The sequence below is a fragment of the Tetrao urogallus genome, assembly GCF_951394365.1.
Source record: "Tetrao urogallus genome assembly, chromosome: 3".
NCBI classification, from domain to species: Eukaryota; Metazoa; Chordata; class Aves; order Galliformes; family Phasianidae; genus Tetrao; species Tetrao urogallus.
Genome location: NC_136815.1, coordinates 76,945,083 through 77,017,171, shown reverse-complemented (window position 1 = coordinate 77,017,171; position 72,089 = coordinate 76,945,083).

The following is a 72,089-nucleotide window of genomic DNA, read 5'->3' as shown; positions in this document are numbered from 1 at the left end:
CTCTCTCATTTTGTTTGATTTTGTTGGATTTAGTAAATTGATGTTGCTTCTCAGGTCATTGCCCTTGTTTTTTGTCTGCTATTTCCCTAAACTTCACCCTCTTCCTGTCTCCCAGAATGTATGGCCTGCAAGTACCTTGCCTCATTAGTCACAGGGGCGGGGGGCTGGTCATGCCATGCTAGAAAAGGTGGGCTAGTTTTATTTTCCCCTCTCTTTTGTCTCCTTCCGTGTCTGTCCTTGCCCCTGTCACAGACTCAGATCTAGAGATGACTGTAAAACCCAACATGAACATTTTTAGAAGGGGATTATCTACTGAGTTTTCTGGAATGGATATTCAGCTTTGTTTGCAGATCTCTGTAATGCAGTGGCATCACACTGATGCTTACAGAACCCTGTAAGTATTCTAAATCTGAACTTTCATCTACGTAGCACATGAATTTGTACGTGCTAAAATTTAATCTGGAAAGCGCTGTGTGGAAATCACAAAAAAATGAACTGATACCTGACCAGAAATCAATAACCTGCACCAGTTCAAGTGGGTGCTATAGGTTCTGCAAAACCCTATTACATAATTCCCTGATAAAGGAGTAAATTTGCTGAGTACCAAAGCTTTCTGCTTAAGAGGTCTCTTCTGCAATTCGCCTTATCTGTTACCTAACTGAATTGATGAAAAACAGAAAGCAACATTTTCTGTTAGTTTATTGCTTTGGCTCAGGGATTCTCATATTAGAGTTAACAGCCATTGAAAACAGCAGGTGGTTATTTCCAATGAAAATGAGCAGCTACTAGACTGGAGGATCCTCATTTACTTAAACCCTGTGCAGCACTTCTAGGAATATTATAAACCGTGGGGTCTTTCTCATTTGTCCTTGTTTTAGCTGACATTGTCATTCCTGACTATACCATGAGTGTAAATGATGATCTAATGTCACTTCTATAATTACTTGGCACCCTGAATAAGCCTTAATCCCCCTGGGTCAATAACAGCTCTCAGTTTGACAGTCAATAAACAAGGTTCTGAGGATTGCTGCAGTTTCACTTTTTTTTTTTTTTTCCCTTGCTGGTGTGTTTAGTAAAAGCTGTTATGCTGTTCAGGAATGGCTCCGGACCACTGAGGAAAAAAGCTTTTCAACTCTTACAAAGGCTTCTAACATGTAACATGCCCAATTCATCTCCAGTGGAAGATTTGAGAATGACTTCAAAGGAAACAAGGACCTCAAATTGAGATGCTTCTCTGAACACAGTCATGAATGACCTGTATGTTGAAGCCTCTCTGTATGCCTCAACTTTTTTGGAAGAACTTGCCTTTTGTTGCTGTTGCAATCTAACCAGGTGAATCCAAGTCATTCAGTCATGAAATAAAACTAACTTTGTTATGCTCTCTGCCCTCAGATGACATCCAACAAGGACAAATCAAATGTTGTTGCAACACTAATGCCTGCGCAGTTTTCTGCTGATCTTAAGACCACAAAATAATTGCTGCTCAGTGACTATTCAAGGCTTACCTTCACGATGACTGTCTAAAGGTCACGTTGACCATACGTTTAATTGTAAGTTCTCCTATTTCCTTCACATTTATCATTATGGGAAAAATATCTTCTTTACTTGTGCAGTATTTTATCATAAATAAATTCAGGTACCATTGGTCTAAGAAATAAAAAGCATCTAGCTATTCCATTTATGTCAAGCCCAAGAAAGACTTTATTGGATGGGAGGACTAATTATGCTGCAACCGGACACAGCAGTCACTGCAAAAATGACATAAATTGGGGTTATGTTGAGGAGGTTGAGAAGCAAATGATAAATAAATGGCAATGGTAAAGAAATACGCCAAATCTTCTGCAGTGTAAGAGCAGAGAAATGAAAATTTGCAACTTCTTGAGTGATTTAGCCTTTCAACGGACTTACGTGCCATAGAAACTCTGATTCACCTTGACTTCTAATCCATACAATTGTGTTGAACACAGAAAAACAACAGTATGTATATAAATGCACATATATATACTCATGAAGGAGAAGGGAAAGAGAGAAAGAGAAAGTAACACCAACAAAGTGATCAAAGAGAAGACGGAGAAAAATATTCTAACAGATGTGGGTCAGATCCTTTTTTCAGTCTGAGATCAGTAGTCTTCCATTAGTAGAAGGCAGAAAATAAAGTTACAGAATCTTGAAAGAATTATTTTTGTTTTCAAATCTCTTATATTTATGTTATTTATATTTGTTGTATATCATTACATTCAGTGTTTATATGTATTTCTTATGCACAGATCTAGATAGCTTTGGAGTCAATGGCTGAAAGTTGGTATTATAAAGAGTAATAAGTCAGCTGTATCACTTTCAGAAAAACTATGCCTGCCTACTAGAAATTAAAGTACGGGGACTAATTCTTATTTGCCTAATTGAAAATCTGTTCTTTGAGAGAGCAAGCTTGTGCAGATTCTAAAAAGAAATACCTGAATATATTACATTCAAACACAGTATTCTAATTCCAGATGAAGTGTTCATTAACACACTGAGAAAGTTAAAGGTAAAATTATTGTCACAGAGACTAGGAGAAGGAAAGGGAGTTGTTTTCTTTTGATTGCTTTTCTAAGTATCAGAGACATCCTGAAGTCCCATGTCAGGGAGCTTGCTGATCTACAGATAGTTTCCTGGGTAGTTTAGAAGATAGTCTCGGGACTGTTAGAAAAAAATGCATTGAATTCTTTTGCCCAAGATTCTTCCCAAAGTGAATAAACATTTAAAACTGTGAAAATAATTTCTGTGCGCAGTTAGATAAGGAACGGGACAGAAAAACACTTCTAACACTCTTAGGAATAAAAAACTGCTACTTTAACTCATATGTATCATATGTAATAAAATCCTTAAACTTTTTCCTGCCAAAGTACCCATAGCTTTAGACTCCTCTTATTGGCATCTCTCCCTGTGGCTGAGAGTTAAGATTGCCATACCTGTAGTTTCACGACATTTTCACAATAGAAGAAAACAAACAGCAACACACCTTTATTTTTCTACATATCAGTAAAAGAATCTCTATGGGAAACCAAATACAGCAGGAGAAATAAGTGGGAAAAATAGAAATGTAGATAGCTTTCATTATTATTTTGTCCCTTCAAATAATCACATTACATTTCTTGATCAGTGTTCTGGCAGGAACCTTGCACAGGCATTCAAAGACTGACTCACACAGAAAGTGCAAAAAGAAATCTGTGAGGAACTGGGAGATTCCACCAATGGAGGTAACAGAAGACTGACCTTCTGAAGGAAGATCAGAGCAGTGATAGAAGAAGAGGAGACACTGCTCCAGGACACCACAAACCAGCACCAACAGGCTATAAACAATTGAATAGAATGGCCTCCAACTTTCTTTGTCACTTCTAATGTAGCACTGAGAATATTTACTATTTGTGCTGCCGTCCACATTTTTCAGGACAGGAAACAGTATAATCCACATCTTTAACAACTGCTTGCTAGACAAGTTGAGAATAAAATGAAGTATGGTAAAACTTTGAGCCAGCTTGGATTCTCCTCATGCTGTTCTTGTTTGTTTGTTTTTGCTTCAATTCCAAGAAAATATTATTCATTATTATTCATTATTTATAAAAATGTCTTTCAGAAATTTTTTTGATAATAGGATATTTTCAAAATATTTTTCTAATCAGACTAATAGATTACATGCTTGTATATTTGTTTTTCATATAATGATTAATTCCATTCTTTTTAATTTTGTTGTTGGTGGTGGTTTTGGTATGCAGTAAAAACACATATAATGATATGTGTTGAAACATTATATGGGTTTTCTTTTCAAAGAACCATCAACAGCAGTACTGCATATACGGTTTATACTTATCATTCAGACTGCACAAATAATAAAATATTTTTTTATAACATAAAATTTAGTGATTTTTTTAAAGTATATCTTAGTCTAACAGCTTGACAACTGACTAAAAAATACCCATCTTGAAGACTGCTTTGTCTGTGTCCAACTGTTATCTCCCTGGAAAGGCACCCCTCTACAGACATGGAAGTATACTGAAATGCCAAGAGTATTGGTCTTCATGATATCTAGACTCCCTTGAGGCTTTTCCCAAAGAAAGATCTTGCTGAATTTTCCCAGACAGTAACTGAAATTTTCCTTGCTGTTGTCCAGATCATCATTGTTCAAACAACGAAACCATAAACTACTTTGTTCAGAATTATTGCTGTTATTTTTATACATTTAGTATATGAATCCAAGAAAAGATTTTTCTCTTGAAAAAGTCTTGTAGATGTGAGGACCATTCATCTTTCCGTATCAGCCAGTGATTTAAGTGTAATACTCCAGGTTGCTCACTGGTGCCTGCATAAATTCAGAACAGTTTTGTTGGTTTTTTTTCCCCTGTATTTACATGTACAGACATGACTGGAAAAAGGATGGGGATATGATAAACACCCCATTCAGGCAAGCTGCTGTGCCTAGCTCATCCACAGAACTCAGTCCTCCACATATGGAGATATCTTTCCATAATTAATTGGTGACTGCTTGTGCTCAGAATGTTTCAAACTTCTCCTAGAGAAACTATCTGATTATGTCTTACACAGGTATGTTGTTCACTGGGTGGCTGGGTTCATTGCAGTGAATGGATTTCAATCCAGTTAGCAGCCAGCCACAAGTGACATTCCTCAGGGATTAGTGCTGGGGCCAATTTTGTTTAATATTTTTATCTGTGATCTGTATGAGGGGGTTGAGTGCACTCTCAGTAAATCTGTAGACAGCATCAAGTCAGATGAGACTGTTGAGTTTTTTGAGGGTAAAAAGGTTCTGTAGAGGGATATGGATGAGCTGGATTGATGGGCCACATCCAGTTGTATGACATTCAACAAGGCTATATACTGAAAGATATGCTTGAGTCACTGCAATCCAGTGCAGTGGTATAGGCTTGAGGAAGAGGCTGGTAACCAAGAGTCTGTGTTTCATAGTCCCTAGCACACTTTCAATTGAATGTTGAAAGCAGGAATATGTTTCCAATCACACTGCTCTCTTATCGCTGCATTATCAAATTGTATGACTTGGGTATCAAAGCTGCACTGGAAAATTTGAAAATACAGAAAAATATTCTATTATCTTCCTGTGCTATTAAAGTTTATTTAGGCTTACTGTTTTTATATATAGTTAAATAGGACTAATGCATTTTTCTTTAACAAAGGAAGTCCAGTACCGACATAGTCAAAATAGGAAGCTGAGTGAAATATCTGAGAGTGGAAATTTTAGCAGTTTTGTTATGATTAGATATAGTTTCTTTTTCCCTCTCCTGTTCCCTCCCCTCCTTTCTCCTTCCCTTAACTCACTCCCCTTCACTCCCCTCCTCTCTCCTCCCCTCTCCTATTCCTTCCTTCTCCCTTTCCCACTTTCTCTTTCCTTTTCCCTTTGTCTTTTCCCTTACTTACCTCCTCCTTTCATTGAAAGTCTCATGCCAAAGTTTCTTTATCTTGGTTTTACCAGTAAGACAGTACAACCATGTTTTTGTACCAAATAATTTCAGATTGCTTGTTTGACCCAAATCCTGAAGATATCTTTAGGAAAATAAATCAATCAGAGATACAGACATATACAGAAGAACATCCACAGCTACAGAAAAGTACCATGCCATAGTTGAAAATATATGTATTTATTTATTCAAGAGCTTATGGTTGGTTTGGGTCAGAAAGAGGAACAAGATTTAGAATAGGTATGACTGCCTTCTGCTTGCATCTTGCCTCACCAAAGATAAAAGATAAGAACTTTAAGGTGTAGAGCGTGATGTTTTCAATTTGCATGGAAAGGTATTGCAATTGCATAACTTCTTTTTAGAATATGTTTCCTTAAAATGGAAGATACATAATTGTGAAAATATAAATTAATTCACATTTTGGATTGCATTACCATTGGCTAAGCTCAAATTATTTTATTAAGCCTGAGTAAGCAAAGAGAGAATCAGACTGACTGGGTATAAAGCATGACAGAGAAGAAATTCTTTCTTTAGGACTTTTTCCTGAATTTGATTTAAAAAAGAAAAAGAAAAAGGAAAAAAAAAACAGAAACAAACAAACAAACAAACAAACAAAGAGAAATAACCAGGCTTTTTGCTTCTACAAATTTTACTCTAAATTTCATACAAGGAGTTTTCTCCCAAGAGTTGCAGTATTTCTCAATTTGTGTTAGATAACACCCAGGGAAAGAACAGTCTTCTGTTCTATTATTGAATTTTAGGTTCTTGCAGAAAAGCAAAGCAGTAATGGTAGAATTGAGATGACTGATGTTTTTTGGATAATCATTTATTCATTTAAAAATGTCAGCCAAAATGGAGGGCTTTAAGAATGCCAGAACTGTATGTAAAGTTGGATTATCCAGCAAGGTTTAGCCAAAATTAGCAAAATGTAGCATATATGGTGAAAATTTGTTTCAGTATTTCTGAAACATTTTTCATACACAGTACTAAAAACCAAGGAAATGAAAGAGGAGTTGCGTCAAATTAATTCTCTGATGACAAATGACAGGGAAGAATTTGTAGAAAGTCTCCAAGGAAACCACTGGTGGAAGCAAAATAACAGAGGCCAACTCATAATTTCACAGATCAGTTGCTGCTAGTTAGACTATAGAAAAGATCACTGCATTTCTTCAAGGCTTAAATTTTTCTTTAATATAATCTGTAAGAAAAATATGTTTGATATGTCTTATTAGTAGATGATGAGGCTGGAAAAAAAAGTTCTAGTAAAAAGGACAGATATATACTGCTAAGTATGCCAAACAGGAACCAAATATTGTGGTTTTATCTTCTAATTAAGAATGAATTGGACTCCAAATGCCAAAAACATAGGAAATCCAAACCTATGTATGTTTTACATGTATGAAGATCTTGTAATTTTTGCCAACTACTGATTCATGAGAAACTCCCCTTTATTTGCTATTAGAATATGCAATACACTTCAGCGTTTCACTACATTTCTTTAAAGACCATTAACACTGGAGGAAGATCTTTGTCAGAACAAGTTGAAAATCATTTGTTCTACTAAAAGATGTCATACTAGAAGTGCTGTTTTTTTGCAGAAACATGCAATTTAGATCAAACTTTCAAATTTACTTTCTTTTTAAAAAATAATCAGGCAGAATTTTTAGTCAAAGCCCAAGGAAGACAGGCCTGAGAATCTGCTGAATTGTCATTGCAGTTGCCACTTGTGAGATTCATGTTCAAGTTCACAGAACCACAAAACGGTTTGTGCTGCGATTATTATTACTCAAGTATTTTTCTTTTCCACACAAAAGGATATGTACAGTTAATTTTTTTTCATTCACATCTTATTCTTAATCACAAAATAACTTACAGAGTGGAATGGCTGTAGCAGGGTAAGTTGAAAAGAGAATGAAGATTGATTCTGTGGCCTGAAGGTAAGGTGCTCAAGGGATTCAAGTAAATCTGAAGCACTCTTCTTCATATTTCTTTCCAAGAAAACACAAGAAAAAGCCTTCATCTGAAAGTCAGATCGACACCAGTGCTAGAAACAAAACATTAGCTAGTGTCATTTTTTTTCTTTTTCCTGCACTCTAGATTCTATACAATAGTTATAGTAAAATAGTGCTTCATAAATAGAGGAATGTGCATGTAAACTCATAAGCATCTTTTAATCATTTTTTTTTCAATTTCCCTCAGCAGTCCAAGAGTATTTTTTTCTTTCCTAAATTCTCCACATAGAATGAACCTGAAATCCCTGGTCATAGAATTTCAAAAATCATCTCTAACTTTCCTGAGAGTGAAATGACCACTGTTTTAAACAATCTCAAAAAATAGCTTAGGATTTAAATACCAGGTAGCATTTAAATTGCCAGCCAAATAACCAAGAATGTGTTAAATAGATCAGAAAACATTCATGTAATATTTCAGACCCTACTCAAAAAATTACATATATATCTTACCATCGGTATAAGGAAACACTTCACTTTTTCATTCAGTGCTACTATGTGGTTTATTTTTTATGATATACATTTCATTTTACGTGGACTAGTTACAACACTGCTTGTAAAAGAAATCAATCTCATCAACTAAGAGGGGGCAATTTTTTCATCTCCAGTGTGACAGGAAAGGGTACTGTGAAATGAATTACTGGAGGAAAGATGTGAGGATTACTTCTAAGTACTTGTTGACAGTTCTTCCCAAGTATCCTTTGACACAGCTTCACTGGGAACAGACTTGTGCTTTACAGAAAAGGTGCCTGCTGAAGAGCAATAGTCTGTGTAAAAGATCTTTCAGAGCAACCTGAACCAAAGTTGTAGTAATATTCATCCTACTGCAGGTGAAAGTTTACTTTGCCTCTAGGCGCTCCATGTCTCCAATGAAGTGAGGAAGGCGTAGTGCTTCTAGATATGCAGTTATTTAAATAAGAATTTTCCTTCTTATTTATTTATTTGTTTGTTTGTTTGTTTGTTTGTTTTGCTTGAAGCAAAGACATTTCAGAACTTCAGTGATTGTGATGTTGGGATAGGGATGTGGGGCTAAATGCAAATGCCAACAAGAAATCTTCAGTGTGAGAATAACTCTGAACTGCAGGTGCTATATTCAGATATATCCAAAATTTGTAAAACTTGCACCTTTCATGCAAACTACACTTTACTCCTTATAACATAGTTCACTTCTTTGTCCACTCTGTTGTTGAAAACTAGGATCACTGGTAATTCTGCTAATTCTCTATGGCTTTTTTGTACATAATTGCTTCTCTACCTGTGTCATCAGAGAGAAATGCAGCAGTCTTCTATCAAGTATGCATGTAAATACCTGCATAAATACATACACGTTAGTGTTTCTCATATTATTCAGTATATTCCTTGAGTATCTGAAGTGCACTGGCATAATAGATGAGGGCATTAGGGAAAATCTTGGTATCGTCTAATAGAAATCTTTGTATGTTCCATTTATATTGCTTTATCTAACTTATTTCATTAATTCATGAGGGACAGTTCTGTTGTTAGAGTTGATAACACAAAGAATGAGAGAGAAGTACCCTGGAGTAAAAATCTTATTAACAGATATTCAGTGAATTTAATTCTTTCTGGAATACAGCCACCAATTACTTTTTGGCATGCTGACTCTCACGGTATTTATACAAGTAGTTGCCATGTGTTCACACCATCAGAATAACCCTAATTGGCTGAGCAGTTTGGAAACTGTTCCATTCTGGCCTAACCTGAGCTCACATTGACTAAGGAAATGAGAAAAGACAAAGTAAACTTGATATCAGTGGTACTGATAAGAAGGGACACACAGCATTTCCCCACTCCTTGAAGAAACATTCTTTTCTCTCTGACACATTCTAAGCCTGGAGATCCCTGCTTAATATCAGTAAAATTTAATTTAAAGGAAAAGAAAAGGCTTAATATAAATAATTAATAATAGGAAATTCTCTATGGCATTTTAGTGAGTCATCCAGTAAAAACAACATACATGTAGGAGGATTGAGAGCCATTTGCGTAGACTTCTAGATGCGAAGAGGAAACACAGGAAACAATTCTGGTCAGTTTTTTTCATAACTCCAGTGAAACCAAGGAGATTAGACTCATTTCCATTTAAAACGGATGATTTCTGTAGTAATTCTTAGTCCAGGCTGACATGGAAACTGTAAAGTCCAACCTCCTTTTTATCTGATGATAACCAATTCCATAAAAACAAGGGACCTTCTTCATTTGGTTAAAGGCAAAATGACTTTCTTTCTCAGTAAGTTATCAGTTACTTTTATAAAATATCACTTTTACTTTTAATTTTTTTTTTTTTAAAGCGGGTTCTATCTAATATTCTTAAAAATGTTTATGCAAACTTTGGGTCAAATTGTGTCATGCAGTGCGCAGAAACATTTTTGTGGTGCATTATTCTTGATGTGAATTGACTGCAAAAATAAAACTGAATTTGTGATGCTGGCATTTAGCTATCCTTCCTAAGTGTGAAGGCCATTACAAAACCTGAGACTACAAATAAAATGAAGATTTTTTGAAAACCTTAAATGAATTGCAATTGTTCATATTTGATGCAGGTCTATTTTTTCAGAGAGGAGAATCAACAGTGAACGGTCAAATGAATCTACAGTTCAATATAGCTGTTGGGTTCAACTTGTTGCTGTGTATATGGAATTTATTATAGATTTAACTGTTAAACATGTACAGAGATTTATGTTATGATGTAATTCAGCTGTTGTCATTCATCCTGAACATGCTATTTCCCAAAATAAAACTGATTTTAAAAATGCAATTATTAACAAGGAGAACATGTTGAATCGCTAATGGATCCTTTTTCTAAGCAGTATTCAAGGACAAAATGTCATTATAATGGGCTTGCAATTCTTCATGGCATTAGAGGCTGGTATGTGTGGGTAGTGACTACGAATAACAGTAATTTATTGTTAAATATATATTTGTAAGTGTTTATCTGTATGTGTATATATGCATGGATAATTTATTCAAAAAATCTGTCAACGTTAATTAGATAAATTATTGGATACAATTTACTTGGCAGATTTGAGTGATAGCTCAGTCCTGTAAAGAAGATCAGGTGAAGCAGTAACTGGTGTACTACAGTGAAGATTTAAATTCTGTCTCTCAGAAAAAGCTGAGCCAAATAACTTTTGTTTGACTAGAACATACTGTCTAGGAAGGCATTAAATTTAAATATGAAGATATAAAAAAATGAAGTCTTAAATGTTCCCATGGATTTTTATGTCAATGATCAGCATCTGTAAGTAGGAAAGGTCTGTGATTTTAGGCTAAACATAATGAATTAGAGTAAAGGCTTCTAGATGAATCAGAATGTACCAAGTTCTTACCCAAAGATGTATTTTATTGACAAAACCCTCATATTATAACTATTTGCAATTTTTTTTACCATTAAGAATACTCGATACTGTGGGTCTAAGAATATAACTCTGAGCACAGAATGAATAGTTAAAGACAGTACTTGACCCAAAGTGGAAGGTTCTGAAAGAGCTCACTATCTGAAACTTCAGTTGAGAAACTGAAGTAACAATAATGAAGAACTATAAGGAAAAATCAACTCATTCAATCAGCTGAAAGGGAAATAATTTGGGAGAGCACTCACTGGAAAGAAATCATTACAAAACAATATTGTCTAGAAGAAATTTCAAATTCAGACATGCGTGGACCAGACTTACTGATCTCAGTAAGAATTGTCTGAGTATTGCAAAGGCCAAAGTTCATCTTTAATAACTTACACAGAAGTTCTTATTGATGCTTTGTATGTTGTACAAAGCTTACATTATTCTCAGGTTAACAAAAATAACAGACAAGATTTTTTTACACACATTCCCATTCTCCTTGGCTTTTTGCCATTCTGCCCATTACTGGAACAAATTATCCAATCTTCTTTGTAAGGATGAGGTCATGTCTTGTCATAAGGTTTGGGGGTTAATTTCCAGAGTGAATCAGAAATGTATAGCTCACTTAAGGCATGCTCCAAAATCTACTGAAATCAGAAAGACTATGTAATGAATGTTGGATCAAGCCCTGTATCTTGAACCAGTTATAAAAAGCAGACATGCACCCTTTCAGCCCTATTGTTAAAAGCAGAATCAAATGTCTTACTTACTGAGTTATTACAAATAAAGAATATAAGGTTATTCATAAGGAAAACAGAAATCATAACAGCAGTATTTCCTAATTGTATGATAAGGGCTGAAGTATTAAGTTTTGCCCTGCATAAGACTGTCTATACTTGCTAATATTCAAAATACTTACAAGTCTTCTAATGAAAAAATAATTAAAAACAAAACCTTCAGGATCCAATGTATTGAATATAGGAAAGGTTGAAAGTCACAGAATTGCAGACATCTATTTGACACCCACCCTTTACATATTTATAAGCATTGATAGGCTCCTCCAACACTATCAGACCATGTAAGAAGTCAGTCTCACTCCTGCTTGTAAGTTCTCTTCAAATACTCAAAGGCAGCAGTGAAGTAACCCAGATGGGGGTGTCACAAGGGCAGAGTAGAGGAGGACAGTCACCTTCCTTTCCTTGCTGGCCACCCCTCTTCTGATGCAGCCAAGGATACATTTGATCTTCACGGATGCAAATTCATAATGCTAGCTTATCTCCATCTTTTCACTCACTGGGATGCTTATTAATTTAAAATATATATAAATATATAAATAATTACAATTAAAATATTAATGAATGTATAGTTGCAAATAAATATAGAAATCCACAATGAATCTATAAGTATAAATAGTATTTTTCTCATTTCCATACATTGAGCATTATCTCAAGAGAAACGGCTGTCATGAGATTGAGATCCTATGTTTTCCAGTTGCACAGAGGGGATTGCTATCTTAATGCTACATTTGACATACTAGGCAGACCAAAATGGACAAGAGCACACAGTTAAATTATTCTTCTAGGAAGGAGTACACACACAGATCAGATCTCAGAGAAGAGCTTCAGGTCGAAATCCTTAGCCTGCACGCAGAATGTAAAGCTCTGCTGTTTCTGTGATGCTACTTTGCACTTGCACTCAGGGCAGAATTTATGAGAAAATGACAGTCCTTCAAAGGTTCAGCCTTACTTTTTAGGTTTCTTTCCTTTGGCATTCTGATATTAAAAAAAAAAAAAAAAAAAGAAAAAAAGAAAAAGAAAAAACAACCTGAAAAGGCTCTTCCTTCTGATGAAAAAGATGAAAGACATTTTTCTGTTGGAATGGCTGGATTCCCCCCAAAATAATAAAATGTAAAAGAAATTAATTATATCTAGAAAGAACAAGTAAAAAGATTTGAATTCCAGGAGTGTTAATCTTCATTTCATCATTTTGCTTGCAAATTATTACTTATGAACTTTGACACAGCAGAATTTAGAAGAAAATCAATATTGATTTCTGGTCTATAAAACACTCTATTGGAGATGATAATAGATCTAGAGAACCTGATGTCCACAGTTTTGTGAGATCTTCAACAATTTCATGTTATGAATACAAATCTCACTGGGTATGTTCCAAACATCAGTGAGCCAAACATCTATGTAGCATAGCATTTGCATGAAAAGAACAATTATACAAACACAATTTTATAGGCAATGTAAAACAGATTTTAAAAGTGAAAAATAATAGGGAGACAGCATGAGAGACAATTTTCATGAAATCCATCTGACCTTGTTGCCCTCATTACCTGCAGATATAGCAATATGGAAATTAATTTATCTTACTAAAGATTTTTGCTTTATATTATCAATTTTGCAAAAACTCATTGTCACTGGTGTAAGCTTCATTGCAAAACTATCATTGTGTCTGGAGTATTGAACATTTTTTTTACTTTTTTTTTTTTTTTTTTTAAATTGTAGCATTTTCTAGATATTCATTGCTAGGTCATGGTCCTGCAAAGAACCAGACAACAAACCATGCATTCTTTGTTAGCTCTCTTGTGGTTCATATGTTATTTATGATGTAATTGCGCATAATTTTTATAAGAGTACAGTGCATTGTACTTGTATTGCCTCAAGTGCCATCCTCAAGAAATAATGTTGATGATAATCTCCTGTAAACTGCAGTTGCTATTTGTTATGCTTTTACAGACCACCGCTCCATTTGTCCTCTATCTCACAAAAAAACCTGGGAAGGTGAAAGATGCAGTTTCCTTAACTGAGTAACTTCCTTGGTAGGATGTTTAATGTAGGACATTTTTAATGATTCTTTTCTACACATATCACAGTCATCTATTTGTCATATTTCAATGATATCTGAATTGCTCCATAGCATATGAGTGACTTACTTCAACTTCTGGTGTGAAATGAGGGAATTCCCAGCATCATCTTTAATGTAAGAAATGCATTTCCAAAGACATCCGCCTATGTCCACCTGCATTTAATGGAAAAAATGATGTTATTTTCTCCCTGACTTTTCATGTGAACCTATGAGTAGTCAAGAAATTTCAAGAACTGTTGGTCATAACCATCAATAATTATAATAAAACTGATAAATCTTTTAAAAACAACTTTTCCACATGGGTATATCTGGGAACAGCAATCATCTGTACTCTTTATTTCCAGGAACAAAGTCCAAAGTAGTACTAGCAATTACTCTTCTAGCTTGAATGGTAAATTATCCTACCTCTCTGTGGAGCAACCAAAGAGCAGCTTATGCTTTTAGACATAATTGTGATTAATTCAAATAATAATAGTCTACTGTCTTTCTAGAAAAAAAAAAAAAAAAAAAAAAGGCGAAGAGTAAGTAACATTTTATCTCTGTGCATAAAACAACTCTTTCTAAACGTGTCAGCTAACATAAACTTTTTTTTTTTTTTCACCCCAGTGCTTGGTAATTCAGTCATAAACATTTCTAGGTAAGTTTCACATTTCTACAGTATTGAGCAAATTTTAGGATTAATTATTTTTCCCTCAAAATTTCTTGTTGTAATTCTGACTACCTAGGAGTTAACTGTTTGAGAGATACCAAATTCACTTTCTGATTAAATCTGGAAGTACTAATTTCTGCTCTGAAATTGTTTGTTCATGAACACATTGTATATATATACATACATTCATGCACTGTAACAGCACACTTCCACACTACCAAGAAAGCATAGCAACAGGAAAGGAATATCCAATTTACTTTTATTTCAGAAGGTGATTTTAAGGTTCCTTTTTTTTATCAGTTAGATCTTGGAAGTAGCACTAATGCAATATTTCACAGCAGAAATGAAACTAGAAATAATTTAAAAGTTTTCTGAAATTAAAACCCATATATGCATATGTAATTATTGGCATACCAATATTAGTTGACTTTCCAGTGAAAGGGCAGATAAAACTGCTGAGGGTAGCTTTTAAATATGCTCTGATCATCTGTGAAGGTTCCATCTGAACATGCACTATTAATTGTGCTATTCAATAAAAATGAGAATAATTACTATAGCAGCTGCAGAAACACATATGGTACAGAGTATGTTGCTTGCAAGAGACAGAAGAGTATCTTGCAGAATTATTCTCCATTGGTTTTGAGCTGATTTACAGTACTCTCATATATAAGAAAAAAGCCACATTTAAATTTTTTAATTTAATTTAATTTTAATTATAATTTTCATCAGCAGACCTTGTTTTCTGTTTCTAACTATATCTGTATTAATGGATCTGGCTTCATTACCTGTACTATTAAATTTTATTGATGAGGTTTTTGTTTTTTTTAGAGCTTTAAGAGTTACATCTAAAGAAAGAGAGATCAAGATCAATTCTTCCCCAAATCAACAAAACCCAAACTTCTGCTTTGAGAAGGTTTGAGATGCCTTATCAGAAAAGTATTTTCCTAATCACTGGTTTTTAAAGTCTCACTTAAGCACTGAAGCCAGAAGGTTTTTTTTTCTTTCCAAAATTCTCTTGTTTTAAGCCTGGATTTCATACTGTTGAATTCACAGAAAATCCATTTGATTCATTTAGTGCAGGGTCAAAGACTTAATCCTTACTATTAGACATTTGTATATTCTTATTATCTGTGTAAATGCTAAATCTTGTTTTCAGCCTTGGTAAACTCCTGGCCTCAGTGAAACCTCAAGGAAATGATTTCCCAAAAGTACTCACATGAAGAATGTACTTCCTTTTAGCAATTATAATGTCAGTGTATTTCAGTTTCCCCAGATATCTTGTGTAGGTAAAGGGACCCTGATTTAATTTTATTCTGCACTACACTAATCTGTCTGCCTCTATATTCAGTTCTATTTGTCCTCTTTGTTATATAAACAATTCAACTCTTTCCAATCATATGGAGGCAGAATTTTGAGTGCCTTTTCTTTCTAATGAAAGGAATGCTGAGTGAATTTGTTTTCAGTTTAATTGAACATTAGGTATCAGGACTGATCTAGTTAAACAGCTTTTTTTTGATGTTACAAATAATTTGATTTTAAAATGTGTTAATTTAACTGTTTTGGGAAAAATACTAAATGATTCTGTTGTACAGGAATGTTTTATGCCAAGCTACCTAATATATAATAAAGAAAAAAATTATGTAGACGAAAGAGTTCAGAGTAAGGAAGCAGACAAACAAATTAAAAGGAGTTGTGGACAGATTTATACACTTTATGTATTTTAATTGTACTGACACTTTCATTTTTCTGTAATTGCACTTTAATTGCATATATTTTTCTAAATTTTAAAAAGCAATTAAAACTGCATTGTACTGGATGAAGTAATTGCAGACACTTACTGCAGATGTTTTAAACAGTTCATGTGTGGAAAAATTTCATATTCTTATTACTAAAAGCATTTAAAAATTGCACATGAGTGACTTTGCCTGCAATCAACAAAGATCCTGTAGGATTGTTTGCTGTTCATCAAAGAAAGCAAAGCTAAAACCTATGAACTAAAAGTAGCTATTTGTTTTTCCTTCAGGGAGGACTTCTGAAGTTCATAACTTTTAAGAATCATACAACTTATATGTCTCCATCTTAATTTAGAAGACTAACAGGAGGAATTTTTCTTCCAGATCCCTTTTCATTAGGTACTTTTTCATTTAAGCCCTTTAACGTACAATTTCTACCAGGTTTTTCTATGTGGCTCATGTTTTGGATTTCTTCATAAAAAGCATCTTACAACACATAATTTCTTGAATATATTCAACTTTGAATTTGACCTTATATATAACATGCCATTCTGCTGTAGTTAAATTGTAGAACCTAAGACCGCATATCATTTTAGAAAATTTTATCTCTTGAACAGTTTGTAATTACAATATCTAGCAAGCTGCTAATCCTTACAATTAATATTATTTTAATTGTAAGAAGCCATATCAAAGGTGTATACTAATTTTATACAAGGCATTAACATTCTCCATTTGTCCTTGAAAGATTTGTCATTGAATTTTTAAACAGAAATAAACATGGTCAAAGTAAAATAATGTAAACAAGATGAAAACAGAAAAGATCATCTGTGCATAAAATCTACTGCTGTGTATCTATGTTGTTTACAGTACCATCAATATTTAAGCTAAATACCTTAATGAACTCTTTAGAAGTTCTACTTACAAGCAAGATATTACAGTATAGCTCTTCATGTTTGTTTTTTACATTTTTTCCTTGCACGCACTTTCCATAGTTCAGCCTATGTATGTTAGTAAGTAGATTATTTTATCTGGTCCTGCAAATGGACAAACTGTTATTAATACAAATTCTCTATTGTTGAACTAGTAAACTTCTCATAGACCACTGATAATGAGAAGCAATTATCTGAAATTTTAGATTTCTAGATGTTTATAAAGATGGTTCAGTGTAATAAAGTATATGAAGCTATTAAATTTCTCGTGGAGCAGTCATGTGTATCATTAGCAACTGGCACAAAGGTAACACAAAACTTAGTTGACAATTACAGCTGGATAATTATGGAATCTAGAATGTGAAGTGAGAAACATCCCTGTTTCAGTGTACAACATTGAAATTAATTTGCCACCTCCATTCTCTTTCTGGTTATGGAAATCTCTCTCTTGTCTTTAATAATGGAAACGGATAGTAGGGCACAGAGCAAATGCTCCAAAGGTCTACATTTTTAAAGCTGAGATATCTATATATTACACTTTCCAAGCATAAACGTAAAAGAGTAATGTGCAGTATACTCTAGCTTAATATATAATAAATAATAACAGCAGTGCCATTTAGAACTTTTATAGCATTTTTTCAGCTGGAAATCTAAAAGCATCTTACACAAGGGGGATAGTAGAGTAGCTCTGATATCAGAGAGCCTTTCAAACTCCCACATCATCTATTTGACGAATGCAAAGAACACAAAATCTGAGTAATATGTTCATCCCATAGGCAAAGTTACAAGATTAAAAATGCAGTGTTGAATCTATGAAGTTATGCAAAATGGAAGGTCTAAAAGGTAGCATAAAGCTTTCCTCCAAAACGCAGAAACAAAATTCTAGGCATATGCAGTATGTCTCAGAACTTTGAAAGCCAGCCACACAGGTATCTCCACAGCCAGGTGAGGGAATGGTTCTGGGCAGAAAAAAACCAGATGAGGTTTAACAAAAGCAAGTGTAGAGTCTTGCATCTGGGGAGGAATAATTGCATGCACCGGTACAGGTTGGGGGATGACCTGCGGGAGAGGAGCTCTGTGGAGAGGGACCTGGGTGTCCTGGTGGACGACAGGTTGGCCATGAGCCAGCAGTGTGCCCTTGTGGCCAAGAGGGCCAATGGCATCCTGGGGTGCATTAAAAAGAGCGTGGCCAGCAGGTCGAGGGAGGTAATCCTCCCCCTCTACTCTGCCCTGGTAAGACCTCATCTGGAGTACTGCGTCCAGTTCTGGGCTCCCCAGTACAAAAAAGACAGGGATCTCTTGGAAAGAGTCCAGCGGAGGGCCACGAAGATGGTGGAGGGACTGGAGCATCTCTCCTATGAAGAAAGGCTGAGTGAACTGGGTCTGTTCAGCCTTGAGAAAAGAAGATTGAGAGGGGACCTGATCCAGGTCTATAAATACCTAATGTGTGGGGGGCAGAATGGCAAGGATGGACTCTTTTCAGTGGTGAGTGGAGACGGGACAAGGGGAAACGGCCGGAAACTGCAGCATGGGAAGTTCTGCACAAATGTGTGCAAGAACTTCTTTACAGTGAGGTGACGGAGCACTGGAACAGGCTGCCCAGGGAGGTGGTGGAGTCTCCTTCTCTGGAGATGTTCAAGACCTGCCTGGATGCCTACCTGTGCGACCTGCTGTAGGGAACCTGCTTTGGCAAGGGGGTTGGACACGATGATCCCTGGAGGTCCCTTCCAACCCCTACAATTCTGTGATTCTGTGATTCTGTGATTCTGTGAATGAGGACTAGAACTAGGGCTTAAGTCCTAACTATGAATGATTTGGACAAGGAATAAATCATCAAAATGATTATCTTTATCTGTTTGTGTATGTAGTGAAAGGAAAAATAAAGAACAAAACAACAGCAGTTTTTGCAATAGAAAGTTTTAGAAACAAAACAAAATTTTAGTAAACAAATAAATACTTTTTTGTGTGTGAAGTACTGTTAAAAACATTAATACTCATGCATATAGTTCTCTTTTTCCCTCCACTATCTCTGTCTCTTGTAGTAATAATAATGGATACTATCAAGTTAAAAGGAAAGGACAGGAGGGAAGAAAGGGGAAACAAAAACCAAAGTGCCCCACAATTATTTATTTACACTAAAACTAAAGTACTGTCTGAAAATTAATTTAAAAATTTCACTGCATTAAGTAACAGTTGTCATGGATAATAACACACAGATCCAATACAGTACTGGGCATATTCTTGTGGATGCTTGCGGAGACAAATGATCATTTTGTATTTCTGTTACAAATTCTTTCTGAGAATTTGTGTTTCTGGTGCTTTTGCATCCTGTCACTTAATCCTCCATCTGATGCCTATATAACTGTCTCATAGTAGTAAAAAGTCAGGAAAGATCACCTGTAATTCCACTCTTGCTACTATTATGAGAAAAAAATATATATTCCAACATTCTAACAACTTTTGACACATTTTTATACACTTTTCTGTTGATCTCTCTTTTGAAATACTGCTAGACAGACAGCAGGTTATATAGCAATACTTTTTTGATCTCCTACGTTTAATTGGGGACACCAACAGGATCTTTCATGTTAGAGCCCAGCAATGAGTCAGAGACTCAAAGGCAATGTTTCACATAAAAACTGACAAATTGTCCTTTTTTTTTCCTTTTTTTTCAGTTTTTACTCTACGTGGAAAACCAGGTAGTGCTTTGTTGTTTTAAAACTGTCAGTGTCTGTCTCAGATTTTTTAAAAATCACTTTAATACAAAAATGAGAACCTTCATTTATATTATAGAGTGAGTAGCCTGAATCTTTGTTGTTGCAAGCAGAAGCTGGTAGATGTGTGTCTCTATATGCACTGAGACCTTTATATCTAATATGGGAGTAAGCTGTATGTTTTGTGGTTAAGTTAAATTGAAATTAATTCCTATTTCAGAAATGCCTTTTGTGAAAATCCATTGTTCAAAAGGCTAGGATCTGAAAATCAAGCTTTCCAAAGAACCAGTCTTTTCCTGTTCTTAGCATGTATAAGAAACTTCATACTTTAACATCATTCAGTTAAAGATGAAATCAAAAGAGGACTCTAGGATGAAAAAGATTATGCATTTGAATTGAATTCCATCTGAAAAATTTAGACAATATCAAAGTTTCTTTTAGGATTTGATTGTCTTGTATTCTTTAACTTGTAGAATGGCATAAGCAAAATTAAAGAACTACTTTTCATTACTACTACTTAGAATCTTGGTAGTAGGTCTCTACGATGTTTTATACAGTGCTACATGCTAACAGCAAGTGAGTGATGTATATGAAAATTAAACAAATAGACCTCGTGTGCAGCAGACGGATCTATGTCACATATAGATATACTGGGAGAAAAAAGCAAGATATACTGTACAGTCACCTCTTTGTTGTGAATATGTTTTGTCTGTGTAAGTGTTCTTTTGTTACCTGAAAGCTGTTTTAAATGATTGACTGCAAAAATGAATGGCATATATTTAAAGAGAGTGACTGATTGACTAGGTAATTAGTAGAATCTATTTTCTTTTAGGCTTTGAGCTATTACTTCACAATTATTTTGGCTTCAATGTATTGCTCCTCTTGCATGCAAACACAAACCATGGAACATATTTTTTAGAATAATTTTTTAAACCAGTTAAAGGAACATCAGAAAACCTTCTGCAATGTCCTCCCTGCATTTTATTCAAAGAGCAAGCTGGCCACATTCTGCAAAAATGGAATTTAACTCTTGAAGTTGAGTGTTGTTGATTAAGCAGTTGTTCCTGTTAAAGTGAAAGGCCTTAGTGGTTATTTGGACTATCTGGAAATTGACCTTTTTTATCCAGTAATCATCAAACCTGATTGATGTGTTGTATTTTCGTCTTGCCTGTTGCTAATAAGCTTCTTTGTATCTGTCCATTTAGAATGATTACATCTTTAAAGCGGGTTAATTTAAAAGGTCACCTTATCAAACATTTTGCTATTGACTAAAATCTGTAGACAGACAATTATGCTTCATTCACATGGCTGCCTACCTGCTGTCCTGTGATTGCCTAGAAGCTTTTGTCTGAAATGTTTAATTGATTTTTCTTTTTTTTTATTTCTTTTTTTTTTTTCAAATCATATTTTAATGGCAATAATTTCAAATATAAAATCCTGAATACCTTTGCTCTTAACTTAGATCATATTAACTTCAGTCCATACAAAGTTAGTAGGATTTGATTTCATAGCGGATGCCATGGGTGAGATAATAGACTGACAAGTTAAGAAAAGAAAGATGATATGTTATGAGGCCAACTGTTCACTCATATTTTTAATTTTTAGAGGAAAAATCACTACTTATGGCTATTTGATCATTAATTCAGCTAGAAAAACTATCACTGACTTCAAACAAGTCTTGGATTAAGTCCAAGAGGATTTCTTTTCACTGTCTGAATATTCACCAGTCCTTCAAAATACTTCAAATGAAATGTAAGCCAAATCAAAATCCTTCAAGAGAAAGATTGCTATTGATATAATTAGTGAGCCGTGAATTTGAGAAGTGACAACTGTCATGGATTTGGGGCTTTAGCTCAAAAGTAATTGGGCAACATAATAACCTGCCCAGTTGCTGTTTCTAGGACTGGAAAGCAGGCCTGGGAATAGTGAGAGAAAGGTGAGGTTTGGCCTACCAAATTACTAGTAGGCAAAGATTTCCACCTTGCACATAATATTGACTTGTCATAATACTGGAAAACAATAAGACAAAAAAAAAAAAAAAATTATATTGCAAATGAAAAGTTGGAAAGTAGTTTATATATTTGTTTAAAGCATTTGATAGATCTCAATTCTAAGTGGAAAGAGATCACTGTTTGACTTTGTTCATACTGCAGTACGCAGGATTGTCTTGTATTTGATCTCAGCTTGCCTGAAGGAATTCACTAATGCTTGCTCCAATAGCATACGTGTGGACAAAGTGTGTGATACAGCTGAATGTGTTTCACTCATTACTCAGGCAATCATGGAAAGTAATCTCTCTGAGAAAATACTGTAACATTGCCTAACAAATTGGAGAAGATTGTGAATAAATGTGAAAGTTCATCTGCATTCTTGATATCCAAAATTCATCTTCTAAGCTGGATTTTTTTTCCATAAACCTAATGTTCACAGTTTTATGAATTGCCAGAAAATTTAAAAAGCAGTGATTTAATTGCGTAATTTAATTTTGTCTTGAAATTCTTCAAGACTTATCTGTAGGAAAATAAAATCTTAAAATCCCCACAACTTACTCCACTGTAATGCCTGAGTGATGATTCAACAATCGCTTCAAAAAGTAAAATATCCTGATTGTTGAATTACAATTATTATTTCCAACAATCCAGAGATATTCGTGGAGGATAGAGACAGGAAAAGCTCTACTAAACTTGTACATGGGAATCAAATATCTTTAGTAAGATTAGTAAATAACTGGTTTTGTATTTGAAAAAGAATCTTAATTATTGTTACACGCAGGAAATTCAAGTGAAATGGGATTCACCATGTCAGTAGATTCTCGAGGTTAACTTTTATTTCAGATTTTGAGTTTTCCCATCTTTAACAGTAAATTATACATTTGATTTTTTAATACTTTGTTTAATACAAACTGATATGAATAAATGCAAGCAGGATGCTTCATACAGAAGAAAAATATGTTGAAATAATTATAGCTCAGAGATTAGAGTGTGGGGTGTGTGTGTGCAATTTGTGTGCATTGAAAGACCTAGACTCAAGGCAATGAATGTACTCTGCAAATCCAGGAAAAGTTATAAAATAATTATAACTGAAAAAGTGGAGGAAAAATAGCTTTGTCAAAAGAGATTGATTCTGACCTTTTTTTAAATGAGCTCTTTTTAAAAAATGAGCCTCAAAATTAGGTAAAATGTACAAAACAGAGGAAGGTTTACTGATTTCTTCCACTGCAGCTCTAAGTTCACAGAGCTCACAAAGGTTATAGGAGAGCCATGACGCAGTATACCATACACATAGATAAGAAAATTCTTGAAAGCAAAATTAAACAATACAATGGGATCTCCAAATCGTGCTTGGATTTACTAAGATATAAATTATAGGTATGGGCTGACTTGAAAGGAAAATATCATTTAACTTATTTTGGGTTGATAGCCGAACAGAAGTCTGTGTTCTTCGAATAGCTTTTCTGAGAATCTTTCAAAACTGTGAAAGCAGTTCAACAGGCAGCAGCTTTGAGGGTCACAGTCCAGCACGTTCAATGAGAGAAGACACAGCTGGTGTGCCAGAAATATTCCTCCTCATATACACTACCCACATTCTTCCATAAGCACAATTTAGCTCCCTGAATGCAATTACAAGTTTTTAACATATTTTACAGTATCAAGTCAAAAATAAATTCTATAGTGTGAAACTAAGTACAGGATTAAATTTCCTTATTTCTTTTGAGCTTTGTATTGTTAAGTAAATTTTTATTTACTTAGCAATTTAATTTTTTTTTAATTTAATTTAAAATTAACTTAGCAAGTTAATTTTAGCTGGAAATAAAACCTAGAGCAAATCTTCCTGAGGTGCTGCAGAACTGTTGTGTAAAAGTACTGTATTTTTTAATGTAGGTTCAAATTTTAAAAAGCAGTCAATATCATTATGTCTTAGTCATTTTAATGAAAGACTGAAATTAGCAATGGAGCAGGAAGAAAGTAACACACGCATTCAAATATCACAACATGCATTAGTGTCTTCCCTCTCTAATAAAAAAGTACAGACAAAATAAATTAACATGACTGAAAACTTATTGTCTCCACTCTGTGTAATGAAACACAAAATTGTTGAAATACTTTACATACTTCCACAAATGAAGATTTTTTTGTAAAGTAGATGATGACATTTTTCAGTTTCTAATACCATTGATATGAATTAACTGTTAAGTACTTGTGGAACATAAATAAATAAATATCATAAATTAATGTATCAAACATTAACTGTAGATCAGAATTTCTTGTTTTCCTGTTAAAGATTAATTTAGCTAGCAATATTAATAAATTAATGAATTAATAAATCTCTATAACCAAATAGAAATGTTTTAGGAAGAGTTTGCTTATGCCTCAAAACAGCAATGTACTTATGGATTTGAAAAATCCAAATTTTCTAATGGCTTGTATTTACAGAAAACAGTATGTTTCCTGAGGGATATTTACACTCTGTAGTTTACAGGATGAATTTAAAAACACTTTTCTCAATTGTTCCCTCCATGACATAATTTGTAATTATAAGTAAAGGTTATAAAATTTTAACTACTCTTAGTGATTGCTGCCAAGAAACACTTCAGTTTAAACAATTAAGAGGGTAGAGAAAAAGTCATAGAAAAATAAGTTTATTATAGCCTTAGGGATAGATAGAGAAACAATGCCTGGACAAATAGTAATCGGAGAGAAACTGTGAGGGAGGTAACTGACAAAAAATAGATTGTCTGATAAATTTTGTTCTTATTTCCTGTGTTGAAATTAAAATAAGCAAATCAGGAACACTGGTGAAAGGCTTAGATCACTTGATCCAAACACTTATATCTTCTTTTTTTTTTTTTTTTTCTTCAAATAAACATAGTTGAAACAATAATTTAATTTACTAAGTTCTCTCAAACTGATATGTATCAGTCAAGAAAAATATTTCACTAATATTTTAGCTATTAAAGACAACTCTGAATGACCTCAAAGCATGACACAACACCACAAAAAAATATAGTAAACTCCTGTTACATTTCAATTTAAATGCTGTTTTTTTCCTGTAGACATCTTCATTTCAAATGATGTGACCTGAGCATTATTCTGGAAGAGAAAGATAAACAGTAACAACACCAGGCTACCTGACACAAATAGCTTTACCATTTTAAAGGCCATTTTAAAGGAAGAAACAAGACTATATGTAACTACAAGAAATAAGGATGAAATTTTGATGCCTTTTTGATTGTAAATTGTAATAATAAAAAAACAATATCTGCTATATGAGCCACTGTGGACAATATGCTGATACTGAGTGCTTAATGCAGCAGAGAGAAATCATTGAGTATGTTTAACACAAAGGATGAGACATCCATCTAGAAGGCAATATCTTGATGACCCTTTATCAGTCTCAAAGTCTTTATCAGGTGTTGCTTGATTGCTAATTTATGCCATGACACAGTCATTACTTCAGAACCTTTGCAGGTGGAGTAATAAGAGTTATTTATATTTACATAAATATTTACATTTACATATTTTACGTACATATGTTTACATTCTAATTTATACTAGTAATAAATTTTATTTTAATACAGTGATAATTGACTATAAAGAAAGAAAGCACTGTTAGTAACTGTACGGTTTGTTTTAAAACTTCCTGAAATTTGAGAGAAACATGTATAAGCAAGCTTTTGTCTTTGCTTCTCCCTCACCCCTGCAACACGCATCAGCTGACCAAGGACTTAGCACTTGAGCTAGGACAGGAAACCTGAATCTGGGTCATCCAGTCCCAATTGCAGTAATTCACATCATTGTCACCTCAGACATTTTAGTGTGTTTCATCTTCTTGCCAGAAAGTCAATCATAGACTTGAGAAAAGTTCTTGGCAGCAGACACTTGAACCTCCCACTCAAACTGTGCTAATCTTTCATATTTAACTCAACTGGGTTAAGATTACAGGACAAAAAAAAACAAAAAACAACAAAAAAACAAAAGTAACTAACCGTATAAACCTCCATACAGATTTGGACTTAATGCATCTTTTGCATGTGTTTCCAATAAAAATGTAGTATGATTTGGTGACAGCTAGACAAAAGAGTAGCTGGATACCCTTCTGAAGGATATGCAGTAACTCAAGCAGAAGCAATGCATTCACTGCAGAAAGTAGTGTGACATTCTATGATCTGAATTTTTAAGATCGTATTGAACTGTATGATTTAATTTTATGATGTACCATATTATATGATTATATAATTTAGAATGTATTATTCAAATGTATCTTAACTGAAAAAATCCAGCATGGGAAAATAATGCAAGTTGCATAATTTTGAGAAATGAAACTATCACAAAGCTTACTTATGCATTTGATGTTGCTATCCTCTTTATGTGCTCAGCTACCAAAGGTAGCAGCAGTGACAGTTGTGTCATAGGGAAGTTCAGTACACACATGCACTATTGGTTAGTCTTCCTCCCTAGATCCCATTAGTTCTTTCTGCCACAGTCAATTATCAATAAGTTCAATAGCTACATCATACATGTTCAGAAGACATTGCATCAATTTTTCTCATTACTCTGTCCTGTCTGAATGGTAATTTTTTCTTCTGGGTTTAGTTTGAGTCCATTTCTGCTTCTGACAATTGTGATTGTTTATTGCATTATATTAAATTCACTGTGACTGACTGGGTAACAAATGGACAAGCTGTAAGCTGGGGCCATAGCGGCTGGCAGTTGTCAGCTCTGTGATAAGCTAGTGCTTTATCACCAGAAACTAAAGACTACTTAAATGATACTGACTATAGTTGTAGCCATAATTTATTGGCCTCAAGTGACTACTTGCTGTATGGTGCCCTGCCTTTTCTCAATTTCTTTTCTTTCATAGTTGGCATTATAAAATCTCAGCAGTTCTCTTGCACAAAATCTTTATCTCTGTAATATAAGAGAAGGGAAGAAATGACATAGAGCAGAGAATTGAAGAGGCTAATAAGGCAGGGTGAAGTTTAATGTAAGGCCTTAGGAAAAAAAGCACCCTTCTGTCAAAACAGTGAACGTACCCATCTTTACTGACATGTCTTCCATCCTACTATTTTTTTGTTTTTGTTTTTTAAGATTTTAGTTAAACGACATTTTATTTCATTTGCATTTTGATTATAAACTTAAAAAGATTTTCCTAAGTAATCCTAAAACTGCACAAGAAATCAGCATTTTGAAAACAGTGTAAGTGTCCTGCTTTCATATATGTTTACTTTCACCATCATTTTTCTGTGAATACACATAAATATTTACAGTTTTAGAATATTCTTTTGCCAAAAGGTCTTTTTCTCAAAATTATGTTTCTTGGGCACTAGTCAATGCCTAGGTATTAAGCAAAGAATTAGATCCATACAGCTAGTCACTGTGAATATGAAATGAACTTCACAGCTCTGCTTCAAAAAGCTTAGTATCTAAAAACATAGGTGGAATAATCATTATCACAAAGATGTCCTGTTTCTGATACATTATTTTCATGTGATTTCTGTTGGTCTGATACCAAAATTTTGCATCCATGGCATTATTCCAATATCAGCTTTACAGACTAGTAAAATCAGGAGACCATTTGGTACTTCACTTTTCCTCATTGCTTTTGTATGTATTAAAGCAAGATAGACAATATAACAAAAAATAGGTGATGGAGCCAAGATAATTCCCATCCCCATTTGGGTTAATACATTACGTAGATTGGAATTTAAAGCCCAGTAGACAAGGTCTGGATATCCTTTTCACTCCAGTTAATGAGTTGGCTCTTATGAATTCTTTATCCTGAAGTTGTTCTACCATTCTGGTCAAGAACCAGACTGCTGCTATGCATCTTGAGATGAATCCCATGCATTTCCACATTATTTTGTCCACATGTCCAATTCCATCTAAGTGGAACACAAGTGTTCTTCAGGTCAGAAATTAACTCACATCCTTATCACAAAACTCATAATTTCTGAGGGCCTGCCAGGGTGTCTGTCTGCATGTAGCTGGTGGGAAAACCAGTGTTTAATTCATGCACACATTTATACCTAGATTATTACATGCCTTGGTACTCTGTTTAGGCTATGATGTCCTGAGAGTGAATACGTTCTGTTACTACTGTTGAGTAGTTCTTCCAACTATTAATATGTTAATATTGCTTTTTAATGCACAGAAAATTACCTCTTATAGCCACTCTATTTCTTTCTACTAATGCTTTCTTTCAGTTGTTGCCAGTGTTCTGTGGTCTGAAAAGGAAAGAGAAATATGTTGTGGGTTTTTCTCCAGCATTTAAGGATCAGTGACACCACATTTCAATATTCTTTTAAAGCTTTTCCTATCAGCTACACTCTCCTTCCAATTATTACTGGTTTCTAATTTATTTTCATCCACTTGTTCTTATACTTTCTGCTGCTGCAGCTTCTATTCAACTTCAGAATAAAGGTGATTATAACTTTCTTTACCCCACAGTAGCATCCTAATATGTTGTCTTGATCCAGGCTTGCCTACCACCTCTTTTTTTTTTTTTTTCTCAAGATAGTTTCTTTTTAGAATGACAATTTTCATGTTCACTGTTTCTTGGTGAAGAGAAAGAAGAGCATTTTCACAACATCATATTTTCCAAGGTGTCCAAACTTAGAAGATCTGTGTCTCTGAAATTAAATTTAACAGATATTTGTCAATTTTGATTCTTCTAGGTGACGGAGAAGAGTACATTAATATGTTAGAAGTTTTAATAAGTTTTAATCTATTTTTTCATATTGATATTGCATACTTGATGACTTTTGCAAGCTTTCAATGGAAGTGGCATGTTTAAAATTTTGCATGAAATTTTAGTAAATAGGTGTATTCCATTAACAATGGCAGGAAGAGATTCTAGCATACCAATGGAGCAAGGCTTTTTGTCAAATCATCTTCTATTTTTTCTGCTTTCTGGAAGAATTCTACAACAGACACAGAAATCTTGAGTAAATTCTGTCAGAAAAGCACTTATTAAAGATTATTAAAGATTATTAAGAATCGGAAATTTAAGTGGTCACAGGCAGTGTCACAGATTTCATGGGTAATGTTAGAAAGGGGATCTGAATTCTTCACGCCTTTTTTCCTCAAATATAAAGCACAGATTGATTACACTGCTTGGTCTTAATTGGACAACACCACTTCTCCTTTAGATTTTGCTTTTCCTGGTGCAGAACTTTTTTTTTTTTTGCTTTGTGCATTGAGTTGGATGTTGTTGTAATACCAATAAACAGTGTAATGCTGCAGTCTTTCTCAAGAATAAAAAGAAAATTTATATTTATTTCCTCTTTTGATAATTCTATAAAAATAGAGCTGAGCAACAGTCTGTTTCCTATCACCTATAGCTTTCCTAGAATAAGAAAAATAATAATTTTACAACTAAAACCACTACAAATGTTTCATAAAACATCGAAGAGAGAGCCCTACATATACGATGCCTGCAAGAGTGTAACACAGATCTCTTAAAAGCCTGTTTTCCCAAGTTCCACCAAGTTAAGACAGCGTATTACGTTTTAAAAGGCTGCTTGATGGTCTTCTGCTCGATTACGGAGGTTATTCTACTTCAAGTGAATAAGTCAGATTAAGTCTGAATTTCTGAAGATGCTTATAATTGATCAAAACTGCTATTGTACTTACCCTACCAAACATATATCGGGTACCAAGGTAATCAATGATTTGTTACATGCATTTGAAAATTCCTTTAAATTTGTCTTATTTGAACCTATATTCTATTGGGGAAAAAAGAGAGGGAAGGGAAGGGAAGGGAAGGGAAGGGAAGGGAAGGGAAGGGAAGGGATAAAAAGAAAAAAGAAAAGAAAAAAGAAAAGAAAAAAAGAAAAAAGAAAAGAAAAGAAAAGAAAAGAAAAGAAAAGAAAAGAAAAGAAAAGAAAAGAAAAGAAAAGAAAAGAAAAGAAAAGAAAAGAAAAGAAAAGAAAGAAAGAAAAGAAAAGAAAAGAAAAGAAAAGAAAAGAAAAGAAAAGAAAAGAAAAGAAAAGAAAAGAAAAAAGAAAAGAAAAAGGAAAAGAAAAGAAAAAGAAAAAAAGAAAAAAGAAAAGAAAGAGGAGGGGAGGGGAGGGGAGGGGAGGGGAGGGGAGGGGAGGGGAGGGGAGGGGAGGGGAGGGGAGGGGAGGGGAGGGGAGAAGAGAAGAGAAGAGAAGAGAAGAGAAGAGAAGAGAAGAGAAGAGAAGAGAAGAGAAGAGAAGAGAAGAGAAGAGAAGAGAAGAGAAGAGAAGAGAAGAGAAGAGAAGAGAAGAGAAGAGAAGAGAAGAGATTAAAAAGTCTGGTTCTATATAGGCAGTGTAAGGAGACAATCTTATAATAGATTGTTTTTGGGCTATTACTAACAAGTGGTGTTTTTCAACATCAGTTACAAATCTCTATGCAAAGAGAGTAACTTGGAGAAACTGGGCTTTATGGATGCAAATATCAAATACAAAGTTCCTGTAGTGTTCTCATGGCAATATTTTAGCTTAGGTAACCAGTTTGGTCTTGAAAAATCATGGATCCATCTAAAAGAAAGGAAAACTGGAACAGATGTTCTTGAGAAGATCAGCTACCAGAGACACTTTGTCATTACTGTTTAAAGTGATTAAAGACAAAATGCAATTTCTCTTCTTTTCAAAAAATGTCCGGGATATTTTATATTTGAACATAAACGCAAAGCAATTTCCAAAATTGTTTCAAGATAAACAAAGAAGACTTGAGTAGTCTTGCTGCTAGGACTTCATGAATTTTCTTCTTTATCCTTCCTTACCCATTTGGTTGTCTGACAGCTTCATCAACTAAAATTTCCCACAAAAGTCCTGCAGCTTTATAGATTACATTATCTATTCAACTCCATGTAGGAAATTCTATGATAATCTAATTAGTCATAGCAAGGAGAATGTAGTCCACTGGACTACAATTAATCTGATACATAATCTGATCCCACTTACTTCTGCTAGGTGGCTTGAGCAGTTCATATCTTCACTTTATTTTCATTCAGAAACTGGTCTTTAGACTTTCACTTGTGAAAAGGGCTGAATATTTTTGTCTAGATGTTGATGAGGTGTGCACTACCTGATGTTATAATAATAGATATTTTTCTAATCATGTATTTAAATTAAATACTACTATCAACTCTATGCTGAGTGTAAACTAGATAGAAAGACAGGATTAAATATTTCCCTATTTAAATAGCCATACTTAGCCATGCTGCTTTTTACAGTGTGCCTATGACTCAATTCTGAATATTTCATTAATGTGATCATTTTATGTAATCTTTATTAATATATTACATTTAACTCTGCATTACTGACTTGGACATACCTAATATACTTCCTTTTTTCATCAAGAAGTATACACATTCAGCTAATACCAATTCATTGAATTGAAAGCCAAGCATACCACTAATCAGTTTGACATCTTTCAGTGACCTTAAAAAGGCAAATTTTCCTAATAAGTGCAGTGTGGAACAGGCTTTCCATGGGCTTTACACAGGCACAGTCAGACTAGAAGTCTATGCTATCTCCACAGCTGTTTTGCATCTGCTATGCTAGCTAAGACACATTTTGTATTTTACACATACACAGTTGTAGTGAAAACATTTTTGATTAACTGTACTTCTCAGCATCTGTGCTACATATCCAGACTTGTTTGAAATCCAGGAGGAAGAGAAAGGGGAATGAAATAAAGAAAATTCATGCCAGCCTTTTTTCATGGCAGTCAAAGCTCGAGCACAGGATATATATTCTGGTGTGTTCTGCTTGAAGGCTGGTGATTACATGTCCAAGATGAAAAGCTACCCTGCATTATGGAGCTTTTAGTTACAAATGAGCGTTTCTTGATGCATATTAAACTTGACACATTAACTCCTGGCTGAATTACTTACAAAGGGAGATGCTTAAGACTATTAAGATATATACAGTGAAATCCTAGGTGCTAAGTAGAGTTAACATTATTCCAAAGTGTATTTGTTGTTAAAGTGTCTGGTTTAGCTTAAGTTTCTCTCTTTAATCATGTATACTGCCCCAGGCTGCCAAAAAGGCAGCCATCAGCATTGCTTAGTGAAGGCAGCTTAGTGCTGTCAGCCATCTTATCTCCCCCGCTGCATGGGTGATAGATTTTATCTGTAAGTATAAACATTAAAATGGAACTATAATCCTAACTTAGTCCTGCAGAAGACTTCCAGCTGTTTCTCAGATATGAAGACACTCCTCCCATTACAGACAGACGTATGTGTTTTAGTGTGCTTATGTTAGTTTGAACAGTAAAAATCATAGTTTTTCATTGTAAATGCATTTTATTTTGAAAAATAAATATTACATTTGGAATTTTTTGGAAATACTTAGCCAGGCCAAATAACTAATTTTATATAAGAGTCCCAGTAGAGCACGGTGAATGCCATTTACAACATTTATGCCTACTAGGAGCCTGGCATTGCAGCATAATGTTCTTTAAAACATTTTTCTTATTAATGTACAGCTCAATTCTTATTTCAGAGCTTTTCTTACAAAGCATTTCAGACCATCAGTTTACATAAGGAAATAAATAAAAGGAAAAGTGTGAACATAAGAGATCGTGAAAATAAGCTTTTTTCCAGCATTATTTTTGATACAGAAACTTTTTATAAATTTGGAAGGGAATTTCATCATACGTGCATTGGTACTGAAAGCTCTTTCCTTCTAAATCAACAGCTGAATACAATAATATTTTCCAAAGCACGTTAAAATTAGTATACAAATCTAAATACATATAGTGTATATATATATATGTAAAATCTAAATTCAGGAAAAACATGCAGTATGGTTTAAAAAGAGAATGTCTCATCACTTCTATAACTCTATCTGCGTCTTGTCTCTAGTCCTGCCTGCGTCCACATTTTTTACTGTAACAACTCTTTTTTTCTGACCTTAAATTAAGATATCATTTAGTCAATCTTAGTTGCTTTCCTCTCCTGTTAATATCATATGTTATTGATCTTTGGGAATACAAGCAATGCTATCTGTTGAGCTGAGGTTGGCACAAAAGAGGGAGGGTTCTGGGCTGTGTCTCTTTCACTGTTATCATGTTTCCTCAAAATGCAGAACATCTCTGGACAGGAAATAGAAAGTAAGAAGATGTCATCCACTGAGACAAAATTCCTAGCTTCTCTGTTATCCACTGAATTTCTGTGAAGCTTTTGAAATATTTCTACTTTGTTCAGAGATTCTGAATTAAACCCAAAGCTAGGAAGAAGTGATGAAAAAGATGGGTATATAGTTAATTTAGAAAGCCTAAGTAGTTGTCTTAAAGTTAACTGAAATGCATAGATTTCCTCCTACATACTTACAGAAGTCCTTAAAATATGTCTGTAAGGTTATCAAAACCATACAAAGGGTTTTGATTCCCAATTATCATTAGAAATTAATTGAAATAGGATATTCAAATCCCTTATGTACAGCATATGCAATTCGTGTAATGTGAATAATCAGAAATTAATAGGAACTGGCTTCCCCCAATGCATTGAAAGTCTAGATACCAAGTGATACTGAAAATAAAGTTATGACATTTTTGAAAATTCTAACAATTCAAATATTATCCCATAGCTTCGAAAGACAATGAGGGTGTAGCATCAAACAGTAGAAATCTAAGCTGTCATATTTTAAGATGTCAAATATATATATTTATACAGCACATAGAGATGATTGCAGTACGAATAACTTCTGTTAATTTCATGAGACAGGAGCACATTAGTAATAATATAAAAAAATAGAAATGTATTATTATACTTAATAAATTCACTTTAGCTTTTTCTATCTTTTCACCTAATGCCTTTCAAGGAGCTCTGATACTAGCCAGTTTTAAAGCTTCTGTAGAAGCATTTGACATTTTTACTCTGGGAACTGATCCAGAAATATGTCCTCAAATCAAGACAAGTCTCAGCAGACTGGTATCGTTACTGTTCTCCCTCACCAAAATCTGTGACTTATACTAATTATATTGCACTGAGCTAGATATGTGAGATGTAGTCTCTTTATAGTTGTTATTGCATATAAATAAACATATAAAAACAAAACAATGGAAATAAAGAAGTCAGAACAAGTGGCTATCTCCATTTGGAATGAAATGTCTTCATTAAAAACAAGCAAACACAAAAAAAACATTAAATATCACTCTGTTACTGAGCATTTCATGCATATGAACATAGCCATAAATCTGGCAAATTATTCTAGCTCGTATTAAAATCAGTAGAAACATTCTTTCTTTTTCAATAGGCAGTAGATCAAACTCCTTGCAAGCAATACAGTAGAATTTCTTATGACAGAATTTGGTCAGAACTTTTAACAATTATTCAGATAACAACTGAAGCAAAAATAATATAGTGGAAATTAAAAAGACAAAGGTGCTATTTTTAATCAAACTCAGAGGTTTCTTTGTGTAAATTTTTGTCTTGTATTAAGATTATTAAAATGGAACAAATTGCTAGAATAGTTTCCAACTTCCTTGCGAAACTGAATAAGGGTAAAATTTTACACTGAAGAGATAATTGGCATATTTAGCTAATCTTTTATTAATGTAGCACAATTGTAACATACTTCTTGTCTCAAAAAAGTCAGCATGGAAGGTTTTATGTCATTATGCTGTGGCTTCATTTTTAATAATTCTCTGTAGATTCACTTTTTCATAACAAAAATGAGATTTTTCATTTTTATGTTCTCCATAATACACAGTTCTGTTCCACAAAGAGCAGATTTCCTTCAGTACTAAATCTTTGTAAAACACACCACTATTGTGAGAACTGTGAAGAAATATCACTGATACACTATAATCTAACGAAAAATAATAATAATTACACTTCATGCTTTTGATGGAAACCATTATTTTACATAAAATCTTGTTTTATGTAGTACATAAAAATAATACATTTTCAATCTCAAAAAGTCACTAGTTTACCAAGAGATTTGTGATATCTCTCAAAGCTATACAGAAAAGTGATTAATTATAACTGTCTGGTACATTAATATGAAAAAATAACTCCTAATTTTGCAGTCAGGATTCCAGAATAATAGATCTCTTGAAGACTGAAGCAGTGCATGCTATAAATTAATGATACACTCATAACTGACATACCTTCACCGGATCTAGATGGTAGGATTCCTTAATTATGGAAAGGCAAAGAAAAATATCTTACTGAAGTTTAAAGAGGAAACAAATATCTATCATCTTTAAATGTGCAGTTCAGTTGATTAGAAAATTTCAAGGAATCAGAAATGAAATAATTTTTAGAATCCAATCCTCATTTTAAATAGATATTTAGGACGAATTTGGAAAAATTGGTTAATGCTACTCAAATACTCATACTGTGAAGATACGATCAATAATACCAACAGCTTTGAATTTCTGCACTGATTTTTTATATTTATTTATTTGAACTGTGGCAATTTTATTAATTGCAAATATAATTCTCCAAACATCTGAGCATTCAGAAAAGACACATTACCAAGAACTTAAAAACATGATGTAGTATATCACAGGGCTTAATAATTACATATTATATATATGAAATTAGGCTTCTAGATTCACAGTAAATTTAGATTGGCAGAGAAGTCCTGAAATCACATAGACCAAAGCATTACTCAAAGCATATCTATTTAGGGCAGTCAGCTCACAGCCATGTCCATTACAAATTTTTGTATATGCACAAGGATCAAGATCCCACAGTCTCTGGCAACATCTTATATTCATTTGCCACTCAGAAGAACAAAAAGAAATCCTTAAATCAAATGGGAATTTCTCACATTTCACCTTATGTCCATTGCCTTTTGTCCTTCCATCGTTTAATTTTAAGAAGCCTGGCTTAGACTTCTCTACATTCTGTTATTATGCAGTTTTAAGTATCATTAAGATCTCCATTAGCCACCCAATGAACAAACTAAGCAAGCCCAGCTTTCTCAACTTCTCCTTCTATGTCACATAATTCCAATGACCTCACTGGAACACTTAACTTCCTCCATATACCAATTTTCCTTCTTGTACTGGGAAGCCTAAACATGGTCATGATATTCTAGACACAATTGCACAAATGCTGACTAGAAGTAAGGATTGTCTCCAATTGCTTGATCTACACCCTCACTAATGCACAGAATCAGAGAATTGGAGAGGTTGCAAGGGATCTCTGGACATCATCTAGTCCAACTTTCTTGCTAAAGGAAGTGGAAAAGTGTCTAAGCAGGTTTTGAATATGTCCGTGAGAAGGAAACTCCACAACCTCTCTGATTCCAGAGCTCTGGCCTGTTCCAGTGCTCTGGCACCCTCAAAATAAAGTTTTTCTTCATGTTCAAATTGAACTTCCTGTGTTCCAGTTCATGCCCACTGATCCATATCCTCTCACTAGGCACCGCTGTCTCATCCATTTGACTTCTGCCCTTTATATACTTGCAAGCATTGATAAGATCCCCTCTCAATCTTTTTTTTTTTCAGGAAGAAAAAAGTAAGTCCCAGATCTCTCATCCTTTTCTTATGAGGAGGATTTCATAGCAATACTGACGTTTTTTGACAATAACATTCATAGTTAAATGTCTTGGAGGATCAATCAAGGTACACAAGTTCATTTGTCCACAGAGCCATCTTTCTCATAATGATTTACCAAGAAACTACCTTCTCTTGACAAATTCCTGCTAATTGCTCCTGACCACCACCATCTTGTTCTTAGTGTGCTTGAAAATGGCTTCTGGAAAGATTTACTGCATAATATTCTCAAGAACCAAAATGAGACTGAGTAGTCTGTTGTCCTGTTTCTTATTTCTTGCTCTTCTTGAAGATATCTGTGATGTTTTCCTTTTTCTAATAAAAAGCAAATTTCCCTAATTGGTATGACTTTTAAACATGGTAGAGGTCTTGCAATAACTTTGGCCAGTTCCCTCAATACCCTCGGCTGCATACCATCTCAGCTCATTTACTTCTGCATTTCCAGATGGCTCATGTGCTTCCTAATTGTATCATTTTCTACTGTGAGCACTATTTAACTCCTAAAGAATCTGCTAAGTGTCTCAAAGATCTGAATGATCTAAGGCAGATTTTTAAGAAATATAAATATTTATTTATTTATATTTAAATAAGATATCAAGAAGGTATTGAATGTCTTGGTCTTTTCCATGTCCTGTGTCACTAAATTCACTACATTTATGAGCATCACTGAACAGTGAACCCTTTAAGAAAAGCTGTTTTGCTCCTGTTGTATCTGTAGATATCTACTAAGTAGATATCCCTTAAAAATAAGTGGTATTAAGAATTAATATTTTGTAGTTTTCTTTCTGTACAAAATAAAGGATAAAAAGTTTCACCAAGCACTGTTTTTTATCAGAAAAGAGTGATGATGGAGAATAGTGCAAAAATTACATTTTTTTCTGAACTGCTGATATTAAAAAACAATAAACACTCAATCAGCTTGTTCTTCATTAATCTGAAATCTCCAGTAAACAACAGGTTTATTCTGGAAAATACTACATATAAGTATTGATAATTAAAATAAATAAGTTATTAACATGATTGACATGCATTTTCTATTAAGTATCTTAAACTGCCTACTTTACTTAGTAAACCAGACATAATTATAGGCCAGTAGAAGCAGAATTGAATTGGGCTACAACAGTTCCCTACTCTCTCTTCCTTTGTAGGAATTCTCTAGCATTCCCTTTAGCACTGAAAAAGTGTTTTCCGATGTTCAGATGGCACCTCATTTGTGCCAAATTGTGTATGTTTCCTGTTATCCCGTGTCATCTGTGAACTTATTGAGGATGTATTCCACTGTTTTGATATGGCAATGGAGAGCCAGAAAAACAGAAGTACAGAATCTTCTCCAAACAAGAAGCCAGTGTTTGAAGCAAAAACAGATTTCTGGTCCTGTTTATTCAATTTGGTGTCTGACTGCTAGAGAAAGAAGCAAACAAACAAAAATAACACAAAAGGCTTATGAGTGTTTCTCTTCCTAAGCAGTCAGCTCTCCACATATGGATACTTGACTCTTCTCCTTGACTTGTAGTTATCTTAGAATGAAAAGGATTGAAAGTGAAATTTTAGTTCTCAATAAACCAAAGCAAAAACAACATTTCACTTCCAGTTCCAGCTTCTTTTAATAAAACGGTAGCTACTGAAGCTTGGAGTATAAATAAATTCTGAGATAGGTCTCTCTATGTAAGTTCCACAGAGCAGATCAGGGGAAAAGGAGAGTAGGAGGTGCTTGAGGCATAGCTGCAGCAGAGATCTCCCAGCAGCCCTGAACAGGAGATAGCAATGGAGCAGGGCTTTCCCTCAGCCCCTGGGAAGGCCCAGCTAGAAAAGGGCGGGGTGTCAAGTATAGGTACGAGACAACAAAGAAACTACAGACAGTCTGTTGATATGGACACGCATTCATATTTCTGTCCCAGAAGATAACTTTGGAGAGTATCATTTGAAAAATGTTGAAAATTAATTATGAAATATCCAGATATGGTGGAACATTAATTACTCCAACATTGTCTTTGTAAAGTTGATGCACTGAGAAGGAGAAACTAGAAATGGCACTAGAATTATAAAGCTCCTAAAAATTTCTTCTACTTCGTGTTTATTTATTCAAAACTTCACGATATAGATCACAAAAACATTTTTAACTATTTGATTAATAAGGATGTGGTTAAAAGCAATTTGAGATTAAGTCTTCACTTTCTTATCTGCTGAATTACAGCCCAATTCAGATTTCATAGCAATAATGACGTGTTTTGACAATGGCATACATAGTTAAATGTCTTGGAGGATCAGTCAAGGTACACAAGTTCATTACAATAGAACATTTTCTTTATTTACATCCATAATAAAAATGCATTGTATTATCTTAAGCATTTGAATTTTATATCTTTAAAGAAGATGGGCCAGGTGAGCAGTAAGTTTTGTTCTCAATAACTCTGCTTTTACAAAGCTCAGCTCAATAATGGCCTTGAGGGCAGCAGAACAACATCAGTTGTTGCAAGAGAAAGACTGCCTTACATATCTGTGTAATCTTCTTCAGGGATATAACCCTGGATCATCAAACAAATGGAAGCATTCACTTCAGTTGAAAAGTGACTTTAGTTTCATTCTGTGTAGCTAGACCTCATTGCCTGGCATAGAAAGTTCCACTTCAAACAGAAAGACTTTGCTTTGGAAGACAGTCTCCTTGCTAAGGGCAGTTATTCTGGATGAGTTCAGGATCATAGTTGTTGACTGAAGTTTATTTGAATGCTACAGTTAGACAGATAGCAAATAACACCCAAGATTCATAAATCTCATTTTCTAATTCCACAGATTATTTGTTTTGGTACAGAAATTAGGAGATACAGCTCTTGAGGCTGAACTACATCAGATCAGACTCTGTATTCTTTGAGCACATGAAATTTGTGAGAGTATGTGCTCTGTTGCTGAACTTTTTGTACCAAACTTTTTGTTCTATACAGAAAAGAAGGGGCTCCTTACTTAATGTAACAGTTTTTACTTACCAGCATACAGGGCATCAACATGCTTTGTGTAATACTATCTATCAAATCCATCGTGAGAAAATCACCCATTGCAAATCTCAATGAACATGCACTGCATAAATTGACAGGTTTTGTAAAACATTCTCTGCTGTTCTTTAATATGATAGAGGTTACTGTTGTAGAAGATACTATGCTATTTCATCTGTAAAGTACTGAATTTTAACATGTATTTGATAAGATTTGGGATGAAATAACACTTTTGTGTTTTACAATTCCTGTTCCTGAATTTGTACTTCCATATCTTATTAGTTACTGTTCTTGCTGTTATTTGGTACTTGCAAGCTGCTAGCAACAGACCATTTTTATTTTACTTGATTACACAGTTAGACCAAACTGTTTAGTACAATATAGTGTAATCAGAACTACTCAAAAAATCAACTTAGCCTTGATCTTGCAAAATCATGAGTGGTCTAAATATACCACTTACCCTTTTCAGAAAGATGTTCTCTTGCAAGAGTGTGGATGCAAGGGGCTTTTTATTCTTTCTTTCAATAAAGAGCAAGAAGACTGAAATGACAAGATCAATCCTGTATGAACGTTCCCTTTGGGACTCCAGGGAAAATTGAAAGGAAACATAATTCATTTCTGATCCTGAGAATAAGAAGGGCTAGCAAGTTTCAGCACAAAGTTGGAGATGCACTAGAGACACCTGTATCAGTAGAAATTCAAAAAGTCCAGAACTGAAAAGGTCTATTTAGAGGTTTTGTTTTGTTTTGTTCTTATAATATATATTTTTTCTTACTTTAGAAGTTACCTCTTAATACACCAAATCTGTGGAGATACTTCAGGGACATACCATCATTATGTATGTTCTTTTGGACAAGGACAGAACTACTTGGTTTTCTAATCTGTTTTGTTCTTAGTCTGTACTGACTGCTAAAGGATCTGTGTATCTGACTTCATAATGCAGTGACTGCAAAAGTAAGCTGGAATGTAAACAACAACAGAACAACACAAAACAAGTTCTAATTCTAACTGAGAACTACAGTATTTAAAAGAGAATAACCTGGTATAAGCCACATGCTTCCTAAATCAAGTTCATCCTCATCAGGTTTGTGAGTATTTTCACTTCTTACTGAATTAAATAAACCTCTGTGTAGTGGTTCACTCTCCTGAAGAAATGGAAAAGCTTTATGACCTTGAAAATATACACCAGAACAGGAAAAAATTCCAACACTGTTTAAATAACTTGGCTAATTAAGAAAAAAAGTATTTTACGGCCACACCTCAGACTCCACAAGGACATAAGTACATAAGGTCTCACAAAATTTGAAGTCACATTGCCTTTCATTATCAATCATTTTTGCACTTGTCTGAAAAAGAATCTAAATATTAGCATATTAAATTCTAAAAATTAGAAATTTGTTTTGCTCCCTTTAAAAATTCCCCAATAAATATTTTCTTTAAAGGAGCTTACACGCAAGAGAGAGACTGACTTTTTACGCGGTCTGATTTAAACTAAAAGATGGGAGATTTAGGTGAGAAGTTAGAAGAAAATTCTTTACACAGAGGATAGTGAGACACTGGCATAGGCTGCCCAGAGAGCTGTGGATGGCCCATCCCTGGATGCACTCTTTGCCAGGTTGGACGGGGCCCTGGGCAGCCTGAGCTGGTGGTTGACACCCCTGCCCACCGCACATGGTTGGGGCTGGGTTGGCTGCAAGGTCCCCTCCAACCTACACCACTCTATGAATTTATGATTAACTCCCAGGCAACTGTCAGAGTTAGCTACCTAATGACTCTTTTACTAACACCAATTGATTCCATGTTACAGTTAAACCCTTTTCCTTTCTCCTTCATGAGAAAGATTGCTGAATAAAAGAAAAAAAGAAAAAAAGAAAAAAAAAAAAAAACAGCAGTTTTTTTAAAGATACAGTTTAGAGCAACTCCAAGTGCCACACTGCCACTAATGGCCATTTAATCTGCTAGTCCAGGTACAAAGATTGCTAAAGTAAGGAGCTGATAATTCTAGTTCTTGCCCCAAATGCAAATGTTATATCAAATACATATTATTTGAATTTTTACTGGTTTGTTTTTTACCAACTCAAAATACAAAATTGGAGTGTGGAAAGATTTACGTGAAGTTTATGAAGTTTAGTGTATTGACTCCATCAAAGGAAGTCCTCAAGTATTTCTCATCATTTTAGAGACAGAAATTACATGGAACAGTACAGTTTGTATACAAGTGTTAGTGGCCTTTTCAATCTCATTCTAACCTAGAGCTATAAATGCAAACTAAAGTGAGAAGCTGCCATCTTTTCCTCTAGTATTACGTTTGTGTAACTATGCCATCCGTGCCTCAGATCATTGACAGCACATATACCAGCAGAAGGATTTCTCCCTCAGTAATTTTGCTACCTGCTGCAAAAGGTACTGTAAGCTGATAGATCCTATTTGCTAGAAAAGCTGTATCCATGTAAGAGTTTTCCCCACATCAGAACAATTTTGGCTCTTGAATTGCATTTTTAGAATTACAGACTGACAAAACTAGCCACCAAAATTTGTGGGTCAGGCTTAATTATCTGCTCTTACTGTCTTGGTCCATTTCCATTTGTCTGCCATCTTCCTGGCAGTCAAGTCTGTCTAGCAAATCTTTAAATCTCCTGATTTAAAGCCAAAGCAGAAAAGAAAACAAATAATCTATAGGCACATTTGGACTCTAAAATAGCTGGATGCCATGAATTGCCTAATTTGTAGTTTCAACAAAACTTGATGTTATTTTTTGCAGTAAACTAAGCCATATTAATGTTGTTGGGATTACAATTCTTTTTAAAAATCTTTACTTTTTTTTCTGGAGCTTCTTAGAACTTTCATCTTCAGCTCAAAAACAAAACATGTACAATAGCATGATTGCTGAAGGAGGCTGTTTTGATATGTAGCTAGCTTACACCAGCAAAGAGCACCAAAATTATCTTTGCTGTGTTTGGATTTTTTTTTCCACTGGCATAATGAGTACCAAAATTTCACTCAGCCAGGGAAAATCTTCATGTCTTTATAAAGCTTCTCTTTCTCTTCTACTCAAACTAAGTACCCAGACTTAACTTCATGTTTATACTATACATATGTATATATGTTAAAATAAAATGAGATTCAGTTATTTAGCTTGAGTTGTGGAGTGATATTATCATTGTGTTAAATCATATTCTGTGTTTATTACTATGTAGTTATGGTATATTGGCATTTTTGTCAGTTTACCCACCATTCATGAAACTAGCTCAATAGTATAACACTTCTTAGAATGGCCCACTGCATCGAGAGAGAGAAGTTTGTGCAGCTCCAACTTTTGTGTCTCTCAGCTATCGTGTATTTTGTCTTTGATACATTATTGGAGCTATCTCAGTTGATGGTGTTAAGCCATTTCCTCAGGCACAGGATGCCTTTTTTCCAGACTTGTTCCTTTGAGATCTGGGCAGCAAATTTGGGTTTAATCCACTTCTATCTTCATTGCAGCTTTACTAGAAGCAGCTGTTACCTCTTCTTTAACAGTTTGCAGGTTGTAAGGCAGCCTGAGGGACCCACCATATGACATCCGTGCTTGATTCTAAATATACACCTGCACACTGTGTTTTCTTGGGGCAAGAGTAGAGCAAAGGGACTCTCATTTTCTTTTGCACAACTGTACTTTCATCTCTTGACTGGAAAACTTTATTTATTCCCTGTAGTTACACTTAAAAACTTATCCTTTTCTGAGCAGAAGGGTTCATTCTACTTTTAGGACTATCTGAAAATGTACTACAATTTCATTGCCTGCTTTAGTAGTTATAAACATTAATATTGCAAAATGCAGATCTCTTACTTCTTAAAGCTTATTTCAGCTCAATAGTCAATAAAGAAAATACAGACAGATTTTGGTTAAGAGAATGGTGGAGCCTACAGACACATCCCATGAGGCTCATCTCAAAGAACTATTGTATTTTTAGAAGTAGGGTCAGAAGAGATGTGTGTAAAATGGCAATATCTTGCAGAACAGAAGAGAACTGTAGGATTACGTGTGATAGTGAACATGTCAACCATAAATATAAAAATGTCAAAAAAGAGAAGCGAAGTTTATAGCATGATAAGGACAAAAGAAGAAATTAACAATATAGAAACTTGCTATTTCATTTTGAGCTTTCTGTGCTTATGTGAGGACATGGTATGACAAATACGCAGGTCGTAGAAAGGAAATCAAGCCTGAATGCCATAATTCATTCCATTAAATAATAATTAAAATAATTAAAAAAAAATAAAAAAGGAAAAAAAGAAAGAAAAAGAAAGTAGAATTCCACAATAATCACAGAATCATAGAAAGGCTTATGTTGAAGGAACCTTAAAGATCATCCTGTACCCAGCCCTCCTGCATTGGGTAGGGTTGCCTCAACCACTAGATCAGGCTGCCCAGGGCCCCATTCAACCTGGCCTCGAATGCCTTCAGAGGTGGGGCATTCAAGGCCTCTCTGTACAGCCTGTGCCTATGCCCCACCACCCTCTGAGTAAAAAAAAAAAGACAATGTAAAAGTCCGTCCCTGCCTTGTTTGTAAACTCCCTTATAGATAATGGTATTATCTGTAAGAGATAAGATAATTCTAAGGAAATGCGGTACAGAAAACTTTCTAAAATGAACAGCTGAATTTACATTTTTCACTTTTTAAAAATTTTGTCTCAGTTCTATGAGGACTGCTTCAAAAGAAATGCATCCTATTTTATTATGTTGGCCCATGATGTCAGAGGCGAATGCTGGTGGTGTGACAGTAGAAGATGAACCTTCCCGACAATATCCAGTTACATTTTCTTGTTGTATGACAGAGGGGCAGTCTGATAAATTAGTGCCTGACATGGAAGTGCATATGAAGCAAAAGTGTGTAACTGAATTTCTCCATGAGGAAAAAACGGCATTCACTGACATTCTTTGATACTTGCTGAACATTTATGGAGACCAAACAGTGGATGTGACTCTACAGTGACTTGGTAGGTGGCAACAGTGATGTGGAAGACAAGCTACGTTCCATATGGCCATGCACAGCTATCACAGCACAAAATGAAGAGCATATCAACCATCTCATCCATGCAAAGCAGCTAATGGTGGTGACTATTCTGGAAAGTATTTTTTTTTGTAACTGAGTCTGTACTCTATCAAATAGTGATACTGTGTTCTTTGGTTCTTAACCATTGTAGTTTCCATAAAAAATAAATAGGGGGCATTACTTTCTGTATTACCTGTATACACTTTTTTGTTTGGAGAACATGAATACCTCCAATCAGTGAGTAAGCATAACAGTTTCAGATCATAGCTTTTCAAAAAACCTGTTTCTCTGGGCAAAATTCTTCCAAGAATACTAAGGATGTCCTTAGCACCTCTTTCCCTAATATGATTTGCAGAAGACTTGAAACTTTTAATTTCCTCCACAAACTTGGACCGATTTAAGATATAGTAAAGCAAGGATTAAAAAAAAAAAAAAAAAAAAAAAAGCAAACCTTTAACCATTCTTGAAGTGAAAACCAAAGCATAACTTACAGCCTAGTTAGTGATGAAATTTGTAAGTTGTTGAAGTAATTCAGGCCCAGAGTCAGATTCAGTGGTGAAGAAATCAAAGCAGCAAAGCTCAGGGCAGCTGGAGTCACACTTTTTATTCAGATTTATGTACCTAGCTGGCTGGACAGAGGTTGTGGTCTGGAATTTCTCAGTTCATCTTTTTATTTGGGCTGACTGCTAGCTAGCAGAAATAAAAAAGCAAACAATTGGCTAAATTAATTGCTATTTTGTTGTTTGGCAATGCTGCTATTTTTAATGCTCCGGTTTATTTTCAAGATCTACAAGTAGTATATTCATGCACTTTCGGGCAGTTTGCCCTTCTGCACATCAGATATGTAGCTGCACTATTTATTGACTCCTCACTTTCCCCCCACAAATGGCCTATAAAACCTCTCAAAACAAAGTGTATGATTTACAAGGCAATCTCAGCAAGAAGCAGCAAATGGTCTCATACATTCAAATGTTCCTGGAAGATCAAATAAATACATTGGGCAAAACATAAGTTGTTTCAAGCAGTGCTGATGTGTGCCTGGAGCATTTTTAATGCATAGAAATTATCATGTGACTTAGTCTCAAATTTAAAACTATTTGTTGTCAGGGAACAAAGGTTTCTTCAGGGTGATGAGAGTTTCTTTAATATAAAAGGTTTAGGGTTTTTGTTGTTTGTTTCCTCACAAAAATGGAATTAAAATATGTGGTTTGTAAACTTACCATTGCCTCTAGTAGAGGCCACTATCTGCAGAAATAAATGTGCTACAGATGCAAGTTGCCCAAGTTACTTGGAACAGCACAGTCTACTGCATGTGGTATAAAACAGAAATGCTTACATAATGCTATTTCGAAAAGCAGTGTCTATTCCTCTACATTTTGAGATGCATATCAGAAGAGATGCAAATTGACATGCAGTGTGAGAATCAAATGTACAATTTTTCAGTTGCTGGAAGTTGTCAGGAATTCATCAGCTAGTGGTTCCAAGGAAAATTTTGCACTGTAATATTCTGCTTGTCCAGATCTTGCTTCTATGGACAACACGTGGCTTCATAGGAAACAGGGGAAAATAAGAGTAAAGGCTGTGAGAGTATTTTTTTTTTTTTTTTTTTTTTTTTTTTAAACTTCTAGTCAAAATTTATTCCTTCAAACCTTTTTCCAGAAGAAGAAAAAAGTTGAGGCTGCTGCATCATATTAAGTATACGGTATGCCCTGCATATTCACAGCTAACAGAATATCAGAAATTTGTATCTTACAAGAAACTACTCAAATGGAGGGATGACCAGGAAATTTAAACTTTATAGCTGAGAAGTCAAAAGTTAAGTTTCTAAATTAATTTTAAAGCATCTAATGAAGTTCTACTATTTAAGATGGTAAGCTTTCTGTCAATGGAGTGAGCTGCTAGTGCTGATGTTTTCTTCAAAAAAAAAAAAAAAAAAAAAAAGCCATGTTGCCATGTTTAAAAAAGTATTTTTGTTGTTCTACTTTCCGTAACATATCCATCAGCTAATATTATAAATAAATAAATAAATCACAAAAGAAACCCACCACAACAAATATTTATTTTTTATTTTGGCGGGGGGTGGTGGTGATGTGCAGTTGGTTTGGAGGGAGCAGACACAATAGTTAAGAGCTTTTTGGATCAATTCTTTGCTAACTGGACTCTGAAGAAAGATCTGAAATTTTTTCCCAGTTCGTTGATGTTTTTATACGTCAGAATTTCTTCCAGAATTATTTTGTTGCTGTTGTTGTATTTCTGTTTGCTGCCTGCATAAAGCTACATTAGAGTTCTGATTAAGGCAGGAAAGTTTTTTGTCTGTGTAAACAATTGCATAATCAATAGATATCAGGATGTTATAACCGCAATATAATCAAGAGAGTTAGGCAAAGTAGACAACGATCACAAAAAGAGAATAAGTGGAAGAGCTTACCCTTCGGCTAGGCTCACCACAAAACACCAAGAGAGGTGATCTCCAAAAGAGATCCTTCCCCTCTGGTAGCCAGCTCTTAAACAGGTCTAGGAGGGGTGGAGCCAGGTGAATTGCCTTCACCTGTGCTCCTCTGGCTGACTCATGGCTCGCCTCAGGTGATCAATCAGAGGTTCAGGCCGCGACTCAGCAGTTCCCATACAACAATGCACTTGTAAACAATAAGTGTAGTTAGCCCTAAGAGTAGTTTAGGTCTAAAAATAAAAACAATAAATAAATAAATAAATATAAAAATAGTGGAGTGATGCTGAAAAAGTAAAGATGTAATGCTGAGGAAGCATAATGAAAAAGAACCTGAAATATATGAAAAAGAAATAGACGTATTAATGCAGCATTAAAATTTTCATTAGAGTATATAAAGCATGTTAACTATTAAGCTATAAATATGTAGAGTTATATAGCTTAATTTTACACAAGAGACTGGATAATATTTTCAGATTTTAATTCCCAAATAGCAGGACTGTATACACACACACATATATATATTTAATGTCAGGTTTAATCTTGAATGACGCCATTTAAGAATTTGAGCCAAATACAGTGAGATTTATTCAGTGATGCCTGTTGTACCCCAATGATTAAATGTATAGACAAATGTATGCTGTATTCATTTATTATATCCTATGAACAGAATTTAATACTTTTTAACTTTTAACACTAAATGGCAAAATAAATACCAGAAAGTAACCAGCTTTTTGCTGGGTTACATGTGGATGACTAGAGTTGCAGTTTCATTTACTTTCTTACTTTGAGGGTTGAAAAAAGGGATTAAATCAAAAGAAACCTCTCAACACCTGTATTATCAGATAATGAAGATTTTTTTTTGGAGGGATTGTGAATGTTTTATAGAGCTCAATACCAAGTAAAATTTCAAGGAGGATTTAACATTAATCAATTGTTTCAAAACTTTTGGAAAGTATAAAAATATATGATTTTACCCTTTTGCGGGGCCCATCGTTTACTCACTGTTCTGTATGATTGCCACTTTGAATTAAACACCTTTTCACACCATTTGCTGTGCAGATGGCAAAGTGCTCAGCGAATGACAGAGCTGAAACCCCAGGAGCTCTGAGCAGCGCACTGGAAATACATCACAATAAGCAGACACCTATTATCTACTCTTGACTTGGTTCTAATCTCCTCCTCCAAATCCTGGGCTGCTTTGGCTTTTTTTTTTTTTTTTTTCCCCTCATAATACACTGCCTCTACACATTTTTTAGAGTGTGGTGTGGAGATCCCTGTCAGTGTCTGGACCACCCTCTGTAAAGTTCAGCAGTTCAACAATTCGCACCTCTCACTGCCTGGCAGCAAGGAGTGGGTATCACCTCCTCTGTGCTCTCAGCTGTGAACACGTTTGGCAGCAATGTGAGAGAAAGAGCTGCTTAAAGCAGCTGTAATGAAAGTCCCATGGTGCACCTCATGCCCCTGGGCTATCCAGAATCTTCCAGTTGTGGTTCTGGAAGGCAGGCAGAAGAGCAGAGACATTGTGCTGGCTCTCCTCCATTTGTCTTCTTCACCTTAAGGCATTCACACCTTTCTCCACACTTGCACTCATCCCTTCCTTCAGGCCTTTTTTCTTCCTCTGAAAAGTGTTGTTGTTTTTAATTCTTTTTTAATATATGCCTGCCTTAACTACAGAAGCAAAAGAAGAGAAACAAAGAAAATGAACCCCAACCCGCCTGAAATTGTTCTAAAACTACTCCCATCTTATTCTCATCTGTATTAATCTCTCTTCGGTGTGCTGTTTGTTCATTCTGTCTGGTTAGCCACTAGACAGAATCTGCTTCATTTCCTTCCTGGCCACTTTCATCTTGCTTTCTCACCCTTTTCTCAGCTGAAACCCATCTCTGGATTTTAAAACCTTCTCTTCCCAGTCAGATCTCAAGAATTGTACCCTATCTACCTTGCTTATTCTCATTCTCAACCAGATTCACAGTCACTGATATTTTCCATGAGGCATTCTCCTCTGTGCTATGCAGCCTTCCACATCTGAGCCCCTTCCCACTTTTCCTCCCAGCTTTTCAGTCCTTTGTTATTTAATCCTTTTAAAGGATTTTTACTTCTTTGAACTCGTACATTTTCTATGGTTCAGTCAAATCTCGTATTTCTCTCTATGTTCTCAGGTTCACATCATTCATAGATGCACATTTAATTGAATTATTTACAGGCAGTATATTGCTTTATTTCCATGTTACAGACACAAATCTTAAATTTTCATTGTGTCTCCCCAACACAAGTAAAGAACACTTCAGATTCCCTCCTTTTCACACAAATCATTTGCCATTCTTCATTCTTCACCTCACTTCAATCACGCTTTGGCAACATCTTTAATTTTGACAAATATCATCTTCAAATCAAGTCTGTATATACTTGCGGGTTTTCTGTTTTTTCATTTTCAACCATGGATACAACGGCAGCTTGGTATCCCCTTGCAGTATTATTCCCAGGATTATTCCTAGAGTTATTTTCACCTATCCTTCTACTTTGGAACGCTGCTAAGAAAGTCTATTCTGTCTTCCTCATTTTTCTCATTTCTCTACTGCATTTTTTCTTATCCATTATATCAAATCTACTCGTTTTCATTTCCATTTCTCCTGAAATGTCTGTATACTGTCATATTTAAAAAGAAAATTTTGACTTCTCATAATTAAATTTAATGTTTTACTACCTCTTATTTTTAGTAGAATAGTAGATGGCTTTACTGCATTTTAAATACATTTTTAAAACATTTCAGAGATTTCTCTATGAGCATGAAAATGTAATGCTTCTGTTCTGAGATCACTGTGTCTCATTTTCTTATGCAGTTACAACTGACTGCCTCCAGTTGTTGTTTGCTATATACCATGAGCTCACTGAAGCTGGAACATATTTCCATTAAATGTTGGGACATTTTTTTCCTGGTCCATGATTATATTCTTATCCCTTCATGAATTGTCTATGAATATTACTCCTTTCACTAGGCTCATGTTTCAGGAAAAAATCCATAAAATATTTCTTGTTCTTCAAGTTCTTCATCTCTTCTCTAGCATTTTATTAATAGAATAACATAAATTAATGTAGATTCCTAAAATTAAAGGCAACGCTTTGTATTATTTGATTATGTGGGTGAGTTATTATTGTGTTATGACAGTGAACTGGAGGCTTAACAGTGAAATGAACAATGGACACCCTGTGTCTGGATTTCTGAACAGAACTGGAAGCTGATCTCAGCTTACTGGGGGATTTTCAGAGACAATTCATGCAAGCAGGTAACTGCTTATGGGCACTTTATGTGAGACAGAAGGGAATGAGCTCAGATTAAATGCTAAGAAAAGGACTGAGCTGTGGGAAAAGTTAAACATCCTCTGACACAATAATGAAGAAATAAAAAAAAGATCTGAGCTAGAGATTTTTAAAAATGGAACAGAGTAGAATCCACCTAAGACTACGGACAGAAACAACAAGTCACACCTGTTAATGTGGAAAAATTTTATAACTTATAGAATTGGCTGCTAAAGTATTTCTGTCATGTGTAGAAAAACTGACACAAAAAGACCACCTTCAACAACACTCTTAGATAGTTAATGCATTATGCCGTTCCAAGAAAACTTTTTTGTCAGAAGTGGTATGTGATGTGAGGATATTGTATTTTATTCATCTCCTATATAAATAAATATAGACTCTGAGAAAAGGAATCATTAAGAAATCATTTAAAAGTTTTGTTGTTTTTTTTCAGATCTAATAGAAAATATGTTGAGTTTGTTGTAAAAATAAAAAATAAAAGGACAGAAAACAGCAACTAACAATTGTAGTAAGTGCTGATAGCTTTAGTAAATAGTCCAGAAAGAAAACTTACAGTTGCAACCACGGTAATTAGTAATGAATGATTTACAGCTATTTCAGCAACAAACTAGTGAGGTGCCTAGAGGTTATTTTTATCAGACTGCTATCTAAGTGAGATAGGTTTCCTCCTCTCTTGTGAGATAACCACAAAGCCCTGCAAATGGAATACTTTCCTCATGGGAGTGTCTATGCTCTTTCCTGCTTTATTCTACCAACAGGATTACTTTCTTTTACAAAAAATATCTGAGCAAATTCAATCTGAAAAAAAAAAGAAAAAAAAGAAAAGAAGGATAAGAATAAGCCTGCATCTTCCTATCAAGATATAGTGATTCCTGGCTCCTCCCAACGTGCTAAGAATGTAGTTGCCAGAATTGCTTTTGTTATTTGCCTTTTTTCAGAACCAAACAGTAGTGAAATCTGATATCTATTTGGTTTCAAGCCTCCCTATCAGCTTTGTTCAAGTCATCTGAACGAAGTGCTTCATCTGAAGTACTATGCATCATTAATTGCTTTCCTAACAGGAAAGAAACTGTTCTCTGTTTCTCCTGATCTGGCTGCCAAATAAGCAAGCCTTGACAAGAGTCTCTCTCTCAGATTCCACTACTACACTGCATAGGTCAAGTTATTTTGGAAGTGTGGATGTGGAATTTCACACCAGTCTGAAATTATTTATTTTATAATGTTAGCAATAATATATCACAAAATATCTGAAAAAATACAAGTTTTCATAGAGTGTGCAGTGTTGTTGGTTTTTTTTTTTTTTTTTCTGAAATGAAATGAAACCATTTTGATGCCAATTGAGAAATAGCATGAATTTATGTGCAACTAAGTGTCTACTATAGCATGAAATTATTTCCTGGAAGTATTTATATCTGTTCACACAACAGAAGTGGAGCGTAGGGCGATTCCAGTGACTGTCCACACAGTAATGAACTTGGATAAACGAATCTCAGATCTGCAATGAAGTCAACTTCTTGTGGGTAGCTACAGTTCACTGTACAGATCACAGTTCAACAGATCCCTTAGTCAGATTAACCATAACATACAAATTGTTTTACCAGAGCTTTTCTTCTTATAATTCACTTCATTATATTAATAATTTTATTAATATAAAATTAATAACAATAATAAATAATACTTGGTCTGCCCAAGACTCCTAGTTGCATAAAGAAAATTTATATGTTGCATGCTCCAAAAATAATGCCTCCTATTTTATTGTGTTGAGCCACAATACTGAGACTGAGGCAGATACTGGTGGTATGACAGTAGAGGCTGAACTTTCCCGCCAGTGTTCAATTTTGTTGCATGCAGGCTGTTGTTCATTGCTGGTGAAAAGACATAGTTAGTAGTGGTAACTGTGTTAAAAAGTAGTGCTCTGTCTCTGAGAATATGCTCCATCAAATAGTATTATTGTTCTCATATCTGTTGGAATTCCCATAGAAATAAACAGGAGGCATTACTTTTGGAGCAACCTACATTCATTGCGACTAGATCCAGCCAAATCTCTTACCTGGACTTTGTATCAGGCAGAAATTACTGACCGTTCACCCCCAGCTCTGGAGTGAGAGGTGCTCCAGTATTTATGGCCTGATATGCAGATATATAGATGTCCTAGATCATACTTGATAGCCCCTAGGCATCTAGCTGGAGAGTAAAAGGATCTTATCATTAATTTGATCATGAATGGTGGTAAATTTATTAGCCAATGGCTCTGTGTTTAACAGCATGAACTCAAGCTGACTCCCCATCTGTCAGTACCTTGTATTACTGAGATGTAACAGATGGCAAAGCTAATGGAACTGAAATTAAACCTCTCAGCCTAGGTTTACACCTAACTGCATCACCTTTCATTGCCTTATGATTGGCTGCAAAGGGGAAAAAGCTTAATAATCTGAAGCTGTAAAACTCCTAAATATGAGGAAAGAGAAGGAATAATACTACTGCATTCCTCAGGCCAGAGAAGAGGAGATGCTTGACTTGATAAACAAAAAAATTGTTTCCAACTCAGATAAGCTGGGCTCACTTGCAAACTAGATAGGTTTTTTACCCATTTTTACAGCCTCAGACACATTAATATGACTGATTTTTACGTCAGAGCTCAACATTACATTTGATTTCAGGCAACCTTAAGTTTAAATATATTTCTTCTAAAAGAGAATGAAGTTATAGGAAACAAAGCCAATGAAGCCTCCCTTGTCCAGTTCAGTGGGTTGTCTAATGTGTTTTATTCAGAAGAAGAACCTGGCCCATGCATTAAATTTGCAATTTCCAACAGACTGAACAGGTAAAATAATAATTGCTATCAACTCAAAAAATTAAATGTTACTTGTAAAGTCTTCTTTTTTTTCTAATCCTTAAATGTGTATGTGTACATGTGTAAAAATTCTTTTGTGTCATATAGATAAATTCCATAATTTCTGAGACTCTGATATTTTTTATCTTGCAATGGGAATTAGACATTCATTTGTAGAAACTGAACTCAGCAGTAATTTCAAGTAATTAGTACCAGCTTTGTATTGAAGTTCAATGTTCAAAAAGGTTTGGAATATTTTACCTGTATTATTGTCATATCTTCAATTCTATTAGGAACATGCAGACCTTAAGCATAATGATATAATTTCCAGTTTATAAAGATTTTTTAAATTCATGACAGAATAAGGTTGTTTTTTTTTGTTTTTGTTTTGTTTTGTTTTGTTTTTTAATAGGTAAGGTATAGTGAAAGGTAGTTCTGATTGTCAGAAATTTCACTTAATGTAGTAATTATAAAATACCTCCGATCTTCTTGAAAAGCCTGTCTTATGAAAATTAATTCATGTAAATGATTTTTTAAAAGTAAGTTTGTTGCTTTTATTCATTGATCACAAAGAAATTATTGTTGAAATTAACACTAATTTTGAGGTCATAAAAAGACCCGTATTTTATTATTCCCGTCATACCTAAAAATGAGAAATTGCTGGTCCTTCTTTACCGTCTCCAATCAAAAGAGTACAGTTGTACTTTGAAAAAAAGTTGGGCCTCTTTTTATGCTTTATGGTGGATACTTTTTTGTTACATCATTGCATCATTCATCTATGTAATATTATCATCTCCATAATTACTGGAATACCCACTGAAGTAAAAAAATATTCCCCATAAAAATAATACAAAGGCTGTGATCTCATCTTTCCTAATGGAAACAATAAAGTCCAGTTTCATTCCAACAACTTCAGTTGCTTAGATGTTAGGCTTCTTGGGTTAAAAACCAAGATTTCCTTGCTAGTGAAGTCTGCATATGCTTATTGTCAGCCTTGAAGCTTAGAAAACTAAAATGGTCTAGCCTCCTAATTTCAGAATGGGTAAAATTTTGGGACAAGATCTCTATCTGTTATCATAATTTTTTTGTAATCACAATGTTTTTGTGTCTTGGAATGTAACGTGTTCATGGACAATACAGAGTCCTGCAGTACAGAAGATTTACTTAAGGCATAGGATTTCTTAGTGTTGATAGAATATGCAAAAGGAAATAATCCACATTAGTAAAACATTTTAACATATTATTGTCCTGCTCTCCGGTTCTGTTTGTTGTTCGGTTGGTTTTGTGTGTGTTTCATATAGTTTCTGAATGAACTGTGAACTATATTTTATAATTACAGAAATATTTAGTCTGATGAGAGGTTAAAATATATATTCTAAGTGCATATCTGTTTCTATGTATCTATGTATTTTAATTCCGACATACTTGAGTTTAGACTTTCAAAAGAGCTGAATATTAAATAACATTTTAATATTATTTAATATTCAGATATCATTTAAACTGAAGCCAAACACACAATGATTTTGGCTTCATTCAGGTATGCTAAGTCTACAGACATTTTATTTATTTTATTTTATTTTATTTTATTTTATTTTATTTTATTTTATATTATTTTATTTTATTTTATTTTGTCATCTGCTGGGATATACAGCACAAAAAGCAGATTTTTAATCGTTCCACTGTGGTCATACCTCATAATTTCCAGCTGTGCTAAAAATTCAGTGTACAGTTGCATCTTCACAGGGAAACTGTTCAGAATTCCACCAAGAGGATACCCACGGTTCTCCCTGCCTCCCAGCCTAAAGCTGAAGTCATAAGGAAGTTTGTGATGAAACTTAATCGAAAGTGAATCATTCTACAGCTCCAGGCTTATTTTTGGCTTCCCTGTGTTCCTTCCTCCTTAAGTTGTGCAAAATTGCATCCCTATCTCTGCTGATAATGTTTATATTGGGTCTGTGTGTAAATCTGGAGTAGGCCTTTGTTTGTTGCCACATTTTATATTTCATCTTCTCTCTACTTCCTCACAATTTTTTATCCAAACGATTCCTCTGATGCCACAGAAGGACTAATAGATTTTTTTTCTTCTCAATATTTCTGTCTTCACCTCAATCTTTTGCTCATAAAAAAACAGTAAGTTCCCTAGAGACACCTCTCTCCTCTCAAGCATCAGTACAATCCAAATGCCTCCCAGGAGCAGAGCGGCACCATAGTGATGCAATCTAATCAGGTATTGGTGTCGTGAGTCTTATGCTGGAGGTGATGTCACTGGCAAAGAGTAAGGCAGACTGAACTGAATACCACCCTGGGGAAAGGAAAACAAAAAAAAAAAAAAAGAAGAAAAAAAAATTAGAACACAAAACAGTCCCCTGAAAACAAAGTGGTGACTTTGCAGGAGAAAAAAAAAACGAAAAGGAAAAAGAAAAATCAGACTTAATGGTCCACTTAATTCACCACTTACCACTTAAAAGGATGAGAAGAAAATTTTCACACTATTATGCTAAGAACTACACTATTGAAAAGGAAAATGTGAGTCATCCTATTAAAACACAGGAAATTATTCCTTTTACTTAAAAAAAAAACCATCTAAATGTGTGTTGTTGGTACTTATAGCAGCCATAAATAAAGTATTTTTGTTCCCCTATAAACCCTTCCTGGATTCTCCATTTATTCTGACAGTTTGGGGATTTCTGCATATTCAGGTGTATGTTTTATATTGTCTGTATGAACCTCAAGTTCATGTTGATAATTTTTTTTCCACAAAGGCTAAAAACTTCCCTTGAAATACAGGCTGAGATTTTTATGTATTCTCATGGTACCAGAACAAAACTAGGACTTTAGGGTCAGGCCCTGGCTGCAATCTTATCTTCAGCTGGAAGGTGGAAAAATATTTCATTTGGGGCTGAACTGCTTATAAATATCAGAAAAGCCTGGTCCATTTCCCGAGTAAGCTCTGTATTTCTTCACTGAAGTTGAATCCAATTTTCTTCTTGTTTATAATACAAATTATTTGAATTGTAAATTCATATCTTATTATTTTATTTTGTTGTACAAAACTTTTGTAATAAACTCCTTTCCTGTATACTTTCCAACTGCATACCAGGGCTATAAACCCATAGTATGAAAGTGGGAGTAGGATGCAAACTAATTAACAGGGTTAATTTTCATCTCATCAGGACTTCAAGGCAGAAATGTTAAATGCTGCTGCTATAGGCTAATCTTAGTTTTCCTCTCTGTCTACTAGCTCCATCATATGTGAATAACTCATGGCGTATTTCAGCAGAAGCAGGAGGTTAAAGGCTTTCTTTCTCTTTGCAGTTCCCCACAGACAAAGTTAAACCAATCTTGTTTCACTAGAGTTCCTCCTGCTCTGTTCATCTCTTTGAAGCCTAGCTTTAGGCAGTAGCTGATCCTTTGGTAAGCAGTGTAGTTGAGAAGCATCTTTTACTACAGTCAGCTATCCTGATAAACAAAAGACACGTCTTCTTTTCTAATCTAAAGGGGGATTCACTTTCTTACAACATTTATATCTTTTTTCCTCATCTTTGATGAGAATTCAGTCATCCAGAAAATTTTGCCAAGGAACTGACTTAGTGAAGTACAGAAAACTGTTAATAGAAGCTGGGAGGCAGCCAACTGGTTGACACCCTACTATGACAAAAAGTGAAAGCAACATGTAAGTCAAATACCAGAAAAGGGCAGAGAAATTTGTTCTATCAGTGGTGGTTGTTCTTGAAGGAGAACTTGTCATGAATGTTCTTCGTCTCCTTGTCACGAACAATCTTCCTTTTGCACATCATTACAGTTAAAGTTTATAGCAGTTTTCAGATATGTCAGTCTCTTTAAAATACTCTAAGCTGCTAAATATTCATGCAACTAGAGAACTAAATGATTAATGAGAATGCTCAAGAGTAAGAAAAAAGTAGTGTTCATTTGTGATATCCTGTATTATTATTACAGTGGAAAAAAATTCTGTCACAGTCCAAATCCAAGTAGAATTAAATTTTCAAATGAGGATGAAGAAATCTGACATGGTTCTTCAGTTAGTTCAGTTAGTATTCAGAGTTAAAAATATATGCCCACAAATATTTTGACAACGTTTCAACAGGCCATTGTTTGCATTAGAAAATTGAACCTAAATGTACTTTTTCATCCTGTTATGTTAATAAAATGGCAACACTGACATATAACGAGATCGGAAGCACTGGAATGCAGTAGGTATAATTTTCACTAGCGAAACGGTCCAATTATGAAGGAATTCCTCTCCAGCATTAAGTTGTTTGAAACTCTGTGGTAACTGAAACTGTGACTACTGAGATGTAAGGTTTTGACATTTTTCTGGATCCTGAGCCACTAGTTTTATACTCAAATGGTGGAACCTGAGTGCATGCCCTGAATCCATGCTAGAGTAAGGTCTAGATGAAGCCCAAATGCCTGTCTTCTTCCTTCACTTACTGGGTTCTCAACAAAGAGCAGTCCAGAGGCACATTGTGGTAGGAAGCTGAGTTTCCTCAGGACAAATTTAGAAGAGTCCTTCAGCATACAAGGGCACCTACTGACCTGCAAATTATATAGACTATTAATATAACTTCTTCGTAGCAGATAACAAAGATATCCACAAAGCAAGTAATCTACACAACAGGCTACTCCTCACCTTTCTAATCAGAGTTTAATGTGAGCAAGTAAGAGAGCTGCTCTAAATTTTAGTCAGTTCTGGCTAGTCCTTGCAGCCTGAACCAAAGCACACATTACAATCCTCTCTAATCTTTCTTCTAACTCAGCTGTAATACTTATACAAACAACGTACAGCTACCTATAATTCCCCAAAATACTGCATTTGGAAGTGGAACTGTGATTTACAACTTGAAGATCGTTAATGGCTGTTAATCATGGATTATTTAAGACTGGAGAAGCTGAATCCTCCAGTTGCATCTTCACTACACCAGCCCATATTTCTAGTCCAAATATAACAGTGACGAGCAAAATAGTCACATGGGACAAAATCAGCCAGATGTCTTCTCACCTGCTTATTCCAAATGTATAGAACTGCAGATAGTGAAGGACAGCACACTTGGGATTATTATAAAATGGTGTTAAATTGCAAGCAAAAAAAAAAAAAAAAAAAGAAAAGCAAAATGAGAAAGTGAGAAAACTGGCTAACGTGTTCATTGCTATGGTGTTGTTTGTTAGGTTTTTTTTTTTGTTCTTTTTGTTTTTAAGTGCCAGGCCTATATTTGCTTCCACACATACAAAATTATATGAATATATATTTTTTTTAACCAAAAAGTGTGATCAGTGCAGACAGCAGAGTGGATGCTGCTATATTACCATAACAGTTCTTCTGACACAGTAATCAAATGTGAATAAAGTATTTCAGTAGAATGTTCTTGTACCAATTCACCTAGATCCACTCCAGAGCTTGTACCTTTTTTAACCTTACCAAATTCAAGTTGATGCAGATAAGGTGGTGCAAACTTCACATGTAAACAAACCTCTTAAATTCTGTAGGTGAAATTATGACTCACCAACTTCAGTTTGACCAGGCATTCACTCAGCTGTGCTGTTTTCCCATTCTTCATTTGAGATTAACAGTATTTACTTAGAACATATCAGTGCAGGAAATATTCATTATTATCTGTATGTTTTCAATCTTTTGAGGATGAACAGTACTAGCCAGCTACCAAACACTCACCACAAAGGAGGCTGTAATGACATACAGAAGAAGGTACTGTAATACTTTCAGTTGGAAATGGCTGCTCACAAGGAATAATCCCTTGCTAAAATCTAGAAAATGGGTTTGGAGAATATTTAGATCTGAGAAAAAACAACTGCATTGCTTCTCAGTATCTGGTGAGGAGTGGGGGAGGGGGGGGGGAAGAAAAAAAAAAGTACTTCTAAACTATAATTAATTGTGTCTCTAACAAGACAATAATAATTCTGTGAGAAGACAACTTGCATTCACTTTTCTGCTCTCAGAGGAGCTCCAAGGCCTGTCCCATGTTAAACACTAGTTACTGCACACAGAGTTTTTCCCATTAAGAGGCAGCAAGTGGTCCTAAAGCAACAGTTATTAAGATCACAGTTGTCACTGTTGAAAAATTCAGTCCCCCTATGCCTGTACACTACCTTGGGCAGATCTTTATTTCTTATCTTACTACAGTGGTTAACATCTCTCTTTTTTTCTTTACCAGGATTTGCTTGGCATGTGTTTATTTTCAAATACCTATACATGACAATGTGATTTACATATCTGTGCCACCAAAATAAAGTAGAAGTCATGCTTCATGGTACTTTAAATCATCTGCCTCATTATCTCAGAATTTTTACAATAAACAGACTAAAGAACAAAAATGGAATATGATTCAGATCTGGCCTTGGGAATGTCGTCATACATGAATGTGCTTCATGCTAATAATCAGCAAATTAGTGACCAGTGTCATAAGGAGAGAAAAGGGTTTGTAATTCTATTTCTTTCCTAATTTTATCCTTTATTTATTTTTGAAAATTGAGTATAAAAGCAAGGATGTGAGGTCTCCCACAGTACTACTGAAGTCTCGATCAGCAAAGCAACAGTTATATGAAGGAAAAAATGTTCCTGATGAATAGACTACAGAAGGAACTTTTTTGTGCCATTTAAGTCTTTCTTTTGCTACTGAGAAGATTTCTGCTGATATTCAAAGTTTACTGTTAATTATTGAAAATGCACTTCGTTGATTTAAAAAAAAAGGCAACAGACTACTGTTACTCGAATACTGCTCCATTTGAAAGGAAAAAAATGCCTTAATTTATTTTAATTATTTGACTTCCTTACTAAATACGAGAAGGGAAAATACACAGGTCTTCTCCTCAGTCATTTAATGACCACTGTATGTGGCAGTAATGTCCCTCCAGTTTTCATTTTAAACTATTCATTAGTTAAACTCTGCTGTCATTACTACTTAGGGATTTTAGGGATTTATTCACTTTTCCTTGTAGGCACGCTATTCCTATTAATGCCAATTAATAAGAATTTATTGAAAAAACTTATCATCTTCATTTTGCACAGAAATGATTTCAGCAAAGCATTTGATATTTTTATAGAGATAAAATTACATTTACAGTAAAGATCAATTAACACCAGAAAATGTAGATGTGCTGATATTTTCTCCTATTTCTTGCCATATTGAGTATATAAAGACTATTAACAATGCGAATGTCCAAAAAAAAAAAAACCCCAGTGAGGTGGGTTTGACCATAACTTTCAGTGGCATAAATGGCATTTACATTTTAACACAGAATAAAATCCTTAATACCCAAAATTTTGTCATGTTCTTCTTGAAACAATACTGAAATCTTAGAAAAATTTGATTTCTCTTAAATTCTGAGGTAATATTCAACTGAGACAGTTTCAATATGATTCTATAGAAGCCAGTGTGCAAGAAAGATGCATGCTGCTTACACAGGAAGTGAAAATCAGAGTCTAACAAGAAGATCCTTTAGAAAGTGACAAAATATCCAGCTCTGATACCTTATATTTGATGTCTTCATAGGCAGATACAACTGTAGAGAGTGTGCACTATTTTAAAAACAACTTCTTCTACTGGTCTTCTGGATGCACTGTTAGACATATTTATAAGTAAATCAATTGAAATCTACAAATTCAGATGCTTCTAAAAGTTGTTCCCTTATATTACTGCACAATTTTCATTTTCTTCTTTATCTGAAATAAAAATAGATTTTAATAGTCAGCTTTTATAAAAAACACACTACATGATTTTTTTTTTCCCCCGTAGAGGAATTCAGTGACAACCCTTTGCTTCATACACAGTTCCATGTCAGAAGCCATTCTGTCAGACGGCCCCTCTGCTGCCATATGTGACATGGCAATAAAATGTAATAAAATATTGGTGGGAAAGTTCAACCCATAGAATCACAGAATCAAAGAATGGCCAGGGTTTGAAGGGACCTCAAGGATCATGAATCTCCAACCCCCTGCCGCATGCAGGGCCACCAACCTCCCTATTTAATACTAGACCAGGCTGCCCAGGGCCCCATGCAGTCTGGCCTTGAACACCTCTAGGGATGGGGTATCCACAACCTCAATGGGCTTATATCTTTGGCCAATGTAATAAAATTGGAGGCATTACTTTCGGACCTAAAAATCTCTAGCTGATTCATTTTGTCTAGTTGAAAACTCATCTTGAAGAGCAGAGTACCAATAACTCATGCAGCGCCCCAGGCTTTTGTGTACCAGTCAAAGCCCTTGTTTAAAAACCATGATAAACACAAAACTCTGGGCAATCATGCCAACAACAAAGAACAAATGGTAATTTGTTTAAATGGAAATCAGTTTTGGACTTCAGTTTGAAAGATCCATGCACACTTGCAATTGCAAACAAAAAATATAAGTTATATGGATAAATGACTTGTGGAATGCAACTATTAAAATGGCTAAAGCTGGATATGCTTAGGCCTGGAAGGAAGTCATCCTCATGGAGAGCTAAAACTTGAAAAAACCTGTTTGTAGGAGAAATGAGAAAAGCTTATACCCCTCATATTTCATTTTCCTGCTGTTGTTCTGTAATATCCCCCAGAGCACAATGACAAGGCAGATTCCTTTAATCTTCGTGGAGTTTCAAACAGTTAAAAGAGGAAAATCTAAGAAAGAAAAAAAAATTGTTTTCAAGAGCAAAATGAATTATTTTATCTTCAAACCTGTAGTCTTCATTCTGTGCAAGCATTCAAAACAACGACAACAGCAACAACAAAAAACCCTAAAACCTTTAGTCATGCCCAACTGAGGATATTAACTTTCAAACCTTTTTAAACTGGTTATCCTGTTTTAATAGAAAAGTGCATGGCATGCACTGTATAGTCCTGGTCTAATCAAAAATAATTTAATTAAGAAATTGCTGCATAGGTGCTTTTTTCCACTAGGCTACACACAGCATTTTAAGTTATCTCTCACTTTTTCCCTTTGGACTTTAAGGCTTACAAATGGAGTTTCATGCTTCATGAAACAAAGACTTGCAGGCTGCTTAGGCAATCACAAACAACAGGACAGCAAAATGACAGTCAGAATTGGAACCTGAAATCCCAGGCAGAGCCACATCAGGCTGGCAAACCTATGCTTATGGCGACCCCATTACTCATGGGAGTGAGGACTAGCCTATTTCATGATTTTGTTGTGAGATTCTTTATACTTGTGCCACTGGCCACTGGCCACTAGCTATTTTGTAGGCCCAGCTCTAGGAATCTTACTTCTATAGAAAATATTTGTTCTTTCATACCCTTAGCTTTTGTGGTTTGAAGAATTCTTAAAGCTCCACTCTGGCCCAAATAAAGGGAGAGGAAGAACGTTATATAAGACTCAGTCCTTTTCAGGTATCCTATTATTTTTAGAACAAGCTTGCTATTTCTTGTATTTGTCAAAACTGTACTTATCCTGGATGCATAGTCCTATCCCCAGTGACCAAAACTTTAGCCCAGAGATGACTCCCTTTGAGAACATAACAAAGAGTGCTCCTAAGAATAACATGAATGAAAGGATTTATTTCTGCCTCAGCAAGCAGACCATTGCAGATCCTGAGGGCAGCGCACAATTGCTATGTTGACTCACTGAAAAGCAAGAGAATTCATATTATCTTGAGGGAATGAACCTCTAGCCTCCAAACACATACAATACATGCTTGCCCCTTTACTATTCAATCTGGTTCACTGACTCATTTTTTCCTGGAATGAATACTGAGTAGCAACTTGATTTGCATGTTTTATTTTGCTCTTTAAAAAAATATTCTTTGAACCCAATCAAATAGAGGAAGGAAAACCAGCTCACTCTTAACAGCAACTGTTGAATCAATTTTGAATCAAAATTATCCTTAAAATATGCAACCGTGTTCTATAGTCGAGTACAGCTATGCTACTGAATTGTTTGATATGGCTTTACATTAAAACAACACTACTGAGATGTTTGAACCCTTGCACTTCTAAGCTCACGAGGGACCACCCTGGAGCAAAGCTAACAGGATAAATCAGAAATTACTTCAGGACCAAGAGTAATTAAATTCACAGTGCTGGATAATGCAAAAGAAAGAACTGAGCAATTAGGCAACCAGAGGAAAAATAATTGCTCACACAGATGCAGAGTACAGCAAAGAATTAACCTGAAGATTATGTTCACACAGACTATATAGACATAAGGTTGATGTAACACAGAATTGTATACATTGCCTTGAAGGATGCTGTATGAATAGTGTAGTACAGATTACCTGCTTGACAAAAATCTGTCAATGAGTCATCCTGACAGTGGCAGTTCCCACTAGAGCCTTGCCCTAATGCTGGGTGTCCCTGGGAGCAGTTCACAAGAGCTGAGAATACACCATGAACCAATCTGGTCTCCACAGCTCATACCTCCTGGCTTGCATCAAGCCAGTAAAACCATAACTATGGAATCATTCTCTCTTATAGGCAGAGTTGTTTTCTTTATAGTGATGGGAATCAGACTAAACTGCTCTTTTTTGTAGTGTTACCTCATATCTGCCTGAAGGAGTTACTCACATGGTTGAAATGGCTTGCTCCACAAAAGTCTCAGATAACCCTTTGTGTCAGTATTATTTCCCAACTCTTACTTCTGGCACAGTTTAGGAGTAGCCCAGAGTTTCCTGAGGACAGCTTTCCCCAAGGACAGCCTCCCAGTCCTGCATCCTCATGGCCTCCACACCACTGCCTGACAACCCTGCACCAGTCTTGGTCACATGTGGCACAAGGGTCAAGTAGCACAGTACTTATGGCATGGCTCACCACGGGTGTGATGACTGAACCTAACCATAAGTGCCACATTTGGGCACTTCACAGGTGATGAAATTTAATACCTTCCATTTAGAAACAATTGAACTACAATCACAGTACTGCTGCTTAAATATGTTGTTGTGTATAAACAGCAGTGCAATAGAAAACAGGGACATTAGAAAGATTGCAGTCTACTTAATTTTTGAGAAGATAGGGATTCTTTCCAGTGCTCATTACTGAAAACCAATTAATCAGGCTTTTGCAAATGACAGTGCAAAAGTGACATTAAACAGGACTGATTTTTTGTTTTACTTCAGTGGTAGAGATTTCTAAATATTTTAGTGGGAGTCTGCAGCACACATCAAAACATACATATCTACTTTCTTGGATTGCCACAGCCTGTCTTAATTCCCACTGTGTCACTAGAAACATCCTGGTTGACTTAAATAGCTTTTTGATCCATGCCAGTCTCTTCTGAAACAGACAAATTCTGTTGAATAGCCAGCTCTCAGACTTTTTACTCCATGCATCTATGTCCTTAATTTATTTTTTTTTTCCTTCTGTCAGCACCATTAACTTTTTGAAACAGTACCAAGAAATCTTTTGCTGATTATAAACCATAATATTAAATACTCTCTACAGACATCCAACTCTAAAGATAAATAAGTTTTGATTAGAAGAAGAAAGAATGAGACATTTTTTGAAAGATCCATTAGAGATCATAAATGTTCACAAACACTGTAGCGCCTTTTAGCTAAAATTAGTTTTCTTGATATTTTATTTTCATTTTTATGCCTTTTTTAGCTATTCATATTACTTATACATTCTTCTCAAAGTCAATAAACCATTAAATTAAGAATAATGACTGCTTGCCCACTGCATCCATTTGCAAAAGTAGTATAAATTGACCCAAACCAGTCTGTAGACTGTTTTGTGTCCATGAAATGAAAATCTATGCTATAAAAGTTGGACCTTTCTAAAGCACTCAGAGGACTCTACATGTATTATTTGCTCTTACTTGGTACTACAAAGAATTACATCAAGAAATAGGCAAGAAAATTAGTTCCTGAACACTGATCAACCTTTGCACTTAGTTTAACCTTTTTTTCTGAGCAGAAATTTGCTATATTTCATGATATACCAAGAAAGAGAAAATTTTATTCCATCAGATGATGGCAAAAGGGGCAGTTCTAAAACATTATCATTGCTATTGTAATCCCCAAACCAGTCCTTCACTTTTCAAACATAACAATAATCATATTCAATAATGTATTTTATCATTAAAAATTTTATCTACTCAGGATTATGTCCCCTTCTAACAGCAAATTTTAAAAGTCCAGTACAATCTTTCTTGTCCTAAGTCAAAAATACAGATACATGTGTTTTGAGTTATGATGGTCATTAATGACATTTGGGGAGGAAACATAGCAAATCTAAAGTCTGACTAATGTCTCTACTTGCTCCTCTGTAGTGTTTCTGGAGTGCTCTGAAGACTAGGGTACCAAAGCAGAGCTTGAAAATTGGGCACATGAGAACATAATGAGGTTTAACAAGTGTTGCACTTGGGTTGAAGAAATCCCAGATATGTGTACAGTCTGGGAGCAGAACTCATTGAGAATAATCCTGTGAGAAGGATCTGGGGATCCTCATGGATAAAGCGCTGGACGTGAGCCAGCAGTGTGCTCCTGCAGCCTGGAAAGCCAACAGTATCCTGGGCTTCATCAAAAGGGAGGTGGCCAGCAGGGGGACTGTTCCTCTTCTCTGCCCTCCTGGACCCCATCTGGAGCACTGTGAAGAAAGGTTGAGAGAGTTGGGCTTGTTCAGGAGAAGGGAATCCAGTAATTGGAGAATACCTACAAGCAGGAGGGGGACTGACTTTTTACATGGTCTAATAGTGATAGGACAAGAAGAAATGGCTTTAAACTAGCAGTGAGAAGATTTAGGTTAGGAAGAAATTTTTTACTCAGAAGGTGGTGAGGCACTGTCACAGGGTACTCAGAGAGGCTGTGGATGCCTTATCCCTAGAAACATTCAAGGCCAGGTTCAGCGGGCCCCTGAGCAGCCTACAGTAACATAGATTCTATGATTCTAAGGCCTTTGACATCAGCATTCTCTAAATAACAAGATTAATCCATTTTAATTAAAACCCTTCAGAAAACTGCTGCAACCTATAATTGTTGGTGATCTGCTCTATCGGTGCCAAGGTGATGTCACATTTGTATCATATTGGACGATATTGCTGTTTTTCATGCAGGATATTGCATCTCCTTCAATGCTGTGCTTTTCATGTAATGAAAACATGAACTGTTACCTGTTAAATTATTTGTAGTTTATTATTTTTTTTGAAAGTTCTTTCTGAACTTGCAGTTTCCTGCAAGTAAGCAGACTCATTTATTTCTTAAACACATTTCCCTCTGATGCGCTCCTGATTAAATTGCATCACCAGTACCTGATCTTAACTGCACTGCAGGTGGAACTACAAAGCTATACAATTGCAAATTTGAAGGAAATGGTTTTACATTCTCCCACAAGCAGTCAGATGCACCTACTGTTTCCTGTACACAACAAGAAGCAGCTCTCACTCATTAATGAATTCTCCAGCAGATCCAGATACTCACCTACATCCAGACTAGAGGCTTACATGCAAATTCTTAATATGCAGTGAAGTTTTCCATATAGAAAAGTTAAGAATTTTTTCACTTTTCTATTTAAACTATTTAATATGAAAACTTCATTCCAAATTTATATTTTAATATGTTATATTATATAATTTTTTCAATTTCAAATGCTAAAAAAAACCCCTCTAATTCTTATTGTTAAATTCTGGATTTACACTCCATCTTTTTATTCCTCATTTGACTGGAAGAAAAAATGGGGTGAAAGAATAGCAGGATGAAAAAACTAGCTCTCATACTGCTGTATGAATTTATTTGTTTCTTAATTTAAAAGTGTTTTTCAGGTTTACTTGGCTGGAAGCTAGGAAGAATGGAAAGGAACTTTTCATCTTTCTCCTACTTCCTTGCTCCCTTCAATATTCTTAACTGATATCAGCAGACTTTTAAAAGACTAAAGCAAATGTCTTAATATCGGTTGCGTGAAAAGACATAATGTGGCTTGGAATCCCTTATGACAAAATTTTTAAGTGAAAACAGTGAGAAACATGGCAATGAGTAGTGCTCATTTCTGCCTGAAAATAAAAATATATATGTCAAATAACAGCTGTTAGCAGTTGTCATAAGCATCATCAAAGTAATATATAGTCAAGCATATAACTGTGAGATACTGCCAAATTATGTGTACTCAACTATGTAAAAAATCCCCACATTGTTATGAGTACACACAACAACCACAGATAGAAGCAGTGTCACATTATTTTTTTACATATAAGAATATCATGGACACATTATGAAAATTTGGTCTTCCAGTTGAAAAAGTTTAAGCTTAGGCACAACTGTCATGTTAAATGCTAGATTTTATTTATGTAGATTATAAAATATTAGTCAAGAATAAGGCAAGACAAGCAATAGGCTTGTTAAAGAGTTGTGTTATGTTTTTCCATGCAAAAAATTGTTGCTTGTTTGCATATATATTGTATATAGAAGAGCACAGTTTCTTCTAGCAAATACCAAATGTGTGTCTCAGTATGTCAAAGTATGATAAGCCATGCTTTCAAAGTAAAATGTGTAATTGCAAACAATTGCAATCTGTGGTATACATATCAATGCATCACAACTGAGCTCTCTCACGCACCTACCAGCAAATGTGTATGTCAACAGTTTACGGGCTGGTCCAGCCTAGTTCCGTGACTAGTGGGATTTCCGTGGCAGAGGGATTTCACAAAATCCACACCTCTGGAAAAGGGAAACAGGGGACCCTAAAATAATTAAAAAACAGCAGTGACGATCTGAGGAGAAATAAACTACATATACTAAATTACTAAATATATTATCGGAATGCAAGGTAACATACTATAATACAATATAATTAGAATTGAAGCTAATAAATCAAATATAATGAGAGAGAGTGTCCGAAAAGTGGAAAGGCCTCACCATAACACTGAGGTGAGATGCACAGTCTGGTTGAGCAGCAGGTATTGGATTACCAATAACCAAAAAATCATGACAGTGTATCAGTCCACTATGTTCTTCCCGAGCACAGAAAGGAAAGCTAAAAAACCCTGTAATTCATTAGCAATACACATTCAGTATATTTCTCTTAATTATTTTCTAATCTCCATCTCATGTATGCATAGCAACTGCCAAAGGGAAGAGAATTCTGTTCTTTATTCTGCCACTGTCCCGACTATTTGACCTTCGTCACACTGGAATATTTCTGTTACTTAATTGATTCTTCTGCGTCATGTGCATAAATAAAACTATTTGCCTTTTAGGTCTTAGGTAGACCTGAGCAGAAAGTTTCTAAAAAAGAAGGGAAATTTAGTATTATTTTTCAAATTTTGTATTGATACTTCACAAAGTCAGTAGAGTAGCTGACTCAAAATTAATTCATTAGATTACATAGTTTTATCCAGTAGCTACAAATAACTTAAATTTTTAAAATGGTAATAAAATTTTTTTGAAGACTAGACATATTTTTCCCTTTTGTTCATCCAAGATGAACCCCACCATCTAAGACTTTTTTTTCTTTCTTAATACCACTTACCAGGACCTTCCTTTGAAAGTTTTATACAAGATAGGCAGGATCACAAAGTATTGATCAAAATGTACAGAATCTGCTTGGAAATTAAGACAGTGGAAATCAATGACCATTATAGGTGTAATTTATACAAAGAAATAACCTTTTTTTTCTTCTTCTTCTTCTTTTTTTTTTTTTTTTCTCATGGGTACTTTCCTAAATGGACATATTGACTTCTGCATGATCATCTGCAGACAAAGGAACCAGCCAATACAGTGGTGATTATATGCCCCAGCACACCTTATAGTGCAGTCTCACCTGAAATATAGCCAGACAAAATACCTCTCCAAAACTGCCTGTGATATTAAAGAAAAAGGCAACTACAGAGGGCAAGTAAACAAGACATAACATGTGGAGATTAGACAGTAAGAACAGAATATATGAATTGAGATAGATTTTGTGTTCTATACTGAATGGTAAGGCAGACAAAGGGCTAGTACAGTTACTGTTACTCAACACAAAAATTTTCACTTTGAAATGCCAACCTTGGCATTTTTCTTGTAGATCAATTATACCTCATCATCAGTTATGTGCTAGTGGCAGTGTAGAAAGAAGCAGTCTTCAAAGGAAAATATCATTTCAGATGCACTGTATGTACAACAAAAATTAAATCAAATCTTCTATCTTGATTTGCTTATGTTGTTTTTCCTCCTTATGGTCTTCAGCAAAGCAGCAGCACCTCTTGTTAAGATAAGTCACTTCTGTCATTCAGCCTTCATTTTTGTGAAAACTGTCAAAGAATTCCCAAGAGTAAACTCCAGAAGGCAGGAATACATCATAGTGACTCTTTCTGTACATTTACTAAGTACAGAAAGAGTATGCTGCATAAAAGAATATGAAGTTATGCACAAAAACAATGCATATCAACTGATCAAAAAGGAAAATGAGCTCAAGTTGTAATAGTGATTTCATGTATGCTTACTCCAAGCTATGATCACAATACAAACTGAGATTATAAGAAAATATATCAATAAATAATAGAAAATATATTTTCAATTGAGAAATCTGTGGCAGGAGATTGATGAAAACTATCCTATGAAGAATGGATACTGCTCACATAATTTAAAACTGTTCTAAAAGCTGTGCTGAAATGCCCATCAAGAATCAGTCAATACCTTGTACCTTCATAACTTCCCATGCACAACAAATAGAACACATTCTTGTAATGATCCACAAACTGAAAATATCAATTTGAGTATATCTTAGGACTCCATTGGCAAAAAAAAAACCCTCCAACAGGTAAATTTGCACAAATTTGAACCATTCTGTAAGTAGTTAACCTCACCATGGAAAGACGTACTTAACCTAGTTACAATGCATGTCAGTTATCAAAGCAAACAAATATATTTCAGGGAACATTACTGGTTATATTTGTCAAAATGATGTATATTATGACTCCTTTAAGTTACAGGCCATTGTATTGAGCAAAACCTCATGTGGAAACGTGGTTGGATCTCCCAAACTGCTAAAGTAAAAAGGATTTATTCTAGCTATTGATAGAGATTATAGTTACAGCTCAGCAACTCTGATTCTATCTTGCAGAAGTGAATGAAATATATCAGTACAAAACAGGGTGATTCTGTTGCTATACCACAGCCATATTACAGAAAACAATGAGGTAGCATAAGAGCTGTGAAGGTTTATTTAAATATCAGTTATTTAACACTGCATCCCTTAAACTTTTATTGCATGGGACTTTATGGTAAAACTAGTTCTCAGTCTGATTTGAGTTGCTGGAGCATGATGAAAGTGATAGAGCTGATCTTGCTTGTAAGCGAAAGTCTTAATAGGGGTACATTTAGTGCAACTAGGTTTAATCCATATAAAGATCTGAAACCTTGTAAATTCACTTGGGATTAAGAGTCAGACCTTAAACAAAACTTTTCTGTAACTTCAAATTACAACTTCAAAACACCATCAGGCAGTGTTTCTTGAAGTCTTAAAGTCTTACAAACTTGATATGTGGCTCTAATACCACTGCCAACTTGCAGTGAATGAAGTGAGGTGCCTTCCAAAACATCAACATCCTAGAGCATTCCTTGTCTTCTGCAGAACTAAATCACTGAAAGAATGTGTCCCCAGCTCAGTAGGCTATGGTGCTTTCAGATACGCCAGCAGTTGTCTTCTGGATATTGTTGGTCCACAATATTAGCAATAGTGTAACTGCCCATGTCAAAAGATTGAGTCTCTGATTGATAAAGGAAAATACAGTCAGGTGATGCACCCAATTTTTGTTTTGTTTTGTTTGTTTGTTTTTGTATCAAGATTGATGCTCTCTTAGATACAGGTTATTGATACACTGATGCTGGAGACATCAGCTTGCTATAAATTGTCGTTGCATGTTCATTCTTTCCTTTCAGAAGGTAAGAACTCACAGCTGCTCTATCTTTTTTCTAAATACACACGTGATCGCGTGGGAAGAGCTCTGAATTCTTGCCCTTAACAGACTTGAAGCTCTTTTACTTCGCACGAGAGGCTGTCTTCAACCCTTCTAAACAGTAGTGACAGTGCCATGCTGTAAATTTAATAATGATCAAGAGAGTTAACTCATTTGTGTCAATTGTGTTGCCGTGGTCTTAATGGCGAATTTAGCAATGCTTTGTGGCCATATTCAGATCACAATGCATCCCATCAACTATGGTTCCCACAGCCAAATTAACATTGTCTTTTGTGTCTTCTTCCTTTGATCAAAAAAAATACGAGCTAGGTGAATGAAGGATCAGTGAGGGGAGCACAGAGGGTTCTGGAATGAATGTAAGAAAGGACTGCTGTGGAACAGAAAATGGGATCCTGTCTCTCATTGTCCTAGCTGGCATGCAATGTGGATGCAACAAGTCATGTTAATGAAATACAGCACTATGGCAAAGCAGTGTGTGAGTCAGTCTAGCTATAACTGTTGACATGGAAACTACTCTCAAGTGTAGCCTGTAACTACACTAAATCTAAACAATTAAATTGCACTTTCCTCTTCGTATCAATGAAAATTTTTTTCATATTGTCAAACTGTTTCATAAGTGTCGCAGAAAATCTTGTGAAGGGTAACTTTTATGTTCACCCAAATTTCTCTTCTTTCTGCATTTGTTGTATGCAGGCTCTGCCAGGACCTCATAAATGGACCTTAGGCTTGGATGTAGTAAAAACATCAGCAGAAGGTAGTGTTGCACAATGTACAGCAGGTGTAGCAGGTCCTGTAGCAGATCTTGTAACAGCTGGAAGAAAACAACAAGCATATCAAAGAGACACATTGTGTCACTGCAAAATCTTGAGTAACTGAGACATTAGGCTTCAAAAATACAGACAACTAAATATATTTTGAAAGATGGTGTCAACTTGAAATCTAGTCGGTGTTTTAAAAGAAATGAGCGAAACGTAATTTCAGGTACTCTGCATGACCCTGTGTCCTCCAGCAATTTTGCTTTTCCTGAAAGAAACCATCTCACTTATTCTTTGGGCAGCAGAGACTAAGAACAATAGACGGAGCAGGGCGAAGTACAAGATATGAAGAAGATGTAATTTACTGTTCCCTCAATTTAACTGATAGATATTTTCTGAACACTGAGGGAAGAGAAAAGGAAGCAGCAAAAAGAAAATCATATATGTGACATTTACTGAGTAATCAAATGACTTTTTCTTTTTCCAAGTTTATTGGACTTTGGATCAGATCTTTTGTGGTCAACATTTTTAAGTGTCTGTTTTCCACATTTGCACACATCACCCATATAGGATTATCCTGTTTACTTATAAAAACTACAAAGAACTATCTCTCCTCCCCCTCCTTCCCTCTCCTTCCCTCT